Raw genomic sequence first — 72,089 nt, 5'->3', positions numbered from 1 at the left:
GTTAAAAGTCTTTACAAACTAACTGTAAACATGGCGGGACAATGATAACATTACCATCATTTCGGTGGCGGCCAACAATTTTACATTATCGTGTTAACATTAACGTTAGCTAGCTTTTTGTTGCTAACTTTAGTGATGTTGACAGCAGATACTCGTTAACTAACATTGCCATTTTCATCTTTTAAAATTCATTCAAATGAACATGAATTAATCCATGTATTAACATGATTATTACCTGTTTTGTTAGACGTAGATGCATGTTGAATAACGACTTGCTCTGACATTTTTAGATTGGAATGTTCAGATGCTCAAATGTTAGGTTGGAATGTTCAGACACTCAAATGTTAGGTTGGAATGTTCAGACACTCAAATGTTAGGTTGGAATGTTCAGACACTCAAATGTTAGGTTGGAATGTTCAGACACTCAAATGTTAGGTTGGAATGTTCAGACAACTCAAATGTTAGGTTGGAATGTTCAGACAACTCAAATGTTAGGTTGGAATGTTCAGACACTCAAATGTTAGGTTGGAATGTTCAGACAACTCAAATGTTAGGTTGGAATGTTCAGACAACTCAAATGTTAGGTTGGAATGTTCAGACACTCAAATGTTAGGTTGGAATGTTCAGACGCTCAAATGTTAGGTTGGAATGTTCAGACACTCAAATGTTAGGTTGGAATGTTCAGACACTCAAATGTTAGGTTGGAATGTTCAGACGCTCAAATGTTAGGTTGGAATGTTCAGACGCTCACACACAAACCATCTTTTCAGTCGGAGCACCCAGAGCACAGTGCTCTGAATTTCCAAACGACCAGGGAACTCCCCCGGCACTCTCAGAGCGTATTTACAAACACACCCTTTAGCTGCATGGGGATGGGGCTCACTGGTGTTGCTCATTAGCTAGCAAAAATTCAGGCTGGGTAGTAGCTAGTTAGCCAGTATCACCAAGCCTGTAGGCCTAAATTGATGCTAACAATGTAAAATTCACCTGTCAAACCCTTTATTTATCTATTTTCATTGCACAGCAGGCCGGTAGCCTTGCTGCAGTTTGTTATTGGGTTATTTTCTGTTAAAAGTGAAAGCCATCTCTGTTATTACTATTAGTAGAGACAAGCATGAATAAACAATTGATGTGAATTATTCATTTATGACTACTTATTATGAATCATGCAATGTTGGATCACTTTACTTGATGTCCCCTATGAACATTCATCACTGTTCATAATTGCTTATGAATTGCTACTTTACTTAGTGCCTTAGGCCTTGTCCACACAGAGACGAATTTGGTTGTATCTGCCAAAGTTTTTTTCCGCATGTCCACACGGAACCGCGTTCTGGGTGCCTGAATACGCAATGTTTTGAAACTGGGTCCCAGAGTGAACAAATCTGAAGACGCCACCCTTGCATTTCCGTCTTTACAAGCCATACGCATCTTTCCTGAACCGATGACGCCATAGCCCCACCTCTCCCTTAACCTGCATGCGCTAACCCAGTCAACAACAACAACAACAACAACAACAACAACAACAACAACAACAACAACGCCTTACAGGGTTGTACAGGTTTACTTGCCTTGTAATCAAGTGTGACATGAAGCAGCAGCTCCACCTCGTTGTCAGTCCACACACGTCTCCTTTCTAACTCTGTTTGTATTTTCCGCCATTGTTCTTCTTCGTGTGATTGTTCACCGCACAAGTTTTGCACATGCTCTATGCTTCTTCTCTGTTTTTGGTGTAATTTGTGGTTTGGACGTACATATTTCTTGAGATGACTTCGTGTTTACGGAAATGAAAAATAAAAAGATCGGTTCTGTCTCCGTGTGGATGTGGATCTTACTTTAGATGTTATAGCCTACTGTAGGTACACAGTAATTATGCTCAGTTATAAATGTTTGTAACTATCTAATTAATGTTGGTAACTCATTAATAAATGGTTAACAGTGTTACACTTTACATTACTACTGTCACATTTCATCAGTTATCATATTGGTAAGCTATTAATACATGTTGGTAAGTCATTCATACATGATCAACAGTGTTATACTCTACATTAAGGTCACATTTGATCAGTAATAAATGTTGATAACTCATTAATGAATGTAAACTCATTTATAAACGGTCCGAGGTTTTCTCTATAAGTACACAGGATAGAAGAGTACTCGTGTGACTTAATTATCAATGTGATCTACTTATTGATTAACCTGAACCAGCTCAGAGCACTAGCCACACATCGTTAAACTCAGAGAAGGGGTATGTAGTGGATAGATATATCAACAAGTAAAATCTGGGAACCTGCACAGTGAACATGTTGACAAGGACATCAGGATTTCAAGTCTGGGCTTTGCTTTACTTTGGGAGCTCTTCACATTGTACTGTAAGTGTTCTTTCATTGTGACCTCAAAGTTACAAATATATTGTCAGTGGAGCACTTGTATGAATGATATTTGATTTGTTTCATATTTGCCGCTGTACAAAAAAAAGTCGCATATTTTCAGTGTGGCCAGAGAGGGCATCAAAGCACAAAAATGATATTCTGTGCCTTTAATGATTTGAAGAAATGTACAGTTTAAAAAACATAGGATCCCAACAGAGGTTGACTGTAGGAGACCATTGGAAGTTAGAGGTTGAACAAAGATGCTTAACGTATAAGGCCAAAGATAGATTCAAAGAGCGAGTTGAGGAAAGCAATTATTATCAATATTCATTTTCTGGCCCTGGCAGTGTCTAATGGTGGCTGTGGTCCACTTCTGAACGGACGGACATGAAAATTACCTATCAGCTGTCAAGGAGAAATTACTGTCTTGAAATGTATTAGAGCTCGCCAGATTATTCTCCTACTGTCCTCTCCACATATTGATATTACACCCCACTGCTTAGTAAATATCTACACAAAACTCAGATGTGGTGCTCTGTGATACAAAATCGTCCAGTATTGAAATTACTGGGGTGATTATGCTCAAGAAACACCTACCGAAGATCTGGAGGTGATTTTCTGTTGAAACCTGACAGCATAACTGCTTTGATGGTTCCGACTGGGTACAAATCTGTTCTAACATTTGACGTGGGATATACTTAGCCGTCTGATACGTCTGCCCACCACATATCATTTCTCTGTCAATTATTGGTGTACGAAAGGCGATCAAACTATTCCACTGGTTTGTGGAGCGATTAATACATAAATACAAAACAGACATCACATATACATCACCAATGCCCATCATGTAGTACTTATTTGAAATCACCAGGATAATTGGAAAGGCAGATCTGTGAACACCCACTCCATCTTTTTGCAGAGAATGTACAGTACCTATATCATAGGTTAGTTGGAATCAATCAGTTTGACTTGACATGACATTTAAACATGACATTAATTTGTGTTTGACATCTTATGTCCACATTGTAGAATATTATTCATGTCAATAGCTTTTAAGATGTGATGATGGCATATTTATACTTGGATTAACATAAAGTATCAGTGATACTTGTCTTTGTTGGTGTCTAATTCACTGAAACAATCCATAGCATAATGTCCTGATGCTCAGTCCTTCCATCCAAAGCATAAAGACAAAAAGGAAAAAGAAAATGAATGAAAGAATTGAAAATATAGTGAAAGCTTTAAGAAAACTAACCCTGGGCAGATAGCTAAAATTACTAATTGGTTTACTGATCAGTTGTACTTTGTTCGATTGATTTGCAATTAATTCTGGTTTGTGGTGCATAAAAAACAGAACTTGGCGCCAACCTTGGAGCCTGCGGACACCCTATACTCACTGAGAGGATGGTGGGGGGGAATATCAATACGTTGTTGTGAGTCTAGGCTAGAAGTTACGCTGATAATGTCTTCTTCATTTGTTGGGGCTATGCGGCATGATGTATGGAATGATACATTTTATGTCCATCTTAAAAGGGAAGTGATGGATGATTTATCTTTTATAATGCAGGTGCAAAGTGTTACAGTGATACTGAAGAAACAATATTAGGTCCCCATGAGAGGTTTGCTAGAAAAGAAGCTCGCTATAGGTCTAGGTTCTCTTCTGGGCAATGGTAGGAAGAAAAAGAGCTAATTTCCAATAATATCACATATCGTCATATAAATACGTTGGAAGTCAATAAGCCTCCTATCCCATAAGCATGGGGTGACGACATGAACTTTTTTTTTCAGATACTTATACAATTCCAGACAGATGAAGAACATGCTATTCTTATGCCCAAACAAAGCACTCTAAATATGGAGTCAATGGCCCAATAAAAAACAATATCATGACCACAATGTCTGGTGGTCCACTCGTTTGTTCTGAAATGTCCAGCAGATCGACCTTTGAGACAGTCATGTGCAGACTTTATGCAAGTACTGTAAAGTAATCAATAACTTTATTAAAGGTCTAGTATGTAGAGTTTAAAGTAGTGCTAGATGGCCATCATCAATCGTTCATGATCAAGGAATGACATCACATAATGAAAAATGTTCAGTGAACAACATTCAGTAAAGCAACATTTTAGAAAGTGCTTTTGTGGAACAAAACTTCACTTCACATTCATTTAACATTTTGGGTATTTAGCAGACACCTTTATCCAAAGCACCTTACAACAAATACATTTGTCTAAGTAAGTGAATCATCTATCCATCAGTCATCGTAAGTCACCTGGCTATAGCTGCTAAGTTCAGAGACACTTTGAGGTTTATATCACCCATTTCCCTCTGATTTCTTTTGAATATCTCCATTGAGGGATATGTAGGTGGACCTAGACAATCGACAATTGATTTTGGAGCGAACTCTCTCTAGCCAGGGCAAAAGTTTACTGAGTATCTACATAATACAAAACATAATAATGTCTCCATACTCACAATGCCTCTGACAGACAGTCAACAATTGTGATGTCAGGTGTCTGTATATATATATATATATATATATATATATATATATATATATATATATATATATATATATATATATATATATATATCATTGTGTTATGTCTAATGGGTTATGTATACCATGGGTTTACACAACACTGCCCAAAGAGGCATTACGAGCTTCAATTAGGCTGACTGATATAAAAGGACAACTGACATTTTCAACATTTAAAGATCTTTGTCCAAATAATGTCCTATATTTCATGTTTTATTGAAATGATGAATATCCCTATAATAATACAAATGTCACATGTCATGCTTGACAATACTGACAAATATTTGGACAGGCTTAAAGTACGCCTTATCTTGTCATTATTGAACTACTAGAATGGTTTCTTATCGCTGAACAGTTTGGTTTGGAAAATGTAATGAGAGTCATATCAATCTTATTATTATACAGGTGCCTATGGCAATTCTCAAATACATAAACAGCCCTTGGACACTGCCAGAAGGGAGCCAGCCTGCCCAGACAACTAGTGAAACATATTTGTCTCACTCAAATAGAAGACAACCCCCTCCCCCCCCCGCTAACTTGGCTGCTGGAGGAAACTGAGATAAGGGAGAAAGAGAGAGGAGAGAGGCAGGGAGAGAGAGAACTCTGACCACAGACGCCTTCCGAGTCCAGACTGTTAGCTTTTTAGCGCTGGGTGTGCAGTGATCTGGTTACCCAATGTGAATGCGAGCGCCTGGGGCCAGCCACCACATTAGAGACACCGTAGAAGCCTTCCCCAGAGAGGGAGGAGCAGGTTCTCTGTCTCCAGCACCGGAGAGAAGGGGGCTATCTGTCTCAAACGTCACCGTGTCTGACTGACCGGGGCGAGCGCAGCACCTCCCCCCACCCCCCACCCCCCCCTCCACCACCATACACCCTGTCATCCCCCCTCCACACTCTTCAGCTCCGGCTGTGAAGGCCTACCTGGAGCCTGGGCTCTGTAATGTCTGGATGTGAAGTATGGGTTCATCTGCTCAGTGTAGCCTATCAGACCCAAGTCCCCAATGTCCATCATCATAATCAAAAGTATGTAATACTCAGCAAATTCAACTACAATAAAGCCACACAGATCAAATCACACAGAGAGAAAAATGCAATAGTTGCATTTTTTTTAGAGGTATTATACATTAGTAATGTATTAGATATTTTAGATCTAATATGTTAGATTACTTTTGGAGGGATGAAATGGCAGTGGCATGTATCAGTACAACCAATATACAGTTCATCTAGTTACATCAAGCCATCGAATGAAACTTTAAACTGATGGCATTCTTTTATATGATATATCCCATACCTGATATTCATCTTTGCAGGTACCTTGAGCATTCCTTCTCTTTTCAAACAGACTTCCATTGACTGTAAATACTTTCTTTGTCAATGCAGTTTAGAAAAGTTTTCACATTTCTCTGAATATGTCTGTTAAATAAGTCTCATGTCTGAGACATTGACTTTAATAGCATTTTTACTGAGAGAATAGAAAGTGAGTGCATGAATTCACATGTTTAGAGTTCCCATATTCATTGAGATTCTATTGTGTACTAATGTCTATGGACTATGTAACTGCACTGAAATCCTTTTCATATTGTATCTATGCAAAGGCATCTGAAATGTTCTCAAGTATATACAATGCCCTGCGTACGTAATGGGAAGCATTTTCTTCTTTTGGCTCTCTAAAAGTTTGGATTTGAAATCAAACTATTACTAGAAGGTTGAAGTAGACATTCTCAGCTTTTATTTGATGATATTGGTTTCACTATTCAGAAATGACATCACTTGTATGCATGGTTGTATGCATGGTTCCCCAATGTCAGGGTACTCAAAAGTAATGGGACAGATGTATGAAATGTCCAAATTAAGCATTCATGTTTAGCATTTGGTCGACAATCCTTTGCATGCAATAACTGCCTGAAGTCTGCGATGTATTGACCCCACATCGCCATCTTCAGTTGTATTTTTGAGGTATTTTTGCCTATGGGAACACCAACAAACTGCAACTGCCCTTCAAATCCTTGGAGGAGGAATTCAAGGTGACAAGAGCCAGAGAAGTGGTTCAGTACAGGGACTCAAGTGATCCGAAGGTGGCTAATGCAGGGATCCAAGTGAGGACTGGCAGGAAGTGGAGGGCAGAGGAAGCTGTTCAAGAGGCAGAGGCGAGGCTGCGTCACAGGAGCTTGGTGGGAGTGGTCACAAGAGGTCGAGCTGGGCTTGGATCCTTTCCAACTCCCCAAATGAACACCAGGGGGAAGGAAAAGCGCCGCTTTGTTCAGGAGGAGGTGAGAGCAGCAGTGGAGGAGACAAGAACCTGCAAGGCAGTGGGAATGAAGCAACAGGGAGCTTGGACGAGATGGGAGAATGCGATTGAGAGGAAGGTGACCTGGGCTGAGCTTTGGAAAGCCGAGCCTCACCGCATCAAATTCCTCATCCAGGCAGTCTATGATGTGCTTCCAAGCCCGTCAAATCTGCACACATGGGGCATAGCAGAGACACCAGCATGCCAACTGTGTTCCAAGCGAGGAACCCTGGAACACATCCTCAGCTGCTGTACAAGGGCCCTTGGAGATGGACGGTACAGGTGGAGGCATGACCAAGTCCTGAAGACCATTGCTGAAGCCATCAGCGCAGGACTTGTGTGGGCAAAGCAGTTCCGACCCTCCAAGAAAACCATCGCTTTTGTCAGAGCTGGGGAGCAGCCAACCCCTGCCAGGAAAACATCTGCAGGCATCTTGACCTCTGCAAGAGACTGGCAGCTGTTGGTTGACCTTGAACATCAGCTGAAGTTCCCCAGCCACATTGTAGTCACCACCCTGCGACCAGACATTGTTCTCTTGTCTGAGGCCACCAGGCAAGCAGTGCTGCTGGAACTGACAGTCCCGTGGGAAGACCGCTTGGAAGAAGCCTTTGAGAGGAAGCTCTCCAAGTACGCGGGACTGGTCAGTGACTGCCAGCAGGCTGGTTGGAGAGCGAGGTGTTTCCCAGTATTGATTGATTGATTGAAAACCTTTATTGTCCCCAATGGGGAAATTTTGTTGTCAAACAGCTCAGTTAGGGCAGAAAACATTCAGTACAGAAAACAGAAAAACATTCAATAAAATACATAAAACAGTGCAGGCTCAATAAGTAAAAAGTTCCAAAAGTTCCATCTCCAGGTCTCCCCCACCCTGCAGGGCCTGGTTGTAGAGTCGGAGTGCAGCTGGAATAAAGGACTGTCCAAATCTTTTTGTACTTTGACGGGGGAGAACAAATCTGTGGCTGAACTTGCTCCTCATCCCTGCCAGCTCGCAGTACATCGGGTGGGAGGGATTGGCCAGCATGGCCGCCAGTTTTTTCCCCATCCTCTGTTCTGCCACCACCTCTAGGCTGTCCAGCCCGGTCCCCACCACAGAGCTGGCCTTCTTCACCAGTTTGTTTAGCTTCGCAGCATCCCTGGCACAGATGTTTCCACCCCAGCAGGCCACGGCGAAGAACAGAACGCTGGCAACCACCGACTGATAAAACATTTGCAGCAGCTTGTTGCAGACACCGAAAGACCTCAGCCTTCTCAGGAAAAACAGTCTGCTCTGCCCTTTCCTGAGAAGAGCCTCGGTGTTGTCAGTCCAGTCCAGTTTGTTATTAATTTGTACTCCCAGGTACCTGTAGGAGTCCACCCTCTCGACTTCCACCCCCTTGATGATGATGGGGGCTGGGGTCCTTCTCTTCCTCCTAAAATCCACCACCAACTCCTTTGTTTTGCTGGTGTTAAGCAAAAGGTAGTTGGTGTCGCACCACTGCACGAAGCTCTCCACCAGGGCCCTGTACTCCTCATCCCTGTCGTCTGTGATGTAACCGACGATAGAGGAGTCATCCGAAAACTTCTGCAGGTGGCACTGGTCGGAGCTAAACTGGAAGTCGGAGGTATAGAGGGTGAAGAGAAAGGGTGACAGAACAGTTCCCTGGGGGGCACCGGTGTTGCACACCACCACCTCAGACTGACAGCCCTGCAGTCTCACATACTGACGCCTGTCTGTGAGGTAGTTGTGGATCCAAGCCGTCAGGGAGTCCTCCACACACATCACTGCTAGTTTGTCAGCCAGCAGTGATGGCTTGATAGTGTTAAATGCACTGGAGAAGTCGAAGAACATGGTCCTCACCATGCTCTGTGGCCTCTCCAGGTGTGTGTAGGCCCTGTGCAGCATGTAAATGATGGCGTCCTCCACCCCCATGCTCTCCTGGTATGCAAACTGCCGGGGGTCCAGGAAGTCCTTCACCTGGGGCTTAAGGTGTTGCAGCACTAGCCTCTCCAGGATCTTCATGACCTGTGGTGTCAGGGCGACAGGTCTGTAGTCGTTTGGGGTGCTGGGCCGTCCCTTCTTTGGCACTGGGACGATACAAGAGGTCTTCCAGAGCTGTGGCACCCTCCTCAGTCTTAGAGATAGACTGAAGAGATGTTGGAATGTGTCCGCCAGCTCTCCAGCACACACCTTCAGAACCCTGGGGTTGATGTTGTCTGGACCTCTGGACTTGTTCACATTCACCCTGGAAAGCTGCCTTCTCACCTGCTCAGATGTTATAAAGCTGTGAGTACCGGTGTCTCCAGGTGTGAAGCATGCTCCCTGGCTCCTGGTGTTGGTAAGGGGAGGCAGTTGCTGCTGGGGTGCTGCTGGGGTGTCAGGGGGAGTGGGGGCTACTGTTGCCAGGGGTGCGGTACATTGGAGAGGGGAAGAGAGGGTCGGGGGCTGTGGGGGGTGACAGGGGGATGGGGGGGGTGACAGGGTCGGGGGCTGTGACAGGGTCGGGGGCTGTGACAGGGTCGGGGGCTGTGACAGGGTCGGGGGCTGTGGGGGGTGACAGGGGGATGGTTGGTCAAACCTGTTAAAGAAGCAGTTCAGGTCATCTGCCTGCTCTCGGGTCCCCTCCACCACAGTATGTGGCTGCTTGTGGCCCGTGATCTTCTTGAAGCCCTTCCACACCTCCTTGGAGCTGTGGGCCTCTAGCCCGCCCTCCAATTTCCTCCTGTATTCCTCTTTGGCTGCTCTCAGCTCCTTCTTCACCTCCTTCTGAGTGGCCCTGGCTCCCTCAGTGTCCCCTGCCTTAAACAGCCTCCTCTTCCTTTTCAGAAGGTTCTTGATGTTCCCATTTATCCACGGCTTGTTGTTAGGAAAGCACCGTACCTTTTTAATGGGGACGATGCTCTCCTCGCAGAACTTGATATAGTCTGTGACACAGTCTAGCAGACCATCTATGTCCTCCCCGTGGACTCTCTGGAACATCCCCCAGTCGGTTGTTTCAAAACACGCCCTCAGCTCCTCCTCCACGTCTTCTGACCATTGCTGGACAGTCCTGGTGGTGATAGGCAGCCTTTTTATGATAGGGGTGTATGTTGGTTCCATCCAGACCATATTGTGATCGGATGCCCCTAGTGGCGGGAGGGCAGTGGATGTGTAGGCTCCCTTCACATTGGCATATAGTTTGTCTAGTATTTTGTTCTCCCTTGTTTTACATGTGACATACTGGGTAAAATCCGTCAATGTCTTTTCCATATTTACATGGTTGAAGTCCCCATTCACAATGATAAATGCGTTTGGGTGAGCGGTCTGTATCCCCGCGATACAGGAATGGATGACGTCATTTGCGCGCGCCGGGTTCGCGCTTGGTGGAATGTAAATAGTCACAGCCACAACATGTGAAAACTCTCTCGGACAGAGATCTGGCCTCAAACCTAGCGCCAACAGTTCTATGTCTGGAGTGCAGACTTGCTCTTTGATAGTGATATGACCTGGCTTGCACCATTTGGAATGAACAAACACAGCGATCCCGCCTCCTTTTATCTTACCGCTGTTTCTCGTTCTGTCCGCGCGGACCATTGTGAAACCATCTTGTTCCATCGCCCCGTCTGGGATACCAGGATTCAGCCAGGATTCAGTCAGGAATAGCAGGCTGCATTTCCCATATTCCCCCTGTCCCTTCATCAGAGCAGAGAGCTCATCAGCCTTGTTGACCAGCGACCTGACGTTCCCCATAAGAACAGACGGCAGGTAGGTCCTATTTGCTTGTCTGTCTCTCCTCGCCCTCACGAACGCGCCAGCCCTCGTTCCTCGTCTGCGTGTCCTTATTTCGCTGGGCACTCCGGTAGGGGGAGCGGCGGCTCGACTCCTAAAGGCAATGAGCTCCTCTCTGGAATACACCCGCATTCCTCCGTTTATCAGGCACATATTGAGCACTCCGGTTAAAAGATAAAAGATAAAAGTTTGAAATAAAAGGTTGAAAAGGGCTAAAAAAGGGCTAAAAAGTAGAAGTAAGACTGAGCTGTTTCACTGGCAGCCACCCAACCGGCGCCATTTTGAATGGAGGTTGGTTGCAGAGGATTTGCAGCCCGTTCCTTGGCCAGAGCCTTCAGCAGTTTGGGCATCGATGGAGAGAGAAAGAGGAGAGCCATCCGCAGTACCACCAATGCAGCAGAGAGAGCCTCTAGATGGCTGTGGCTCAAAAGAGGAGAGCCATGGAGTCATGGTAGCTAGTTAGCCATCTGGACACAAGCTGGGGTCTGATCAGCCCCAGCTAGGTCACCTGGAGGAGGGTGTATGATGTTGAAAGACCCGAAACGCCCGATGATTCCAGGAACATCACTGAAGATGTGTCCAGAGGCATCAGTAGATGTATATACATAGTGCCTAATCTTATGATCAGGAAATGAAATGATATGTTCAATTAGATGTAAATAAGAAGACTTCAGTCAAGACATTTACACTTTTTGTCAGTATGTTTTGGGCCAATGTCTTACTGTATGTTGAGGTGCCATCCAATCAATTGGGAGGCATTTGCTTGCATTCAAACAGACGGAAAGATGTTTCTGGACACTTCAGAATTCATCCTGCTGCTGCCGTCAGCAGTTACAATCATCAAAAAAGACAGGTGAGCCAGTTCCAGTGGCAGCCATACATACCCAAAACTAACACCACCTGTACCATGTTTCACAGATGAGATGGTATGCTGTAAATCTTGGGCAGATCCTTTTTTCTGTTCTTTCATCTTATCTGTCCACAACACCTTTTTCTAGACCTCTGCAGGCTTTTTAGTTGTTGTTTTTTTAGCTGTAACCTGACCTGAGTTTAGTATTCTTTGGCTGGTGAAATGCATTCACGCCTCCTACCTCCTAGTGTGTGTGATCTGTGTGATCTGCCTTGGCCTACAAGCAATTGTTTGCGGCTGCTGAGCTTACCAGTGCTTCTTTTGCTTTTTCCAAACTGTTGATTTTTGCAAGCCTACGGTTTGGGTTATGTTTAGGATATTATTATTTATTTATTTTATTTCAAGATTTTTCTGCATAATAATGGCTTCCTTGACTTTCATTGACATCCCTTTGGTCCTCATGTTGGCAGACACCAATAGCAAACCCCAAAAATCCAAGATGGCGGCGCGTTCGCACGCGAGGCTGGGAGAGCTCCCGACGTTGGTGCTTTTTAGCGTTTTTAAGTACATTTGTATGTACATTTTTACGTCAGTACTTATAGGGAACTGTTGTGTAAATAGTACCTACAGCAGACTAGACTTACTAGAAGTTGGTGCGCAAAACGAGAAGACAGTAACAGTGGAGTTCCTGAAGCAACAAAGGATCTCACACGACATAGCTCGCTCACCGGGCAACAATGGTACACCGAGAACAATGGTACACAATCCCGACCCTGAGACGCAAACGACGGCGTCGAGACCGTAAGCAACGCCGAGGCCGCAGGGGAGGCCTGCTAGCTAGGCTAAGGAGGAGCCCGGATAAACCAGCTTTGCCGAGTATATTCCTCTCCAACGTAAGATCCCTAGCTAACAAGATGGACGAACTGAGACTGCAGGTTGCTTCCAACAACACCGTGGGGGATAGCTGTGTGATTATTCTCACAGAAACCTGGCTCAGCGCTTCCATTATTGACTCTGCGGTCGCGCTACAAGGCCGCACTTTACACCGTGCCGACTGGACGAGAAGACGCGCGGAGGCGGCCTGATCATATCTACGAAGGACAGCTGGTGCTTAAACACAAAAACTGTAAGTAGCCACTGCTCCCCAGACCTGGAATACTTGACTGTTAAATGCCGACCCACATACCTCCCGAGGGAATTCAACGCAGTGTACATAACAGCTGTATACATTGCACCAAGCGCGGATGCTAGCTTAGCTTTAGCCCGGCAACATGACGTCATCAGTGGTGGACAGAGCGCAGATCCTCAAGCAGTACACATCATCGCGGGGGATTTCAATCATGCTGACCTGAAGGTAGTACTACCCAAGTTCTATCAGCATGTTAAATGTGCAACAAGAGGAGATAACACACTGGACAAGGTATACACCAACATCAAGCTTGCCTACAAGGCCAGACCGCTAGCTCATCTAGGCATGTCTGACCATGTGTCCATCCTCCTGATCCCAGCCTACACTCCCATGAGGAAAAGTGCCCCCATCACCACTAAGACTGTCAGAACCTGGCCAGCAGGGTCCGCTCCACTGCAGATCTGCCTGAATGACACCTCATGGCAGGAATATGAGCATGAGGACCTGGAACAGTTCACGTCGTCGGTTCTGAACCACATAGTGAACTGCACCAACTCAGCCACCGTGGACAAACGTGTCCGGGTCTACCCCAACACGAAGCCATGGATGACTGAGAAGGTCCGAAAACTGCTCAAGGAGAGGGACAACGCCTTCTCAGCGAAGGACACACTGCTGTACAGCACCACCAGGGCTAACCTAAACCGTGGCATCCGGGAGGCCAAGGCAGACCACAGAGAGAAGATTGAGGAATGCTTCCTGAGCAACGACTCCAGGCGGGTGTGGCAGGGGGTTCAGCACATGACAAACTTCAGAGCCAACAGGCTCACAGCCGCGGAGGACGACCCCCTGCTGGCGGAAGAGCTGAACTCCTTCTACGCCCGGTTCGACGAGGGGCGAATCAGAGGTAACCACAACACAAACACCACTCTCTCCAGCTCTCAGCAGCCTCACCCTCACAGAGCATAAAGTGAGACGCGTGCTGAAGGCGGTGGACCCCAGAAAAGCCTCAGGGCCGGATGGCGTCCTGGGACGGGTGCTGAGGGACTGCGCCGACCAGCTGGCCGGGGTTTTCACCAACATCTTCAACCAGTCCCTGTCCCAGGCCACCATCCCACCCTGCCTGAAAACCTCAACAATCATCCCAGTCCCGAAGAAAAGCACGGTGAGCTGCCTAAACGACTACCGCCCGGTGGCACTCACACCAATCATCATGAAGTGCTTCGAGAAACTGGTCCGGGCCCACATTGTCACACGCCTCCCGCCCAACCTGGATCCATACCAGTTCGCCTACAGAGCCCACAGGTCCACAGAGGACGCCATCGCGACGACTCTCCACTCCACTCTATCCCACCTGGAGAGGGGGAACAGCTTCGCGAGACTGCTCTTTGTGGACTTCAGCTCTGCCTTCAACACCATCCTTCCAGACAGGCTAGTGACCAAACTACTAGACCTGGGACTATCACACTCCATCTGTGCATGGATCAAGGACTTCCTGTCTGACCGCCCCCAGACGGTGCGGGTGGGCTCCCACACCTCCACAGCCCTCAGACTCAGCACTGGGTCCCCCCAGGGCTGCGTGCTAAGCCCCATCCTCTACAACCTCTACACCTACGACTTCACCCCCGTCCACCCCAGCAACTCCATCATAAAGTTTGCAGACGACACCACCGTGGTGGGCTGCATCTCGGGGGGGACGAGGCGGCGTACAGGGATGAGGTGGAGCAGCTGGGCAAGCTGTGCAAGGTTAACAACCTGCTGCTGAACCAGTAAAAGACCCAGGAAATCATCGTGAAAACATCTGAGGTCCAGCCCCTGCTCGTCGATGGAGGGAGCGTGGAGAGAGTCTCAACCCTCCGATTCCTGGGGGTGCACATACAGGATGACCTGTCCTGGAAGACCAACACAGCAGCCATCATCAAGAAGGCACAACAGCGGCTCTACTTCCTGAGAGTCCTCAGGAAATACCACCTCAAACAGGAGCTGCTTGTGACCTTCTACCGCTGCACAGTGGAGAGCATCCTCACCTACTGCATCTGCGTGTGGTTCTCCAGCTGCACAGCCGCAGAGAGGAAAGCGCTACAGAGAGTCGTGAGATCGGCCCAGAAGATCATCGGCGCTCCCCTCCCCTCTCTGGAAGAACTGTACAACACACGCTGCCTCAGGAAGGCCTCCAAGATCTCCAGAGACCCATCCCACCCTGGGAACGAACACTTTGTTCGGCTGCCCTCGGGCAGGCGGTTCAGGACCATGTCCGCAAGGACAAATAGACTGAAGCTCAGCTTCTACCCTAGGACCATTCAGGCCCTGAACACAGCAAAGACCTAGGTTCTAGGCCCTGGACAATCTAGACAATTTGATGGCAGCTACTAGATTGTAATCAAGTGCAATACTGAAACACAACTGTGAACATTTCAAACCTGCAAACTGCGACACTTTAAATGAATGTGCAATAATACTATGTGCAATATGACAACCCTCGGGTACATAAGGTTCAGAGATAGGAAATGTTAGGATATTTATAGCATAGCATAGAGCACAGCACAGTGTTTTATTTGTATAGTATAGTGGATAGTGTATATAGCCTTTATTTATGTAAACCAGCTCTTTTTCCCTTCTTGTTTTTAGTATTTTTTTCCTAGCACCAGGGGAGCCCCCCCTCCCAAATTTCGTTGTATGGTGCCTATACTATATTAATGACAATAAAGACCATTCATTCATTCATTCATTCATTCAAAAGCAAATGCAAAACCAGCTCTCTTATGCCTGCACAATTGGTGTGAAGGAACACACCTGAAACACCCGTCAAGCCAATTGTCCCATTACTTTTGGGTACCCTGAAATATGGGGACTATGCATAAAAAGTTATATCAAATCAAATAAAAGCTGAGAATCTCTCATTTAGAGAGTGTGAGGCAGAGTGAACGGTCACAGCTGCCTGGTGTCTGACTAGAATAGCAAATTAGTGATTATTACCTACTTGGAAAACTTGCAAACATGACGTACAGCCATCAAGCATTATTAGACGAACTCGGCAGGTCTGCGGGTGTTTGTGGAACGGACGCGCCGAGAGATGGGGACCCACTCGGCGGATTCGTAACAACAGGATTAGACGGAGTCGGCGCGGAGGGCTACACGCCTGGCAACGATACAAACTAAATGGACTATCTCTACTGAGCGTATTCCTTGCTAATGTCCGCTCTCTAGCGAACAAGATGGATGAGCTCAAACTATGGATTACCACACAAAAGAGGATGATGGACTGCAACGTGATGATCTTCTCTGAAACTTGGCTAAACATCAGCGTTCTGGACAGCGTTGCTACACTAACAGGACGGGACCTTTTCAGAGCAGAGAGAACGACAGAGAATTCAGTAAAACGTAAGGCGGTGGTTTGTGCATTTATGTCAACAAAACTTGGTGCACAGACACTGCCAACCTTAAGAGTCATTGCTCTACCAATTTGGAATATATGATGATCAAGTGTAGACCATTTTACCTGCCCAGAGAGTTCTCTGCTGTTATTATTAGCGCAGCCTACATAGCCTACACAGCCTACATAGGTGCTTTCATTACTGCAGGGGATTTCAACCCCCCCAAGAAGACCAGCCACTCACGCTATACGAGGAGGAGGTCTTTCACCAGCTAAGCAACGTGAATGAACCGAAGGCTGCGGGCCCTGACGGCATTCCTGGCTGGGTGCTCAGGACAGGCGCTAGACCACTGACCCCAGTCTACACTAACATCTACAACCTGTCACCTTCCGGACTAGACCGCCAGCAGTACGCCTACCGCAAGACCAGGTCTACGGAGGATGCCATCTCCACGGCGCTTCACTCCACCCTGACCCACCTCGACACAAGCAACACCTACGCTAGGATGCTGTTCATTGACTTCAGCTCAGCATTCAACACCATCATCCCCTCCAAGCTGGTCACCAAACTCAGAGACCTAGGTTTCAGCACCTCCCTCTGCAACTGGACCCTAGACTTCCTCACCAACAGACCCCAGCTCGTCAAGTTGGACAACCGCTCCTACTTCTTTCATGCACTAGTCGATTTTAAGATTTTGGGCTATTTTGCCTTTTGCCTTTGTCTATGTGCGTCTGTATATTCTCCTAAATTCAACAATTATAAAGGCCGTTTTCTCAAAATGAGCCACAAATCTCCACTTCCGTGGCACTTACATAAACCAAACTTTCTAGTTTTATTCCCATCTATATTCTGAAGGCTTTTACAGAGGGGTTTGTTAATATATCATTCATAGCCTGATTTATGTAACATTGTATTCCTAAAAACATGGCGAAAATTTACTTTTTATGGCTGTTGACAGTATTTTCTGATTTATGGAGTGATAAAAACAGATATCCACAATCCCCTGAGTAAAAGCTGTTGACTCTAATATGTCAACAAGATGAAACAACCATTTTTAACCTGGCTTTATCACATTTCTGAAAACTTGTCATACAAAAAATAATTGTCTTAATGTAAGTGATTAACTGGGGAAGTTTCATGGTGATATCTATTAGTTAAAATGTTTACCCTATTCACCAGATTGCCAGCATCTTGTAACAATGTTTGGGGGTACAGCAGGCCTATAGTATGCTGTAAAGATGACTGATAAACTGATAAAGCTTTGATAAACCAATGCACTATTTGGTTGCATGGATATAACATGAACAAAATAACAAAGAAAATAAAGGAGTACAGTATCTCTCCATTGACACTATGGCCCAGATGTGGTACATTTTTGCACCAGGTGCAAAGTGTGCACCAGTTTTTTCAGTAATGGATAAAACACCAGAAATAATGGTATAATAATATAAGATACATGTCTATCTATACGAATCTGTCTTTATATTTACTAAACCTAAAAAACACGAATTCTTTCTTTTCACCTTTATTTGACCTTTTGGTTCAGTCTGGTGAAAACCTTTAATAAGATCTCCGCCAGTGGAGGCTCGTGGAGGTAGAATCAGAGGACGAGCTAATAATTCCATGTATTACAATCAGCCCGTCCTCCGATTTCTACCTCCACCATATCCCCAGGGATAAACAATTTTGACGTGTTCTATCACAGTCTTTTCAATTAGCTACGAAGCACAACAATGAGCAGAAAATCTATCGTGGCATCATTCTAAAGATTTACTATTTTGTTCTCCTATGACCCATCCTTTGACCCTTGACGCAAAAGCCAAATATTTCTCGGGGTCTTTAAATTCACCTCTCAGATAAATCCTTGGCTCTAATAAAAGAGTCCAATATGCTATTGATAGTAGTATTGATTCATGTGTAGCAAATTACCAGGTTACTGAGAAGCCTAATCTGAAAACACAGCTACTAAAGGTCCATCTGTTGTCCAGTGAAGCAGGAGGGTGTACTGTAGGATTCAACGCTTTTCAGTCTTTACTTCAGCAATCTATTGACATATTTTGTGCCGACATGACGGCGCAGCATTCAAGTTTTGGACAAATATTTCAAAAGGGTGGATCGTCTGGTACTAATCATCATGACCACAATCCTCCCAACATCTTACAAAGAAAGCAGTTTTCAGAGAGCAAATAAAATAAAATAAAATACAGTATCATGGCTATGGAGGGATGTGGATCTCTTTAAAATATTTTTTTGGGCTGTATTTTATGCATCAATCCTGGTAGACACCAATTTATTAAGACTGATTTATTTTCTTTTGTGACGGCCACTGCAAATGTTGCTCTATAAATAAAAACTCCCGGGTCCATAGCCAACTCCCGCATGGCCTCGAAAGGTAGCACACCACATACAAAAGAATGGCTGGTTGCTAGGTCGGAAAAGCACCCCTGCCCATTAGGGAACTGATATAGCTTTTCTTCCCACCACAATGACAAAACTATAATTATAGATTAATTGGGGGCTATATTAGTGCCTCCATTTACTCATGCCCCTGTGTGTGTGTGTGTGTGTGTGTGTGTGTGTGTGTGTGTGTGTGTGTGTGTGTGTATGTATGCGTGCGCGCACGTGTACCTGTGTGCGTCTGTTGCATGATGGCTTGAAAATGGAGCTACAGGTGAGAGGATGTTCTAGCTGTTTTGATGGATGCTGGTCTAACGTTGTGGTATTCTGTAGTAAGTAAGTATTTAGTAAAAGAATGAGACCGGGAGACGCAGCTGCTGTTCAATTCGCCATTTATTCAACTTCCGTCCTTCACCTCCGGAAGTGCATACATCACTTCCGTCACTGCATACATCACTTGCATACTAGCGCCCACTGGCGGTATAAACAGGACACAACATTTCCCCCTTTCTTAAAGGGATTACAGTCCTCAACGAATGCAATATTCTGTAGACTGGTGTCAGTACAATTGAAATAAAATGAAAACTAAGGAAATGAAAATGAATGAATCAGCAGAATGAATAACAACAATAAACAGGTTATGACAGTGAAACATGAAATGAACATTCACTTTTGTCATGGCATTGTAGGACCTTTTTGTACTAAGTTAGAACCGTGTTCTATCCTACCCTTTTTGTACGTTCTCTACGGCACAAAGTCTACCAGCCACCTAGGTGGGTTTCTGACTCTCAGGTTCCTTCTTGGACCTGGTTCATTAAACACATTCTCTGTCTCGGGCACCATGAACTCCTCTAGCTCAATCTCCTTTTCACCACTGGTGCCAGACAGAGCATCCTTGGGGAAGCGTGTAAGCTTGGATGCATTCCATTTTCGACCATCACTGAGCAGGTATGTATTCTGTCCTGCTTTACTAACTACTGTCAGCGGTTCTGTGAATCTAGATGATCCCTTTTTTACATGCTCCGGTCTGCGGACACGTACGGTGTCATTCACTTGGAACATGGGCACTTTCGCTCCCCTCATTCTGTCTGTGTACTCCTTACTCTCCTGTTGCTTGCGTCTCACTGTCTCCTGCACTTTCTCATGTGACTTAATTTGGTGTGAGACAGGGAGGACATTTAGTTTTGTACGCATCTTTCTGTTCCTCAGCAACTCAAAGGGAGTAGCTCCTGTAGTAGCATGCGGCGTAGCGCGATAGTTCAGTAAGAACTCTGTTACTGCATGTTTCCATGGCTTGTGCATTCTCTCAGCCGTCTGAATACACTCTTTGAGAACTCGATTAAATCTCTCAATAGCCCCGTTGGCTCTTGGATAATAAACACTGGAACGCAGGTGCTTTATCTCTCTCTCTCCCAGAAAGCTTGCAAAAGCATGGGATGTAAACTGACATCCGTTGTCAGAGACCAGGAAGGAAGGGTTACCTTCACGACTAAACACTGTAGTCAAGAAGCTAATAACCGCCTCTGTAGTTACAGTAGAGACAAACGCCACCTCTGGCCACTTACTGTAATAGTCTGTGAGTGTAATAGCATAACGGCAGTCCCATGTCGCACAGTCAAAGGGACCAACAATGTCAATGGCCACCTTCTCCCATGGTCCACCTGGCAGTTCCACTGGGGTAAGTGGTGCAGGCGCAGTTTTGGCTGTTTTGTCATTGTATTGACAGGGTACACATGAGCCTACTAATGTCTGGACACATCTGTCCATTTGCGGCCACCAATATAGCTCTCGTAGTCTCTGTTTAGTACGCACTATTCCCTGATGCGCTTCATGAGCTAAATTTACAACTTTAGACCGTAGTGTAGTAGGAACAACCACACGGTCGGGGCCTCTCATGACAAGTAGTTCATCCACAGCCAGTTCATCTCTCACTCTAAAATATGGAGCAAGTTCCTTTGTCACATTCTTACTGCATTTTGGCCAACCTTTCTGTATCTGCTGTCTCAGTTGAGTCAGTTCAGGACAGGCCTCACAGGCAGCAGTGAACTCGGTCACAGATATGGCATGTGAGGAACCTGTGAACACAGTAGCCACCATGTCTGGCTCCTCCTCCACCTCTCCTGTCGAAGGCAGAGGGAGTCTGGACAAGCAGTCAGCAGTCACATTACGTTTCCCTGGATGGTAAGTGACATCGTAAGTAAAGCATAGTAGACGTGCAGACCATCTCGCTATTCTCAGACCTGCGCGACCCGTACCCCTGGAAGTGAGTAGGGTTGTCAACGCTTGGTGGTCTGTGCGTAGGACAAAACGATGTCCCCACAGGTAGGTTCTCCACCTTTCCACCGCCCAAACGCATGCCAGCGCCTCACGCTCGACGGTAGAGTACTTTCTCTCTGCAGGAGAAAGTGTCCTGGACGCAAAAGCTATGGTTCTCTCTGTATTGTCTGGGTGAATCTGGCTCATTACAGCCCCCAATCCATAGTTAGAAGCATCGGTAGTGACATAAGTAGGTAACTCAGGATCATATAATGCTAAGGTAGGACTCTCAGTAATCAGTCTCTTAACCTCAGTAAAACTGGACTCTGCATCCGCTGTCCATTCAAACTTAGTGTCAGTAGATTCCCTGAGTGTAGCACGTAGCGGTTCCACCACAGTAGAGAAGTCAGGTATGAATTTACTATACCACGATGCAAGTCCTAGGAAGGACCGCAGGGAGGATGTGTCGTGCGGGGCAGGCGCGTTCGCCACAGCACTGACCCCGTCTTGGTCAGGATGAAGACCATCTTTGGACACAGTGTGGCCCAGGAAGCGCAGAGCTTTCTGGTTGAACTTACACTTGTGCATGTTCAGTTTAAGTCCTACTTCATTTAGAGCATGTAGCACTCTCCGTAGGCTGACATCGTGATCCTGCTGTGTGATGCCGTAGCAAATCACATCATCCAGGTAGGCCTGTACGCCTGGCAGGCCTGTCAGTACAGTCGACATCATTTTCTGAAAAGCTGAAGGAGCAGAAGCGAGGCCAAATGGCACTCGGCAGAAACGAAAGAGACCCTCATGCGTGATAAACGCAGTTAAATCACGGCTATCTGGATGCAATGGCAACTGGTGATAAGCAGAGGCTAAGTCTATAGTAGAAAAGACTGTGGCTCCACGGAGCTCAGCGAACAGTTCATCCATGTGCGGTAAGGGATGACAGTCACTGATGATTGCCTTATTAGGTTCTCTGAGGTCAACACACAGGCGAGGCTTTCCTCCCCCCTTTCTCTGGGTCACAACTATAGGGGAAACCCATGGAGATGCGTCTATACGTTCTATAACGCCTTTTTCCTGTAGATCTGCGAGCTCATCGGTCACAGCCTGCCTCACTGAGAACGGAAGCCTCCTCAGTTTCTGCTGTACTGGCACAGCATCTGGTTTAACCTGTATTTTGTGCATAAAACCTTTTGCACACCCTAACTCCTGTACTAGAACCTCTGGTTCTGTCTGTGGAGTGGTACTCTGTACAGTAGGTGCTCGGAGCACAGTAGGAGAGCTAGCAGGGCTAACAGTAATAATTTTGTTACCCTCAATGCACATCTGCAATGCTACAAATAAATCTAGTCCCAGCAATGCATTTCCTGATTCAACCACTATCAATGAACCTGTAACTGAATGTCCATTATGAACAACTGTAGCATGCATGCAACCTTTAACAGGAATTTTCTCTCTGGAGTAAGTAAGCAGATTCACTGTAGGCTCAGCAAGGACACATGTATGGAAAAGTGTCTGGTAAGTACTCTCTGGAATAATAGAAACAGATGAGCCTGTATCCACTATTAGCTCAACATCATGGGAATGATAATTTGCATCAACTCGTACAGTACACATAATTTTATCATTCACGACGGCCCCCTGCATGTAAAGCACAGTAACGTCATTCACCACTACCTCACGCACCTCTTTTTGAGCCGATCTACACACCTTGGAAAAATGTCCAACTTTTCCGCATGTATTGCAAGTCACCTTAACCGCCGGGCATGTAGGCTTGTTAGCTAAGTGTCCTGTGGATCCGCATCGGAAGCAGGCGCGCTGATTCCCAGTTGTAGCTGGCTGGCTGTAGACCGTGGCAGGCGCAGTCGTCGTCGGCGCTTTCTTCTTGCCCTTGTCGAACCTCCTCCTCGTCGGCTGTTTCTCGATGGCTCTCACCGAAGCTGTAGCTCCCGAGAGAACGTTGGAGTTCCGTAGTCCAGCCTCGATTTGTAAGGCCATTGAAGTAGCTTTGTCCAGAGACAAGTCCGATTCAAGCAAAAGTCTGTCTCGTATGCGTGTATTAGCAACACGCTCAATCAGTTGATCACGAATCATTTGTTCCTCCATGGCACCAAATTCACAAGCTGCAGCTAGCTCGCGTAATGAAGCAAGGAACTGATTAACCGTCTCGTCAGGACCCTGAGCTCTCTGTCGAAATGTGTGACGTTCAGCAATCACATTCACCTTAGGAACAAAGTACTTTTTCAGTCCATCCACGGCAGAAGTGTAGGTAACACCCGTATCCTTTAGAGTGTAGAACAGTCTTTGTCCTTCGGTCCCAAGTGCATGTAGAAGAATCGCGCGCTTTCTTTCCTCCGGCCATTGTTCTCCGGTAGCATCAATTACGAGCATGTAATTTTCAAACATTCTCAACCAAGTAGGAAAAGAAATAGCAGGTTCGCCTGGCACCGGCATGAACGGTGTAGGTAAGGGTACGGAAATAGCCATCCTCGTCGCCAAAAATGTGGTATTCTGTAGTAAGTAAGTATTTAGTAAAAGAATGAGACCGGGAGACGCAGCTGCTGTTCAATTCGCCATTTATTCAACTTCCGTCCTTCACCTCCGGAAGTGCATACATCACTTCCGTCACTGCATACATCACTTGCATACTAGCGCCCACTGGCGGTATAAACAGGACACAACAAACGTGAAAGTTCTAAGCTGCAGACACAGCAACAACAAACAACACTGCTACTGGCTGCCAATAGTAGCACTAGTTTCAAGAAGTAAAAGGATGGATGGACCTAGCTACAATATTTGCTGAGAACAAATGTGATACGGTCTGGTGAAAAGGTCCACATGTTGGCAATTCTCAAGTCACGTAAATGATTAAAAAATTAAAAATAAAATACATATCACGAAATTGTATGTGTTGCAGAGCCCATTCAATACAACAAACAACATTTTTAGGATCACTAAAGACTTATAATTTGTGAATTGGATTCACTGTGTCGTCTGCCGTCCTGCTTCATAGGCTACTGGGTTAGTGATACATGGCTTGTAAGCAAAGTCACATTTTTAGGACGTGTTCAAAAGCAAGGACTGTGTGCTCATCTAATGATGTGTAGTTATGTGTTTTTAGCATGTTGATGTTCTACCAGCATGTTGTGATGTGTTATAGCAATGTTTTCTTTTTAGCTGCTAGGTAGCGACCAACGCGATGGTTACTAACGTGTGTTGATTCAGAGCGACTTTCTTTCAGGTGTCAATGTATGACACATCATTTGAAAGTTTACAATCTGCACTTTCATAATCTGTAAAAAAAATACAATAAAAAATAAAAAAATAAAGACCTTGCCCTACTTAGGGACTTTTCACCAGACACTGTCACAAATCCATAAACAAAAACGTTTAGTATATGTGACACAAAAGTGCTACCTGTAGGCGAAATCATTTTTCTTTTTTTTTACATGTGCTTAAACTACAGATTGTAAGCTTTCAAATGATGCATCATACATTGAAATCGGAAACAAATTGAAGACGACATGAGTATTTGAAAGTTGCTACACCGGAAATCACTAAGCACAGAAAATCCCCATCAAAGATAATGAATCCCCATCAAACAACAAGAAACTAAGTCATTGTGTTATAGATAACACTTATTTAATGAACGTAAAACTGTTCGGAAAAATAACGAGTGGGTACTTCACATCTTCGAGTTGAATGTTAGCAAAAAAAAAACAAAATCTGAAAAAAAAAGAATAAAAAACTTTAAAGACGAATTTGACGTCTTTCTCATTTCCGAGAGGTGTCCAGAAACACCAGCAGCAGTCACATATATTAAAGGATTAGTAACTATGTGGTTTGGGTGTGATTACAACTATTTGAGTTTTACCCATAGGTAACAATGTTATCATCACAGCTGATCCAGCCCCTCAGCTCCTCAGCTTACAGGTGACATGTCAGAGGGTCATTACATTATTCATACTGTCCAAACTTTGAGTCTGGGTGTCTGGGTCGATTGCTGATGCTCTGCGACATTCATGCAATTTGTGTTGGTCAAAGAAATCCATAATATTATGTTGCTATCTCACTACCGGCCTATTGTTGCATGCCTAGGGTGGCTGAAGTTTTGTTTTGTATCCGCACATGTCAGCCACTGTCATATTTATGAATAAGCATAGTTCTTCAATATTTCTGCTTTTCTAATGGGATTGTCTAGCAGGATAGTGATGGGGTGGGATGTGTAATTTAACAGCAAATCACCTTCCAGTTTGGAACCCTGGAGATGAATGAACAAAAACGACGTTGTAAGTAGTTGAGAGAAGTTGTGGCTTGTCGAAAACCCCAAAAGACAGGACATTGTAAATGAGCACCACCACCAGCACACAGCTTTGAGACATGCTGTAATGCTGTATGTTGGTCTACTGTACGTCAAACAACATGTTCACCACTGGGCAGATTGCTTAGGATCCAAAGTTTCATAGAGGTCAGAGGTCATCATGTATGGTGATTTGGGGACTTCTGCACCTCTGCTTAAGGAGCTGAGTAAACACTGTTGCATGTACTGAATGTAATGTTTGGTGCTTTACATACATAGGCATAATGTATTTGCATATGATAGAACGACTTATTGTTATATTAACAGACACACATATTAACACTATGGCTACACAGGCATACTTATTTGACACAGAAGTGATGAGGAATGTCCAATGACCTCAAACGTACTTGGGAATGACATATTTACAGACCATGAAAGGTCCATGAAAATCTTTGCATTCTTTACATCTATGGATAATTAGGATAATATTTGTGGTAGTGAGCTTGATATCACACATAGACATTTTTACAGACAGGAAAACATATTTAATGCCAAAACATTACCATGTAACTGAACAATGAGAGGCGAAGGATCTATTTAACGAAAGTTAGTCACTGAGCCCTGTCCCTCAAAAATGCATCAACGTTTTCAAACCAAGTTTTCGGTCTAGCTTAGAACAATAATATTATATAGCATATAGCATATGAAACCCCTATGAAATACTGTATTCCAACTGTGTGTATCTGTAGACAGAAAATGCATACATAAACAGACATCACATCCGTGGATACATACAGTACGTATGAGAATCAACAACATTCTGCTACTAGACAATGCAGTCTAATATGGTTTTTGCAATCAGCACAGATCAAAGCTATGTCAGGGAGATGGCTGCTAGGCAAGTCGCTTCCATTCCCTCCACCATAATTACCTTAATTGTACAGTAGAGGACCTGACTTGGACTGCAACATATTCCAACATACTCCATTCTATTTCCCCAAAGACTGAATAGTGAAAAAAAGACCTGAACATGAATTGTTCTGATTTCGGTCTCAAGGCCCTACAGAGAAAATGACTTCATTGTGTGAAATTGCATTATTTTGTGGTACCACTCCTCAACCGACGGCATCTTCTATCCCTTTGAAGAAACGGGGGCCTCAGATACGCGAAAATTAGAAAATTGCAGTAGTTTTCCATCATTTTCGTTGAGCTATTTCGAGTCAAATTAGATCAGGACTGCATCAGTCTTGTGTGACACAACAAGGTATATTTGGTTAGGGAAAGGTGGGAAACACTGCAGAAGATCAAAACATTAGTCAATAATGCTGTTTGTTTGTGTTTTTCCTTGACATTTTTCATTATGATACACCCACAGCATGATAAAGCCACCATTCAAAGAAGGAAACCCTAGGCAATAATAGATAGCACATGGGTTGACAGTTTATTTGTATAAGGATGAACTGGCTTGATATAGATCCACTGATACAGAAGAGAGATACATCCACTGGCTACACTACATCCAAGGTCTAGGTTGATTAGATTGCATTTAGACCATAAAACCTAAATAAACTTTAGCTGACCAAATGAAAATCAGAATTTTGTTTCATCAATGTTTTCTCATTAAGCCAGTGGGCCACCATGAATTTTGGAAACAGAATCAATATGGCAGCCAGAGTGTAATACTACCATCATCAATGGTGTAATAACTGGAAGGAAATGATTATGAAATTGTTTTATGTCCTCTGGTCTGATGTCCTCTGGTCTGATGAACCAAAAATGTAACTGTTTGGTCATAATGACCATCGTTATGTTTGGAGGAAAAAGATGGAGGCTTGCAAGCCGAAGAACACCATCCCAACCGTGAAGAACAAGGGTGGCAGCCACATGTCGTGGGGGTGCTTTGCTGCAGGAGGGACAGGTGCACTTCACAAAAAGATGGCATAATGAGGAAGAAAAATTATGTGGATATATTGAAGCAACATATCAAGACATCAAGCTTGGTCACAAATGGGTCTTCCAAATGGACCATACTTGAACCATACTTCCAAAGTTGTGGCAAAATGGCAAGTCAAGGTATTGGAATGGCCATCACAAAGCCCTGACCTCAATCCTATAGAACATTAAATGAAATTGTGTGGGCAGAACTGAAAAAGCTTGTGTGACAAAGAGACCTGCAAACCTGACTCAGTTACACCAGTTCTGTCAGGAGGAATGGGCCACAATTCCATCAACTTATTGTGGGAAGCTTGTGGAAGGCTACCCGGAATGTTTGACCCAAGTTAAACAATTTAAAGGCAATGCTACCAAATACTAACTAAGTGTATGTAAACTTCTGACCCACTGGGAATGTGATGAAAGAAATAAAAGCTGAAATAAATAGTGATCCTAACTGACCTAAGACAGGGAATGTTTACTAGGATTAAATGTCAGGAATTGTGAAAAAGAACTGAGTTTAAATGTATTTGGCTAAGGTGTATGTAAACTTCCGACTTCAACTGTAATTGTCTGGACTAGCTTGTTTAGGGATAGCTTGTTTAGGCTAGCTCTCCATAGGGAGGTGGGGTGGTTTTGTCAAAATGTAGTACAGTTTAAACTGATCCCCATACATTTTTCCAGGCGGAAAAGGCCTATTGTTACACAGCAGTTATATTAGCTGTTTGAAAACATTCCAAATAGGAAAAATGTATGAAGATTTTCGTCTTGAACCAGAAGAAAGTTCAACAAACTACATTCAGACTGCACACTTCAGCTCCATATACCACTGAAGTTAACAGAGGCTGAACCAGCTTCATGAAAGTGACTGGACTGGATTCCTTTGTCCATTACAAGAGACTTGGATTGGGTGAAATTGCTAAATTGTTCATGCTGACTTTCAATTAGCACAGTTGAAGGGGAAGCATGTCGTTTTGTGTTTTGCTGCCTTTCTGGTCGCACTGACATTTTGAAAATGTACGATAATGTGGTCCCTCAGCCCAGACAGTTTTGATCTTATATTTAGATTACTGTGCTATATGGAATGAATAGGCTTCAATTTATGTAAACCAGCTCCTTCCCTTCTTGTGATTTTTTTTTTTAAGTGATTTGTTTTTTCCCTTTCCTAACACCAGGGGAGCCACCCCTCCTACATTTCGTTGTTTGGTACCTGTACTGTAGCAATGACAATAAAGTCCATTCATTCATTCATTCATTCATTCATCATTCAATGGGAAAGAAAATGCTGACTAAAGGCTGCATCTGAATAACTAAGTATACTCATAAGTCATTAGTAATAGTATTGTGAGAATTAATGGACAGTGGGAGACTCACATAACCTCTTGCTCTAGGAAAAAATCTGACGGCTGTTGGATAGGACAACTAACTGATGTCTTTTTTCTCTCAAGTCCACAATACTTTTTTCCAGACCTCTGCAGACTTTTTAGGTCAGTTTTAGCAAACTGCAACCTGACCATCCTTTTTGAGGATAACTAGTGGTTTGTACCTTGCAGTGAAGCCTCTGCAGTTCATCTGATGATGGTCGTCTCTAACACATTCAGTGCTACCTCCTGGAGAGTGTTGCTGAACTTCCTGGTCTTGGGACAGTTGTTTTATTTTATTTTCCTTAATTATTGTGAGCGTTCTTCGGTCATCTGTAGAAGTCTTCCTTTGCCAACCATCCCGTTTGCGATTGCTGATTTATTTTAAAATGATGTTACAAACTGTGTTGGCTATGTTTCTGATTGATTTGTCTGATATCCGTTAGTCCTCATGTTGACAGACACCAAAAGCAGACTAAAGGCAAATGCAAAGCCTATAATCAATACTATACAGTGACAGCTCTCTTATCCCTGTGCAAATGATGGAACAGAATACACCTGGCTCCCCAGAAACACCTGTCAAACCAATTTTCAAATACTTTTGGTGCCCTGAAATAGGGGGACTATGATTAAAAATGGTTGTAATTTCAAAATGGTGAAACCAATCTGAAAAAAAGAAAACATTGAGTTAAAGCTGAGAATCTCTACTTTAATCTCATAGTAACCTTGGAGTATACAGTAGAGCTAAATGAAGAGAAAATAGTTACTCTTTCGAATACTTCTGGAGGACACTGTACATGAAAGCTCCTTCAACTCACACAGCCAAAATATTTCCCCACTGCCATGGCAGCGCAGATTATTAATTAGATTATTAATCTTCAAAGGGTGATAACATACAGTATGTGACAGGAGCTGATGTTGTGTTCCCAAAGTCGGCAAGGTCATTTTACAGATTATGAAAGTGCAGATTGTAAACTAGTAAGCTAATAGTTGAAGAAGATATGCTTATTTGAATGTTGGTACACCTCAAACCAAATAACAGAGAAAATCGCCCTGAACCCAAACAAATAGACTGTGCTCCATCGCGCTAGCAAGCAGCTAACAACAATGAACATCGCTATGTAACATTATCTAACATCTGCATGTTGAGCACATCACAACATGCTGATAGAACATGAACATGGTAAAAAACACATAACTACACATAACTAGATGATCACACAGTCCTTGCTCCTAAAAATTAAACAAGACATGGATCACCAACACTTACTGAATACAAAGCAGCAGAGTTCGCTGACCAATTATAAGTATTTTGTGATCCTAAAACTGTTGTTTGTTGTATTGAGGTGGCTCTTCAACACTTATACTTAAGTACGGTAATATGACGGGGAAAAAACATCTAAAAATATGTATATGAGAAAATCATTTCCAGCCACTGTCACAAATTGATACATTATAGACTATAGACTAGTCTTACTACTGTATGCTTGTACAGTACAGTCAATGCTTGTAGGGATTGGGGGTAGAACAATACAATTTCCACCATTACCTCTAGTACTATCTAGATATCCAAAATAATATTCCAGTAGGGAGGCATAGACTACACAATAATGTATTTTTGTATCTATTCATGTAGGCCACTTTATAACACCATCTTGAGTTGGAGTTAAGAAAGAAACATTTCATGATGTTTTACATTTGGATTAATTCAATTCCCCTAATTCACCTAAAACATTTTTTTTTAATGTTTTCTTTCCTATGCTGTGATGTGTAGCACATTAAGACAGACCATTTTCAACACTCTCACGTACAGTATTGGAAGGCTGGCTTTCAAACGTATTCCAATTTACAGTACAGTACAGTATATGAAGCCTGTTTTTTTACCTTGTGTGTAAAGTTGATGTAAGACTGCCCTCTGCTGTATCCTGCCCCAGCTGGAGGCTTCCACCTGACCCGGGTCTCTGAACACTGATCTGAGGGCAGCATTCCAGTATATCCCCTGATGGTTTTAACTTAGGAAGTGTTCAGAAATCAATATTTGGTGGAATAACCCTGATTTTCAATCATAGCTTTCATGCGTCTTGGCATGCTCTCCATGAGTCTTTCACATTGCTTTTGGGTGACTTTATGCAAAAATTAGGCAGAAATTCAAGCAACTCAGCTTTGTTTGATAGCTTGTGACCATCCATCTTCCTCTTGATCACATTCCAGAGGTTTTCAATCGGGATCAGGTCTGGAGAATGGGCTGGCCATGACAGGGTCTTGATCTAGTGGTCCTCCATCCACACCTTGATTGATCTGGCTGTGTGGCAGGGAGCATTGTCCCACTGGAAAAAACAATCCTCAGAGTTGGGGAACATTGTCATAGCAGAAGGAAGCAATGTTTCTCCCAGGACAACCTTTTACGTGGCTTGATTCCTGCGTCCTTCACAAAGACAAATCTGCCCGATATGCAGCCTTGCTGAAGCACCCCCAGATTATCACCGATCCTCCACCAAATTTCACAGTAGGTGCAAGGCACTGTGGCTTGTAGGTCTCTCCAGGTCTTTATTTATAACTTATAATTATCTTTTGATTCCAATTACTTTTGAGGTACTAATAGCACATCCAGCTGGTCCTATTGCAAGAGGATAGTGATGACCCCAGCAGAGGTTTTTATACTTTTCCTTAAAATAAAACAAGATTGGGTTCAGCTGATCACGTAATCAGTACCTCACTAAGTAGAATGAGGTGTGCCTGTGTTGGAATCCAACAGACACTGGAATGGAATGGCTGCCATGCATGTAGAGATACTGATTTAAGAAACATTTTGAGTGGTCTCTTAATTTTTTTCCAGACCTGTATTGTCACTCACATACTCAGATGGCCAAGCATTCAGTCAAACCAAGGCAAGGTATCTATTCATTTCTACCAGAGCCTGGCAATGTCAAAAGAAAAAAGAAAAAAGAAAACAGCAGCCCTTGCTGTGCAGACTACAGTCTGAGATTATGGATGTTAAAGTAGGGGGTTCCCTTTGTAGTGCTAAACCATGTAAGTAATGCCACATAACATCTGGGCAGACAAAGATAATTTGAACAATAAAGGACAATGAAAGCTAAAAGCAGATTAGGGCGTAAAAAGATTAGTCTATGATCACTGCTTAGAGCTTTGACCCCAAGTGTGAATTATAATGATAATGTAAGACTGAAATCACCCTGAACATTAGGTGAAAGGGCAATATCAATGCATTACATAACAAGAACAGACTATCAATTCACTATGCAAGAACATAAACAAACTACAGTACAATATAAATTAATTAGTCTGTCGTCATATGAATCCATGGCCCAGCATTTACCACTACATAGCCTTTCTGAGAGTCATCTCTAAATAGAACACATCTTCATGTTATGCTGAAGTTTAATGGGTGTGTGCTGTATGCCTACAGTCCATGCTAGTCAGCTGACTGATATTGGTAACTTTTGTTTTTCTTTTTGGCAGGCACGTAGAGGACCCCAGTGTGGAATTGATTCCTACCCTATAAAAACAAAGATATTGATTCCAAAATGATATTAACTATTATCCTTGCATTAAGATGGACTCAATTCAACTTATTGAGTGATTTGTTGATGACATTTCTGCACATGAGGTATTTCTGTGTTTCAATTTTAATAACTTTGCAGACATTTCTAAAAACTTGTTTTCACTGTCATTATTGTGTGTAGATTGATGCCCAAATTTTTTTTTTTGATACATTTCAAATTGAGTCTATAACACAACAAAATGTGGGGCGTATGATGACTTTCTATAGCCACTGTAAGTCTGATCAACATGAAACCTGCTACATAAGAAGTATGTACAGGTTTGAGAAAGAAAAGTTCCCACGTGAACAAATGTGTTCGCTACATGCAAATGAATTAGCACCATAATTAATGAAATATACAAATGAGGCTATGTCGGCCATATTTATGCAACTCAATGTGAAACTTCTCATGAACAGTAAGTCCAAGACACGGAAATTGTTACATAGTATCCTTGTACCAGTCCCTGCAAAGTTTGCGACGGACAAGTTTGTGCTTCTAAAAATACACAGCTACATGCATGTAATTTGTACCATAAGTTATGAGGTATGCAAATAGGGCTATGTCAGTCATTGTTAGTCTAATCAATCTCAAAGTTAGTGTGTTTTGAGGCAATTCCATAATGTGTACCAAATCCGAGATTGATCGGACAAAAACTTTAAACGTTTTAACGTTTAAAACTGCAGTCACTTTTTATACCGTAGAGAAATCATCAGAATAGGCTTGTCCATAAAATATATTTTCCAAGGTTTGTGTTCCTTATCCTGTCATAGATTTACACATTCTTGATTATGGTTAAATTATCTAGTTATATAACCATGAATCTCTAAATCACTGGCAGAACATTGCATGTACAATATGAAGGACATGTCTCCATCTAGTGTGTTTGAGGCTGTGCCATACCAGAGATGTGGACCAAATTTGAGGTTAACCCTTGCGCCTTTAATTGCTGCTTGCGGCTATATTATGTAATTGTAATTGTTGCTCATAGGTAAGGTTGCACCACTGTACAGTATGTGGACAAATGAAATTGGAGAAGACACGCCATCAACAATGGCCTTTCCATTGATAGTGATACAATGATTGACAAGTGATAAAACTAGATTATAAAAACACCAGCCACAGGTTGTACTCTGTAAATATCTCAATATGGAGATATGCTGTACTACTGTACAATAGGAAGGTTCCTAAAGAGTTTAATTGGATAGTAGCCAGGTAGAATAATGTGTACTGTATTTAGGTTACATAGTGAATTCATATTAAACTATAACCAAGGCAGATCAAGCACTTTCACATGTTGAAGGTTATCACCTACTCTATGATTCTGCAATCAGACCATGTCTCTGTTTCTCTGCAGGTCACAATGGAGTCCTCAATTATAAAGAATCAAACACTAAACTCTAAAAACGAACATAGAATAAATGAAAATGCAGAGGGCAGACATCGGCTATTCATTCACAAAGTGGCTTCTAGTCACTGATAGAAGAAATCAGAATTACATGTTTAAATTGTATCTGAAATGTGTAACAACCTGTTAAGAGTGAACAAAGACTTTTAACCAGGGAGGTTTTCTTTGAATAGCTATTTGAATAACCCCTGCATATCTCTCTTATGTAGCAGAGCAGTGTCCTCTAACGGAGATCCAAGAGAGCACCTGTGTTTCATTTCTCATGCTGCAATTTCCCTCATTAGTTGAATATTCAATTAGTCTACAAGTGCCCTATATTGTGTGGCTAAAATCTGGGTTAAACGATTGGTCGCTGTGAAGGGCTTGAATGCTCCCCACACTCTTAAGACAGACACTACAGATCAAGGCTGCTGTTTGATGTTCAAGAAGAGTCTGATTAGAAGATACTGTATCATCAAACACTTGTGGGTGGTCTTGAACTATGGGCTGCAGTGACTTTTTGAATAAGCCCCTGATTAGATGGTTATTGCACAATGTAATGATACACCCGCAAGTCACTGGCACCGCTACCTACCTAACCTATACTCAGTCCATGTCTTCTGAGTGAGTTCTGAATGTGCTACAGGAGGCAGACACTGATTCCGCCTCGAGAGCCAAGTACAACCCAACTATTCATTTGTTGGTGCTTCAGCTATTATGGCGGAGACACAAGTAGTAGCAAATGGAGGAGGAACTGGGAGGATTCAAGAGGCCTTCATTATGGCCAAAAGACTGAGAGTTTTATTAAACATAATGAGGAGGGGCAGACAGACGTAAATCAACATGGCCACCGCGCATGATTACAGATGTTTCTTCCAGCCAGATCAAAATGCCCCACTTCAGGGGAAGATGTTGATTTTTTTTTTTTAATATCTTTTACAAAATTCATTGTTGCAGGACTCAACAAACACACCATGAGCTAATGAGCAAATGAACACAAATACTGTAAAACCTAACTATGCACAATACAAAATATAATAGGTATGCTATCCTAGTGTGAAAAGTGATTTACAAATAATGTCCACTGTCATTATTGTCTCTTTAACACCAGGGACAGCGACGGAAACAAGTCACAGACTTTATCGCTCTATCCCTGACAATCACCAATGGCTATGTATTGTAATTTTTTTTGTCAATAAATCAAATCCCAATTTTTTTTGTCATACTACAGGTTAAGGTTTGAATGACTGGGGTGGCTCCTCTAGCAAATCAGGACAACCTACTGTGCATGAAATATCAACAAAGGGCATCCCCATAATCTCTTCTAAAACACCTACGTTGGTCTATCCCAACAGGGCACCCCCCCGTCAGTGTCATTTGAACTCTGCCAAGGGCATTGGATTGGCATGAGAGCATTTCTGAACGTGTTATTTGTGTGCGGACTGTCCTTCACGGATCAGTGCAGCTCTAGTGTTAGGGGAGATCCGACCCTAGTATCAGACTGTATTCTCTCGCTCTAGGATTCTGTGTCAGGTATGGGACCCATCTGAGGCCATATGGTGCCAAAGGGCATAGACTCATCCCTAAGGTCTTGTCAGTCTTAGCCACAATCTATTGTCGGGCGCTGTTGGTGTAAAGTGATACTCACTCGGTACATCTCAACAGTAGCTGCCTGGGCGATAGCATCAAGAGATCGTACTGCAGCACCGGCTGTCACAGCCCCACATACAGTATACTGTGTTAATGACAGAGGGCGATTGAGGGTTTAAATCTAAAATTACTTATCTATTTGTCTGACGATAAGTAACCTTTGAAGTTAAAATTAAAGCATTTTTTTTCCTATTGTGTGAGTAAGTATCATAAAAAGGCATTCATGAAAGGAATAACTTTCATCCCAGGACAGTTTGTTCATTTTCCGTGATCTTTTATGGTTGTGATTTTTAAGTATTATTATCAGAGTCTGCCTTTAGTTTAGACAGGTGATAATACAATAAATCTGTACCCTTTCAATAATTTTTCACAATCATAAAGCCAGCACTTGAGTATTACACTACTATAGGCACAATGACCTACCATGGCGTTGTAAAACTATTGTAGTGGTGAAATTAAGATTGATTAAATTGCAATATTCAAGAAATAGCAGATGAGGATTCAAATTAGGGGAGAGGCGGGCTCTTTCCCTTCATTGGCAATTAATGGCAATGTTGTTTCATTTGTGAATATCTGAATAGTTACAATAAACAAGAGAAAGAAAGAGAGCAAGACAGCATTAGAAGACGAGAAGGGATACCCTATAAACCCTTTCACCATTATAAACCTAATATTCTTTAGTTTATGTCAACATTGTGACTGTGAGAATGCCAAAATGGTCATATCTGGTAGCATGTTGCTGTTTTAGTTTATAGAGGACTGTTGCATTACTGGGGCAAATTATACTTTATTAGATATGTAGTTTAATTATTGTTTGATGTTTTGCGAGCAATGAGAGGCATACACACTGAGTCAGATCAGTGTGTATTGTGTGCTGTTCAAAGGGAAACTGAGTGCAATACATGAAGAGAATTTAAAGGGGAGAAATGTAGATTAAGAAAAATAAATCACAACCACTTAGGCTTGTTTACATTACATCTCATCGAGGCACATTGTAGGCATAACATTGTACTCAGAGCCTTTCAACACATCACTGCATCATAAACCATGAGGGTCTTTGGGTTTGTCCTACTGTACAGTTATCCATGGCAAACATATATGAACAGTGAGTTCAGACTATACAGTAGCCCCAAATACAAATTAAAGGGGGACATGTGTAATAATGTGCTTGAATGCACCACAAATGCACCTCCCTTGTGTGTTACTGTACTAGAGATGTAATAACAATATGAGAAAAGGTCCCTGCAAGCTGCCAAAGCAATTCCAGAAGTGAAAGCCATCGACATATTGCCAAACTACAGGGGAGCAAAGAAATGTTAACCCCTCATTGCTCTAATACCTGCAAAAGATCTAGATTTAAAAAGTAATTTCCATATTTTTAAACATATAATAATAAAATGGCTTTTAGTATATGAAACGGTAATCAAATTAAATAATACACTGCTCAAGACGCCCCCAGACCATCAAGTTATGAAGAAAAATAATCCTTGATATCCCTGGAATTCATCTATAAATGAAATATACATTTGGAGAGCATATGGGCATGTGATTTGTGGATTATTATAGATACAAATTATAAAGTACTTGTAAGTAATCAAATTGCTTAAAGTGAATGGTCTTCACATGTACAGTACAGTATTTATAATATATAAATAAGACCATTACAGTATGTGCTGTCAGACAACAATTTGATATATTCTATAAAAAAGTATTCTAATTCTTAATAATATATCTTTTTAGAATATAGACGCCAGCCAATATAGACAGTCTAGACACCAGTATAGTCCACGCAAATTATCAGAATCATGACATGTTGGTGCCACTGCGAAAATATACAAAGAGTTGTTCTTTGACCGAGAAGACGTGTGAATGAATAGGTGAGCAGGTATCACCTCTATCTTCCCATAATGGTTTACAGACAGGGTTCAGATAGACTCTGATCTAAACTTCAACAGCCACATAAACTCCATAACTAAATCAGCCTACTATCAACTGAAAAACACAACAAGAATGAGAGGTTTCATGTCCAAACAAGACCTTGAAAAACTCATCCATGCATTTGTTTAGAGTAGATTTGATTATTGTAGTGGTCTACTAACAGGCCTATCAAAGGAGCTGTTCGTAAATTGCAGCTCATCCAAAATGCCGCTGCTAGAGTTTGAACACATTACTCCAATCCTGAGATCTCTAGAGTGAAAACAAAACACGGTGCAGCAGCTTTCAATTACTCTTCCGCATGCTCCTGGAACAAACTCCCTGAAGAAATCAAGCAGGTCCAAACCCAAAAAATATTCAAAACTAAGCTTAAGACCTTCATGTTTTGCAGCAGTTATGATTAAAGACTAACACTTCTATCAATGTCTTTTTATCCATTAACTATTATCTTATTAAATGTTTTATCTATTTACTTGCCTTTTATTCATTGTGTATTATCTTGTTAAATGTTAATCTATTTCATTTCTATCTATATATCTGAATCTGAATATATCTATTCATTTTTATTTGTTTACTATCTTCCTCTTGCTGTATTTTATTCTGTATGTAAAGCACTTTGAATTGCCCTTGTTGTATGAAATGTGCTATACAAATAAACTTGCCTTGCCTTGCTTTACAGATACGGCACAAAAGGAAAACTTTGGCTTGTGCTCACTTACTTTACAGACTACTACCTCAAAGTAGAGCCCAATGGCACAGAGGAGATGAGTGTTGGCAGGATAGTCTGTTGTGAGGATTTCTTTGTGTATTGAATATAATTAAACTTATGGTTGAATTTTTTATTTGTTTTGCTACTGTCCATTTTTCAATATTGAAGTGAATATGTAAGCTTGTGTTTGTCATATTCAATTGAGTATGGACCTGCAAGCACACACACACACACGCACACACGCACACACACACACACACTCACGCACACACTCACGCACCACACACACACACACACACACACACACACACACTCACGCACACACACAGAGACACACGCACACACACACAGGAACAGCAGCAGGAGCTGCATTGCCAAACACTTGTCACTCACAGAGCACCGCAGAAGTAAATTTGACAGTAATATTTTGCTCGCCATGACATCTAATTTATTCACAGTAATCATAATTTCTTTTACACACCCTTTCCTTTTCGCACGGCAGGTCTTCGTCTCCCCCCCACCTCTTCCTCACCTCCCCCTAGGCCTTCATCTCCCCCACCCCGTTCCCTGTCATTTCTGATCTGGGTGGCACCCAGACTCATGCACGGGTCAGTGCGTGGCCTTCTGGAGATAGACTCACTATTCCCCACCAGCGGAGAAGGGATTTACATCTCACGGCACAGAGTTTTTTCCCCTCCATTTGTTAGAATGCCAGGTCACTGCACCGCTCCTCTGGCAGAGGGAAGATAATGGTTCTCCAGCACTGCCTCCCCATTTATTACACACTCAGTGCCTCTGACCTTGTTCAGGGCTTAGGGATGCATTCAGATCTCCTGGCAGCTCCGCCGCTAGCTAGCTTCTGCCCACCATAGCCCCACTCTGAACCCAAGACCGGCTCCGTCATCCCTCCTGTGCCTGAGGTTGACATTTTTATTTGGCTCTGTCTTGGACTCTGGAGAGGGGTGGGGTGGGTGGGGGGGGTCTTTCAGTGTGTTCTTGGTATCATTAATGTGCCTTCCATCTCTTACAGTAAGTTGCATTGATACATTTGTCTCACAAATATTTGTTTTATACAATGTATTCAATAAATTAATAATATATTAGATATATATTCTATATTCATATAGAATATATACATTTCTTTTTTTTTAAATATAAAGGTGCTGTATTCCATTGAAATATTTCAAATATAGTGACTACTACCTACAGTGCTTGACGTTTTTCAAATACTGTATGGTACCGAGACTACCGACATTATATCAGTTTGAAAGCACAATGCATAGTAGACACTCAATAAACCTGTGGTAACTGCCAGTCATTAGACTGCTGGGGCTCCTGACCCCTCCTACATCTCCAAGGTATTAGATGGGCTTGTTAATGCTTTTTTCAGTTGCCATGGAGACAACACTCAGCTGAGCACAACAAATAGATGGTCACATAAGTATATGATCCATGTGGAGGTAGCAAAGACCTCGTGTCATCTACAGATCAGATGTCTGTCAATCGTGTAGATTCAAAATCTGATGGACCTCTTAAAATTGTACAGAATGAGCACATGTTAACACCAGTATTCAATGCTTTATAATGTATTATTATGTAATCATTTATTGTTATATGAGATGTACTTAATCATTAATATGGCCAACGTGTAGCGTATGATCAATTCTATATATTATAATATATTTACTATATATATATATATATGTGTGTGTGTCTGTGTGTAATTGTTATGATATTCAATACACTAATATATATAACGTATAGAATATCATAAGCTGAACTTTGAGCTTCTTTAAAGATTATTTTGAAGATGCAACAGCATAATGTGGCAAAAGTGATTTCATGGAATCACCAACATGCACAATATGATGTTCCCCTGCCTCTGTCTTGCTGGAGATCCTGTCTCTCTACCATCTTCCTCTCCATAATAGCTGTGATCAAAATGGTGCCAATGGCGAGAGACTGCTGTGCACAGAATAGCCCCTGTCTTGGTGTAGGATACTGTCAAAATAACCTGTTGTTAGTGCACTGTGAATTCTGTGCATTTTGTATAATTACAGTCACTTCACAGTTCAAGAAGATTGAGATGGTTTGCAACCATGAAGCAAACTGCTATATTTATCATAGCTACAGAATATGTCAGTGTACAATATAGTATTTATACTATTGAAGTTTCTACTGTATTCATGTTCTAATTGTGTTATTGTGTAATTATACTTCTACTACAGACAATTGGACGCGCCTTCAGCAGGTTAACGTGTGTTGAATTCATAAGATCCCGAATTACAATAATAATAACTAACTGACTAATTGTAAGCACTTGTAATTGACCTGATTGTAGACCAGTAAATGACAACTTGTTGACAACTCACCTTCATGACATGTTCCTATGTTGCCTGGTGTCTCACTGGACATACATAGGCACTGAACATGTATCTTATCCAAAGAACCACACCTAACAAAAGAGAGGTGAGCAGAACTGCAACAGGAACACTCAGTACTAAGAACATCCCTCTATGCCAGGAAAGGTCAACACACACAACTAGTGCTTAAAAGAACAACTAGTCCCTAAAGAACAACTAGTCCTTAAAGAACACGTCCGTGTTGTTTACAGGTTGTCTTGTGGGCACTCTGTGCTTGGTTTCCCTTATTAATGCCAGCAGTCGCCTCTATTTGACCAATGGTTGGTTCCCTTTTGAAATTTCACCCTGCCTCACTTTTTCCCCCTCCTTAATGTTTCCGAGAGCGGCTGGCGGAGCAGACAGGGCCCCCCCTCTGAGAGGGGAGCACTTGATTAATGATCTGGAAACGCTTCGCCTTTTCAGCTGATTAAATAAAATTGACTGGATTTTTTTACGTTATAATAAAGTGACACACAGGGGCTAAGACGACACGGTGGAAAGCAATGTGTGTGTGCAGGCAGGTGCCCCACTCTCAGGCGGGAATCTTAGATTCTTTTTTGTCACTGCCGATAATATGAAAGGGCTCTTAGGCAGGGAAAACGCACTTTGTCACCATATCACTGACACTACCTGCCACACATCCATGTGAATACCAAACAAGGCATGTTCGCTAGAGAACCAACATTTCTTGTTGCGTGTTTCCTTGCATTTCCTTGGAGTGTTATCGGGCAATGGAGCATTTCTGCATGACATCCCATCGTTACACTTTGAGTGTACATGCACATCATACTCAGACTATTGCCCTTATTTCTAATAAAACAATAGTTCAATGACGCTGTTTGCCCTAGTGGGTGAAGAAGTAAAATGTCCACCCTGTACATCCCTGTTACTTTTCATCACGGCTATTGTAATGCTACTGTACACACTGGTTTAGCTTCGGTCCTTTTTATCCTTTTCATTCACTAATTATGCTTGAAAACAGAATACAACACTATTAATTTATTATATAATGATGGTCAGCACAGAGGTAGGCTCCCTTTCAGGCCCCGGGAACACACAGTAGGCAACTGGAAGAGAGTGCACATCAAAGATACATTGGTCCTCATATTGTTATTTGGTGACAGAGAATGGAGATAAAACGTAAAAGTGCGACGGTACTTATTGAGATGTGAGTGGCAATTGCGCGCTACAATTTGATCTCTGTTATTCAAAGAAATAATTGTAATACAATTATGCGCAATTTCAAAGCTAGATTGTTTTCTGCAAAGGTATGTTTTATCTGTCATATAAGATCTGATTCAGAGTGCCGACACTGAGGAGACATGCGCAATTGGTGCATCCTGTCAGGAAATACCCCAATTGATATTCCAAAATGTTCTATTCAGACAATGTTTACTCCGATTAAGGACTTATTCGAGGTAACAAAACCAGAATAAGCTGTTAATATGACTTGTTTTGTGCTTCTAACTGGACTAGACGATTAATACTCCCATTATTGGATTTCAGCGTTGCTGAAATTCACTGCAGGTCATTCTCAACATAAATTGAGTATATTGACTTAAAAGTACATGCTTTATAGGCAAAGTTGACTTGAAAACCATTTTAACTTGAGAATGTGCTTGACAAAGAACTCCAGAAGACATTTGTGACATATTCTAATGCTTTACACATTTCCATGTTGTTGAAAATCAATGACACATCGCTAGTCAACTAACACAGCTTTGTGAGCCTGCTAACAATGTAAAGTAGTGTTATAGTTAACTAGGTAGCAGTGGGGATTACGTACCGAATCCATTGTGTTGCAGTATTTTGGCTTGACTAGCGAGTTTGTGTTGTGATTCTCAACAATATTGAAACATAGTTTCAAAAGAAAAGTCAGAACATTTTGATTGGTTGCTGATATGAGGACCAAAGCATTAGAACATGTCACATTTTTCTTGGCTTCTCAAACCACATGATTTGCGGTACTATACTGAAATAAGTGGTTGTGTAGTCAGAGTTACAGTACGATACAAACAAGTCAAATTCAAATCGAATAAAATGAATCTTAATATTACATTATCTCACCAATTAATAACTCTGGCATTAAATGTGAATGTAAAATCATTTATCAAATCTAAACATGTACTTTCAGAATGTATTTCTACAGTTGTTACGTGATTGTTGGCAGTAAAAGAATAATGCACAATACACAAAGAGCGTTACTAAATCAGAATGTAAAGTGAATAACATCATGAACAGTATTCTGCCATTACCATGTGGTCTTTCAATATTCTTCTTTATGCCATGACATGATGATGTTTTCACTCTGTGTTAGTATTTACTTGGGATGAGTGATGAAATATGTAGAGCTCACAGTGAAATATATAAACGGGACCACAAAATGTGTCGACGTCACAGTTTTCACAACACAACAGTAGAAATAGAATCCCTGCACTACTTCTCTCACCAATACAGCATTCATCACTTCTGTGCTTCACAGCTCCCATTATCTGATAAAAAAAAAGGAGGACGGAAAGAGAGAACTTCCCCCTATATCTTCCTAGGAGACGACTCCCTTCCAGCAGTACAATAATTACCAACCTTCCTGGCAGCATCGATCAAGCGCTGTGCAGATCGTTGCACTTTCAGAGAAGGTCTCTCTTCATCAACATCAAACCCATTTGAGCAGAAAAACTGCAGTGTCCAAATGATGTTTACACTTCTGCTCTGATGTCTCTACTTAGTGATATACCCAGTGTACCAGGCATACTTCCCTCACCAGGCTGGGGAAAGCTTAATGATCCATTGCTGTGGCAGCCCAATAACATTATGTGCCATTTATAGAAGGCTAAACAGCAAAGGTTGAACGATCAGACTTTTTAAAGGTCATCCTTTTGTGAGTTGGATTTTTTTTGGTGCTATTTTCTGTGCCTTTTTACATCCCTTCACAACTCAAATCCTGGGCTTTGATTCTCTAATGATCATTGAGCAATAGTTTATAGAGAGTTCAAATATGGTGTAGTATGCCAATGGTGTAATATGGTTGTCTTAAAGGTCTTACTGCTTACTGTTTACTAAACTTATCTGTATACTGACCATACTACACACTATTTTAAGTCTACTGTTTAATAAAATGTATGCAGGGAGTTACTGTAACCGAATGCTCATACTGCAACCTATTCAGTAGGGATTGTGCAGTATATGGAATTTACTGAAATTTAGTATGTATAAAATGCTAGTATGTTATACTAGATTTGCCTTTCCATGTATGTATGAATTGACTGCACACCATTCAGGAAGTTCTTTCTGATTTTAGTCCCACAATTCAATGGCGCAGGTAAGGGAGGCAGTAGCTAAATTGAACCAATTACCATGAACAACATGGTTGAGCGTTAGATAGAGAGAGAGAGAGAGAGAGAGAGAGAGAGAGAGAGAGAGAGAGAGAGAGAGAGAGAAAGGGAATAATACACATAACAGCTCGATACTGTATATACAGTACATTACAAATACTGATACCGTTTACATGACAAATACAAAGTACAATGTTCAATCAGTGCTCAGATTAGGTTTTCTCAGTATGAATGAAGTGTAGCATGTAGAAATGTGGCGCTTACTGCATATATTTGACTAAACAGTAGGCTCTAAATGGTATGTAGTATGGTTAGTATGTAGACACTTTCAGTAAACTGTAGGGAGTATGATCTTTTGGTCACTGTCAGTAACAAACATACTGCACCTCATGTATACTGAGAAACCATCATCAGTAGCTCAACCATGTTGTTCATGGTTTAAATGTAGCAACTCCCCCCCCTTTACCTGCTCCATTGAATGGTGGGATTCAAATTCATGAATAGTGTGCACCATATTTATTTTGCCTCCAAGATTCAGATTCTGCAAAAGCAGCCACTTTGTTTGGACAGTAGTTGGCGCTAGGGAACCTTACTCTCGTAACTCAACTTCAAACAACTTTAAAGTAAAGGAAGCCAAGAATGAAGACTGTATGACTGCATGACAAATGCTTGCTTGCAGCTCAGGCCGTAGATACCAGTCAATGAGCAAGTTGCAGGTTACATACCCACAGCAAGTAGTAGACACCCAGAAACTTCCCAAATACTTTGGAAATTATAAATTCAGATAGGAAGGCAATGTCTTGGTAGTCATTATTCAGCATGGTTCTTTAGTGACATTTTCAAGGGGGAAAAAGCTACATATTGCAACTTTAACTAATAGTTTTGTTTGACAGGGTGGGTGGGTGGTAGCAGAATTTTTGATTGACTTGAGCTAAATCGACGGTGATGCGCTAAGTCGATGGCAATGCGGTAGATGGCAACTTTTTTTGTTTTAGTTTGGGGGGTTTTCCCAGGAAAAAAGATCCGGGGCTATTCAGAAAACATTCAGGACTCGAGCCCCCCAATGCCCAGACCTAACTACATGCCTGGAGTGAAATATGCACATTCAGATTTCACATTAAGTTTCAGCTAGTTTGTTCTCAAACAACTAGTACAACTGCTTTACTGAAGTATGTTTAATGGTATTATTTAAAAACATCTGCAAGTCATCTTTCCACCTCATTTCCTGACTTCTAGCTCTGTTTTTCAATACTAATCGCTTCCGAACGCCTCAAATGCTGGTCCCGTGCATTTGTTTAGATGCTTCCTCATGATATCCCACCATTGTTCATCCTGGGTATAGAGTGGGGGACATAAGTATTCAGCACATCAACAATTTTGTATTCAACATATGTTCATTGCAGCTATTCACATGGAATTTAGACCAAACATTGGTATTAACTTAATAAAACTACACAGCTAAAGAAATTGTAACATTCCAATCCACAAAAAAAGCTACGTATGGGCAATAGAGTGGAATGACACAGGAGAAAATTATTGACCACATTATGAAACAGCACTAATGAGCTCTCCTACCTGTGCTAATTAGAATCAGCTGGGTTACTGCATGTTGGTCGGTAAGTACTTCCACTCTTTGAAAAAGTTGTTTCCCACCTCTGAATGCAAGTAAACAAATCATTTGTCACCAAGCTTTCCTGCAAGAAACATCTCATGATGGGTAGAGGCAAAGAGCTCTCCCAAGACCTTCGCAAAAAGATTGTTGAGCAGTGTATTAATGGCACTGCTTAGCGACAGATTACTCAACTCCTAAATGTTTCTATCAGCACCATTGGGGCTATTATCTGCTAGTGGCAAGAACACCACTTGACCATCAACCGGACACGCACAGAGGCTCCTCGCAACATTTCTGACCAGGCAGTTAGGGAATTAGTCAGAAGAGTAGCCCAAGAGCCATGGGCCACTCGAGCAGAGCTTCAGAAAGACCTGGAAGCAGCGGGTACAGTTGTCACAAATAAAACAATAGGTAATACACTGTCTCATCACTTCCAATGATATAATGGAGTAATAAATAATGTAAATAATATTTGGAGGAGAAATGGCTCTGGATCTGATCCCAAAACTCCAATACCTACAGTGTATTGGAGGTGGAAGCATCATGGTATGGGGCTGTTTCTCTTCACATGGTACTGGTGGAATCCAAATTATCGAAGGGAAGATGAATGGACAGAGAAATTCTTGAGAAGAATCTGTAGCCATCCTCGAGGAAGATGACGATGAGATGTAGGTGGATCTTCCAGCAGGACAACGATCCAAAACATACTTCAAAGGAGACTCTCAATTGGTTCAAGAGGAAGAAAATGAAGGTTAAATCCAATAGAAAGTGTGTAGAAGGTTGTGGCCTGGGGTGGTCTAGCACCGCGGGCTACAGTGCACACAAGCCCATGTTGGCAGGGGTTCGATTCCGGCCCACGCCCTGCTGACATGCCCTCTTCTCCATACTTTCCTGTCTATCTTCACTGTATCTATCCAATAAAATGACAAATATGAGTGGGACTGCCCCACTCAGAAGAAAACAACCTTTAAAAAAACAATACCATTTGTGGAAGGAACTGAAGAGGAAGATTCACCAGCGGGCCCCCCGGAATCTTCAAGATCGAATGTTGTCCTGCGACAATATCGCATCGCACGTCAATGCACACGGCGTGCGATTTTGTCGCAGGACAACATTCGATTCTCCATTCACAGCCACTCACTTCGGTGGTGTGAATGGAGAATCGAATGTTGCCGTGCGACAAAATCGCACGCCGTGTGCATTGGGCTTTAGACTGTCTGCGTTGAAGAATGGGCCGAAATTCCACCTGATCACTGTGAGAGATTTTTTTTTTCATACAGGAAGCGTCTTGAAGCTGTCATTGGAAACGAAGGCTTCTTCACCAAGTATTAAATACATTTCAGTTAGCGTGTTCAATAATTCTTTCCTGTGTCATTCCCCTTTATTGCAATAACTTCTTTTATGGATTGGTGTGTTACCATTTCTTTAGCTGTGTAGTTTTAATGAGTTGTCTGGTCTAAATTTCATGAGAATAGCTGCAATGGAAATATGTAAATGAATAAATAAAAATAAAGAAATAATATATTTATAAATGTTTATGTGCTGAATACTTATTCCCCCCCTGTAATTATCCTAGTATACTGTAGCTAGCTAGTGTGTCCGATATTCCGATATTTAGCTAGACAGAGCCAACGACTATTGTCACAAATGTACGGTATGTTATCTCCCATGGCAATCTGCACCACGCTAATTTTGTAGCTTATAGTCCCTGTCTTTATTCAACTTTCCTAAACGGAGCAGTCAGCGTCTTGGAACATTCGCTGACATGAGCGGCTGTCGTTGCAGGTCACATGGCCACAGAAGCCATGTGTAGTATTATTTTTTCAGATCTTGTTTACAATACAGAAGCTCATCCTTTAGAAATCCAGATTTCTGTTGTTGTTGTTGTTTTTTCGGAACACAAACTGATTTCAACAACCTTTTTCAACACTCTTGACACCCTGCACACGGCCTGGGCTGTGTTGAACAGGTGATTGAGAATCATCGGAGCTGTAATGCTGTGAGACGAGGGAATGCACCAGGCCTTTAGCGGAAGGTGCTACGCAACGCACTCACTTAATGGCATCCTGACAAACAGCTGCTCGTCCCCTGTCAAATATTGATTCACTGCGGATATCTGACATGGCATTGTCTTATCACTGTTCAAACAGCTTATATAAACACCTTTAGCATGATCCGCTGGGCAAACTGTGGCCCCAGTCCTTTGAGTGGGAGAATCTCTTTCTACTCTCCATTTTTCACAGAAAGGCAGTCGAGCGTGATAGGTATTGATAACCTGTTTTTACATGAGGTGGGCAGGTGGAGGCTGACATAGAGGTGCAAGATTATTCCAATGTAGACCAGGAGTGTATACTGTTAATACATTATGTCCTGATTAGTTTTATTATTTGGTATTTTTTCACAATTTATAGACTAAAGATGTAGACAAAAATGGGTGACAGAACTATTGTGTTCGCCTGGAAAATGTATTTGAAGTATATCCTAGTGTTGAGCCACTCTTTAAAGTGGCAATCTGGGATTGGTTCATCCATTTTTAAATGTTAATATAGTCATTGATTCTTGAAGAATACTATATAACGTTCTTACCAGAATCTCAAGTATAAGTGTGTTTTACTACACTGTTTGTAAACGACTGTTTGTAAAAGACATTGACATCTATCATTTTGATCTCATGTATGGTCAGTCCTTGTGTCCATAGTTCCGTCTACACATTTGAGAGTGGTTACATTTCTCCAGCCCCATCCCTCATACGTTTCCCCTTTATATCGAGCATTTGTATAACGTACAGTATATTTTGATATTTTTCGGAATACTTTTTTACAGTAGCCTATATTATGAATATATTACATTTTCATTGTTGTACTGACCCCCTCATTTTTATCAGATAATTCCCCTTTTGAATATAAGGTAAAATTCTGATTTCTGAGTCTCCTTTTAAATACATTCACAACATTTCACATCTGTCAAAAGTTAATATTTGGCCAATTCATTCCTCGGCCACAAAATGAGCAACTATAAAAATGTATAGGATAATAACATCTAAGACAATGTTTTATATTATACTGTGTAAACACACATTTATTTTGCAGTATCAAATGTGTCCACTCCTGACCTGCCTAGATAGATATAACTTGCTATAACTTTTATAAAATTTTTTTTAAAATAAATATAACTATAATAATATACAATATACTGTATCTGTTTTTGTAGAACTGATTTTGTAAAAAAAAATGTCAATAGCACTTAACTATCTGGACTTTTCTCATAAAAACTATGATCTAGTCTACAACAACTGTTATCGTCGTCCCTCATTCAGTAGTAGTGTTGCCAGTGTAATATAAGAAGCCAGTGTTAACATGGGACCCACGTTGACCTTTTGTCTGTCTCTGATCTTCTATTGAGCTGCACCTCTCCTAGCCTCCAGCACCAGATGCTGCTGCTGTCAAATGGCCTACAAAGCAAACTGCACCACTTTAATCCTATGTGTAGCCAGCATTAAAAATTGGATTGAGGCGGATAAGATTAGTTAGGCCTGCTGGATTTAAGAAAAAAAAAATGTAAAAGCTCCATTTAGGCTTAAACATAATCTCCTTTCACTCTCTGGTAGCATCAAGCCGGCCAGCAGATGCCAGAAATATATAATTATTTGTCCCGTGCTTCCTCTAGTGTATTCCAACCATGTTTCTTTAAATTATTTTATTTCCCTGTTTGTTTGTTTGTTTGTTTATGTGTTTGTTTATTTGTTTGTTTGTTGTATTTGGATGGCAGGATTTGATTTTGCTTCAGAGGTTGTTTCAGGGCAGATTCAAATAACCTTTGACCCCCTAGAGTGCGTTCATTGGCTTGAGCTGCTAGCTTTCACACTGATTTCCTATTTCTTCACAGCTAGGAATCCAAATCATGTCCACAACTGTTACATCGCTTTTAACCAAATAAATAAAAGTGCTTTTAGGATATTACCTCTCCCCAAGAAAGCAATCTATAGGGTATTTTGGCGGGAGAAACATAATACAATGTGCAATCCCACAAGCAGTCATATCAGTGCGTAGGACTGAGTTGTTGTTTTCCTTCTTGACTGAAAAAATAAGTGTCTAAAGTTGCCTGTGCCTTTCTGCAACAAGCGAGATGAATATCAGATTAAGGCTACTAGATCTATCCCATGACAGATCTTAAGCATGTTTAAGAGGCTCTTCAACAAAAATGTGTCTTAATTTCCCCTCGTCCCTAAGACCCTCCTAAAGTGCCCTGCTGGTAATGCAGTCAGTAGGCCTATACAGTATATCCCCCACACTGCTAACAGGCCTCTCTCTGCCAGCAGTTTGAGCTGGGACATGCTCTTGGGTTACATCTTAATCCTCTGACCCAATCTGGCCTGCATCTGCAGCAAAGGAATTAGACTGATCCACACGGCCCCCACTCTGCCAGCCCCTCCCTTCTGCTCTCATGGCCATAGAAATAGACGGCATAGAATGGACATTATTATCAGGAGAGATGTGTGATGGAAGCAGACCTGAGTCCATAAGTATTTGAAATACTTTAAATTACATTGAGTGTTAGCTTGAGCCTGTCTGGAGGGCCAGATGGGCAGGGTTTGCACTTTGAAGACTATATAATTGTCTGTAATATTTGGGTGAGTTGAATTAATAAATACTTGGTGTTGTTTTATTTGCTTTTGTGCATCTGTATTCCATTTAAAGGTTTATATATATATAACACGTATACAGTATATAGGCCTATAGATATATAAAACATATAACTTATAAGTTAAGTTAAGTCATATATATATAATATTATAATGTACTACTATAATATATATATATATATTATAGTAGTTTTAATTTAATTTTAATTTAATTAACTACTTGTTACTAAATAATACAGTGTCCATGAACCTTAAGAAAACCAAAGTGTACGCAATATATTAACATTTGGTAAATACCATTCTTTAGAGAATTTTCTTTTCTTGTCTTGTTTTTTATAAGTCTTGGTGAAACATACTGCATCTTGGCCAAACATTTCCAATGCGTTATCGAGTTGGGCAAAGATGCCCTAAGTGAGTTCACTGGCATGATTTAGAGAACCTTCATTGTCACGTAATATCTGTATATAAATAATATAATAATAATAATAATAACAATAATTCCACCTTGTGTGTCAAACAACAAGACCTCTGTCTTACTTATTCAGTTGCTGATCTTCACATGATTGAGATGCTCTTGTGAGCGCATGATAGCGGAGGGGTTTGGGTTGCTGTTGAGGAGCTCGCCTCGCTGCTCACTAGCAGCCAGGGATAAAAGCATCCATACTCACCACAGTTCGCTAATCCACTGTCAGGCCATTTACAAGGATTTTTTTTTTAGGTCCTCTCAACTTGAAGAGCAGCCGTTCCAAGGTTGAGGGTTAGTATTGGGAGGTGGGGGGGGGGGTGCATGTGTGTGTGCGCCTGCATGCATGATGCGTGGTGCGTGCATGTGTGTGTGAGGATGGTGGGGCGGGGGGAGGGGGATGATTGGTCTAGTCAGACAGCTGTCTGTGTGGAACTGGACCCCACAGCTTCACAGTGGGCCCGGGTCCCTCCCCATATGGCGCAGGGCCAGATCACAGCACCCGGGTTAAAGGCACAGTGAGAGATCTACTTTCAGAGGAGAGCCTGGTCGCACTCTGCTCCAGGGCTAACACCACTAATCTGGGCCCCAGGCCTCCCCTGGCCACTGGATAAAGACCAACAGGGGGGGGAGTAGGGGGGGAAAGAGGGGGGTGTTAGAACCCCCATTAAACCATACTAAGAGGAAAGGAATATTTTGCATTGCGTATGTTTAGGAAGGAATTTATTCATCTGAGGATATAATGGAAATTCACTGGAAGCTGTATGCCAGTAATATAATGTGTACATAGGAATGGCAAATGGGTACTTGGGTACTTGTGATTTTAGGGGGCAGATTTTAAGTTTGTAAAGGTCAAGCAAAAAGTAAATCAGGAAGTTGGAGAAAGGGGGGCTTTTAGGTGAAGCATTATTTGTACAACTTCCTTGATTTAAAAAATCACATACAGACTATTTGACATCACACTGATGACGCATAACTCAAACAAAACACGACGTATTTCTATCCTTCTACATTGTGAACTTCCATATCCCCTTTCTAGGAGATGTTAACCAAGAGACAAAGGTGAATCTCTTTCATTTTTTTATCGGCTTTTGAGGCCGTTCACGCCCACCTGTGGGTAAGATAAATGAGAGATCGCCCGGTGAATGGTGTTTCCAGCCCAGTGGCGGGGCGACAGGAGGTTTGAGGAATCTCAGCGTGATTGTCAGCCGAGGTAGAGGTCTTCCCGGGAGTGCACATCACTGTACCCAGCATTCCCTGTGTGACCTTGTGCGTAAGTGCTCCCTCTCTCTCTCCCTCTGAAACGCTCTCCTTCACTGGAGTGACAGCAAGGTCTTACTGGTTTCTTTTTTTTATTTATTTTACCCAGCAGTCCCCTTACAATGAGGCTGGTGTTTTGCTTCACTATGGAGGGTGGCTTTGTCCCTCATCAGGTGGAGTGTCTGTCATACCACACATGGCACAAAAGAGTGTCGGAAAAGGGAAAAAAGAGGAACCCAATGAAAGATTGGTTGTGTCGTGTGAGAGGTTTTTGGCTGAGGAGGTGAATCGTCTGGTGGTATCAAACATTTCCTTTTCATGTACAGTAGTAAGTATGCAAAGCGTAAAGGTTATCTGTAGTTGCTGACAACTTCCAATTCATTAATTTGTCTTTGGGTACATGTATAAACCTTTTTGCTTGACGTTTACATTGTCTACACAAGCATATTTCACGCATTTCATCAAGGTGATGAAATTACATCTAGTACCTTTAGTCATGCTAAATACTCAAGACGTTATCACCAGAGTGACAACTGCATTTTTGGATTTTAGATGTTGTCAGTAATAATCACTCACCACCCCCCACTATCATTCAACATTATCATTCACCACAACTCATTTGAAGAAGCACTTGCAGACCCCCCCCCTCTCTCTCTCTCCCCCCATCTTGACGTCACCCTCAAATAAATGGCTTGTATTAGTAATGTCCTGTCACATGCAGCAGGGGCAAAAGCATGGAGTAATAGGAGGGGAGTGGCACACATCTGGCCTTAGGGCAACAGGTACTGGGATCTCTGCCATTACTTTGAAGTTGATATTGCACAGAGATTACTCCCCAACAAAGAGAGCCAAACTAGCACACCAGAGAGAGATGGTGTCCACCGGCTCTTTGTTTTGACGGGGGGTCTTTCTGTCATGGTTAATCACCTCGTGCTCTGGGAGTTGAATGGTCTTCCAGAAGAGTCTGTGTGTGTGACTGTGTATATGGATTACACCTGTAATAATATACAACACAAACACCACACCGAAGGACTTTATCACACCAGCCGAGTCACTGCTTTTCTCTCTGCAATTCGTCATAAATAATCTAGTCCGAGGTACAGAAATGAGTACACACAAACTGTACATGGGCTTTGGAAAGTATACAGACCCTTTCAAATGTTAAGAATGTCATAGCAAAGGGGGGTCCGCATACGTATGTACGTGAGGTATTTCCGTTTTTAATAAATGTTCTAAAAACATGTTTTCGCTTTGTTATGAGGTATTGCGTGTGGATTGATGGCTAACCCTGACCCTTTTTAAATAAATTTTATATTTAGTCTATAACACAACAAATTGTGGAGAATGTGAAGGGGTCTGAATACTTTCTGAAGCCACTGTATATTACATAGAAACTAGCCTACCTCTGAGCCACAAACTTTTGACATTGACATTTGTTTGGTATTGATGTTGTTTCTGGTTTTTGTGATCACATATTTTAAGGTGAACAAGATTTGTCAGGTTTGAATTTAAAGTGAAAACCAGCTGTGTTGTGGCTCCCTGGGACCTTCATTGAAAAGCCCTATATGTTACACAACTGTATGTATCATTTCTGACAAGTACCTTTAAAAGTTGGGGAAAGCAGGTGGGTTGAGGCTGGTGAGGGTTGTGGAGAGTACCATCTGGCGTGCGTGTGTGTGTGTGTGTGTGTGTGTGTGTGTGTGTATGAGCCCCAATAAGCTGGAGATTTGGGGCTCTATTGTGGCTCTGGGCCCAAAATCAGAGCTCCCTCATAGGGGCACTGAGCACAGACAGTGAGTAGTACATATGAGGATTACCTCCACAGCCACCAAGAGCAACGTTCATCAACTACAAACAGAGGTGAATGCTTTTAAACCAGGCTGCTACTCCTTGCAGTTGCAACAGGACCTCATGCTTAATTGGTATGAACACCACATTTGTATGAAAAACTACAAACACAACTTGAGTGGTTGTTAGGCAGTGTTCGGCATTAACCTTGAGCGGTTAGGGTTAAGTTGTCAGGGGAAGGCATTAGTAAAAATTAGCACAAACTAACAAAAATGTCCCAAATACAAACAAAAATGCGTCCCAAACAGGATTTGAACCAATGACGTTGAGATTGCAAGATTCCATTCGACCTGGGTCATAAGATTTCATAATGAATTTGGTGTTCTGCTTTTTGTATGAATTCATACACATTTAGCATGAGATACAGTTGCTTGCTAACTTTTCTGGTAAAGGAGAAACATTTCAGAACATTTTGGAACACGACACATTTACTCACAAGAAACTGGCCATTGACATGTCTAACTCTCTGAATCAAGACAGTATGTGTGAAAGATTGCTTCATCATGATGTTTTGGTATTATAACGAATTCTATGTTAAAAAATAAAACAAGTGTATTGATATATTGATATTGGTGTTATACTGTAGCATGTTGCCAGTATGCTACTGCCAGCCTTTCTGTTATTTTATGCATTAAGATAATACTCCAATGACTTTCTTTATCCCAAGGGCTATAAGAACACCATTAGAGCTGGCAAAGAACAGAAGAAAATATGTGTGCGTGCGTGGGTGAGTTGGTGCGTGCGTGCAGACCATTGCATTACCCTGAGCACCTGCAGCAGAAAAGCATCTTATTCCAACCATTGAAAGCACAGAAGGGGAGATTTTAAAGAGAGATGCCTCCAAGGGAAATGTTTGAAATCCACTCAAACATACTCTGATATATTATACGATAAACATGTGCCAACCATCTCTGTTCCCTCACCTAAATACAATGGATAAAGATGGATAAAGACGGATAAAGATGGACAGAGCATTCAAGCTTATAGAATGGGACTATGCTGCCCTCTTTTGGCTGAGATGGTAACTACACCTTTCCTCTTGCAAAGGTGCGCAATTTCCGAATGAACAAACCTTAATTCATGTTTATTCAATTTACTAATGAACAACCAACCAACACATTTGCTATTCTCCTCTCTACATGCAACACTTAATTTCCTTAATACTAAACTTTAGTAGTTTCCTCAGTTCAGTATGTATGAGTGCTTCTACTGTCCGTACTGACGCTAGGATATAAGTCCAATCAAAGAGTTCACCTCCCTTAAATAATAACCAACGGAGCAGCTTGAGTTCTTAATAATGAAGTGTGTGCAGGGGGCCACTGTGTATGTTGTGTTTTTAATTGTACGAGGATGCATTCACTCTGTCTGAGCTAATTATGGATTAGCGTTCTCTACCTCAGCCCAGTTGGAGGACCTTAATTGTATGCTAAAAGACTATTGGAAATGTGGCAACAAACCCCAGGGCTGCAACAAGCACACAAATAGGTTGTGGTTTTTTTGGGGTTTTGTTTTTTAAGATTGTGCTATTTCTTTCAATAGGCTTAAGTAGTAGATTCAAGATGTTGTACATTTTGGACCCATTTTTTTTCCACTACCTAGTGGAAAAGATAATATATGTTTTATATATATTTGTGTAAAGTAGCCTATATAGACTCAGATCTAGCTTTCTCGATAGTAACTGGTCAAGCAAGCAATCCATATCGTCATATGAGGTCTATAGATATTCCTTATTATTTTCATTAAAACATGTTTAAATTCATGAATATTTCCTCTGCATGAACCCTAATTGAAACGTTATAATGTGTTTTGATTACTCAAGTTACACAAGGTCCAATAGTTCTACAGTCACCATACAAGATACTGCACAACATAGTCAATCCTGACTGACTGACTTCTGACACCCAGAACGTAGGTTCAGATGGTTCTCCTGTATAACCTGATAGTCACCATCCAAGGTGCCTATAGAACCATTAATCACATTTACTATTAGCCCACAGCAGAGTCCAGCATTGTGGCAGGGCCTACAGAAGCTTGCTGTCTCTCAGACATAGTCATAGCAACCAGGAGGATTTCATGCCTATGTGACCTGACCAAGGAAAACTTGTGTCCCTAGTAGCCTTTATAATTCAAGAGTTCTTCCTGTACTGATCATGAACATGTCGTAGCCCCTGCGGTTGGTAGCCCAACCCATCTCTTAGCAACCTTTCCAAAAGGCCAATTAGAAACTGTAAAGGACAATTAGTAACTGTTTGCAGTAGTCTACTTCCCAGGTCTCCCACAGCCAGAAGATGATATGCATAATGAATCAAAAAGCAGTATGGGACAAATGATGTCCCCCTTGTAAGTTTGTTTTTCTTTTTAATGGAAAGGAGGAGGACGTTTGTGTAAGAGGCACCGCTGACAATATTTCAGTAGATGACAGATAGAAAGAGGGGAGAAAAAGAGGGAGAGTAAGAAAGAAAGAGCAAGATTGTGTGTGTGTGTGTGAGAGAGAGAGAGAGAGAGAGAGAGAGAGAGAGAGAGAGAGAGAGGGGGGGAGGGGGGGAGTAAAGAATGAATACTGTGGGGGGGGGGGGCTGCACTGACTCACACTAACACCTTATTCCTATATAAAAAATGTAAAATATTTTTTTTCTTAAAAACATCAGGGACAGCGACGGCCATTTCTAATTCTAGGTTTAAGATCCGGGGGTTCTGATTGGGAGGCCCTGACCACAGTGGACACACAGAGCGCCTGACCAAGCTCCCCACACACACACACACACAGACAGCGGAATCATGTGGTCCCCTGCATCCCCAGGCAGGGGCTTATTGATTGATTAATCACTCTACCGATGAACTAACAGATACTGACCTTTTGACGTCTGGGAGCATTTAGCCCCCCGAAAAAAGTCGGTGAAACGGCATCGATCATTTAATGGAACATCAAGGCTCACAGATTATCTGGCAGCTTTTTTGTCGCTCGTCCTGGGTCGATGGGTCATCGATACATTGACCTTCCCCCGTCCGATGCAAATAACAACAAGGAGAGATTACTATTATTAACCTTCATCATCGTTTGGAACGGTTACTTAGTCCGGGGCCTAATGAGCATGTTGGGAATCCACACTGTCACGGTCCGCAGTGCTTCTGCTGAGTGTGGAGAAACGTGGCGAGAAGAGACGCCTCACAGGCTAGTTTCTCAGTTGCAGGTATTTGCTTTGTTTGTACTGGGGTTATACATCATCCATTTTCAGTTTACCCAGGATACATGTATGTACCAAAATATGCACTAAATATTTACACATCTAAATAAACCTTACCATTTATCAGCGAAAATCAAGCGTATACTGTAAGTCACCAAATACCACACACCCCCTGTATAACCCACTTCAGCACAAATCAATCGCATTACAAACATTGTTGCAGAAAACCTTTTACCTATCCCCCTCTAAACATGATGTACACACTCCCCAGAAAGCAATACAATGTCCGGGGTATCCTAAACAAACATGATGTACGTCCTCCCCATAAAGCAATGTCCTGGGTGTCCTAACAGAGTGTAAACAAGCCAGCTGGGGCTTCCAGGAGAGTACCGAGGGTTCAGACTGGGATATTGTCCCGCTGCACTAGACTGCGGGCATGAACTGAACTGGATGCACAAGAAAAAGGGGGCAAAACAAAACAATGTGGCAATCCATACTCTCCTATCAGCGGCCGAGTCCCCATCGAGGACTTCTGGAGCAGAACTAGCTTTCTCAATGGACATCAGCCAAGTGAAGAGTAATGGGAGATGACACAGAACATAATGCACCAACTAGATCCCGGACAGGCAGGAGTAATGGGTCATAAATTCAAGCCCCGAAGCAGGAACTGTCAAAACTCGGCAGTGCACGAATGGCTAATGTTTTCACCCCCCCCCCCCCACACACACACCCGCAGCCTCTGCTGTGTGTCAGTCATTGTGTGTTTGCTACCCCTCCTCCCACCCCTCCCCTCCTCTCTGCCACTCTCCACCCTACGGAGACATGCAGCCACCCATGCTAAAAAACGTTTGCTTTTTAATTAATCACGCCAATACAAAGGTGGCCGGGGGCGCATGGTTTACGTTCGAATCAATGGCACAAGCCGGAGCCCGGGCGTCGATATTTTCCGGAGTGCAAAAAATGCTGCAAGTCCTATAGGCTCTGGCTGTCCCCAATAAAGGCCTTGGGGCTGACTGCCCGGCCGCCCCACACTGTGCCCCGGCTTACGCCAACATGCCACACTCCCCTTTTGTTCCTGCTAGCTGGGTGGAGAGGCCAGAATTCAGTGGGCATCCATCACAGGAGCCAACAAAAGAAAGGGTTGTGACCTGATGTACTGGGTCATGTCTGGCATGTTGTCCAGCACACATTCAGAGTGCTCTTGTGTTCATCATGTGACCATGTCAAGGCTGGGTTCATGTTCCATGTTTTCAAATATCAACACTGCATGACGTTAGAACTATAAGGTTCTATCTACATTTTTTGTCAAAATTGAGTTTTTTACATAATCTGATCCATTAGGTGTTTATTAATGCCATGGTGTTATTTTTAAAATGTTGACATTTTTTTGTTAGTAATTAATAAAATACAAAGGTTCCATCTCACAAAACATAATGGAATGTAAAAACTTTGACGCTCAATATCTCTGAACTACCCTAAACGGAGATAGAACCTTTGAATTCTAAGCTCACGACTGGTATTGTTGTACAGTCCACAGCAGAGTCTGGCTGGAGAGTTCTATCTGCCAGATAGTACTGTCGTACAAAAGTATCTGGAGTAATAATAATAATACCTACTACGGAAGATTGCAAGGGTGAAAAATAGATGTTGAACAGGGTTTTTGTGGGAAAATGTGGCTTTGATGTACTTGATTAATAAGAAATAATAATTGTACATACCTTATTTACAGTGAAATACTTTAAGCCTTGCAAAATGCACATCCTAGTGTAGAATATTTGTGTGTTCCATTACGTTTGATACCCATACTGTTCTTTAAATGACATGGAGCAAACTGTCTAATCTAATTTAAACTAAACTAATCATTGATCTAAAAGCCTAAAGTAGGCTACTATGACTTTTAAATACCACTCCATTGGATCACTGTCACTGTGGTATTCAATGTGCGACCGCTGAGTGATGTTCCAAGGCCAAGAGATGCAGCTCAGTGGACAGCAGGCCATCCCAAGTCTGCATATTAAACATTGTCCTTATCTAAAGCTAATGAGGTGTGTGTGTGTGTGTGTGTACGTGCGTGCGTGCATGCGTGCATGCGTGAGCAATGAAAAATGATCCACTGTGAGTTTCTGTTCGCTAAACCATTTCCAAGCTAAGAAGTCCAGTAAGTCAGGGTACCTAGTTAGATTGGCAGAAGAGTGTACAATTGCATTTCAGCTTTTTTTGGTTGTTAAACACAAAAATCCTGTGTTGTGAAAGTTCCTCTAGTTCAGATGATGATCTTAATAGTAACTAGAAAAGGATGTTCATGGAGAAACTTTGTGTGATTGTTCAGCTGGCTAAAAGTATAATGGAAGTGGAAAAGGTTTACATACTGTATAGTCAGATAGTTCTATCTTTAAGATATCTTCAAGTAAGATCAACAACATTTGGGGACCACTGAAACCCATGTTGCACAATATGACCAGTATCAAAATGATTTCTTCAGGGGCCTTTCACGTCAAGCATTTTTTTTTTGCACATTGCTCTCTTTGGTGACACTGAAAATCAGAAAAGGTACAGTATGCTACATTTTATAATAGAGGCAAATGTGTGCATATTAAAATGTACAATTCGTACGTAAAATCCAGTGTCTCAGCATACCATTTTAGAGAGTCTTGTCTGAACCAAAACAAACTCTCCAATGAATGTTCTTTATCATGTGATATCATTTGGGCAGAACCAACAGGACCATCAACAGCTTCTTCCCCTCAGCTGTCAGACTTTTGACTCTAAACTCTACACCGTCTCACTGACCAGTGACCACACAGTTACAGTTGTGTGTAGATAATACTCTACATAGCCCATCCCTGTGTATCACAGCCTGTATTTTTGTATACTTCACTATACAACATATTTATCATATATGTATCATATGTATCATAGCCTGTAAAATTGTACATTGTATATAATCTCAATTTATATATACCACTGCACATCCAGTCACCCTTGTATGACATTGCACATCACGCTACCATCTGCACTTTACTGTATAAATTGCTGTAAATACTGCTACTCATCACTGCAATATAATTGCTATTTGTTGCACTTCTGGTTAGACGCACAATAATTTCGTTGCATTTTCTTGTACTATGTAATGACAATAAAGTGAATCTAATCTAATCTAATATAATCTAATACCTTTATAATGACAATTTAAAGCTGAAATCTACAGAATGTAAGAGCAGTAGACTTTTAAAGAGCCTGGGGTAGTTCAGTAGTTGGAGTGTGAGAGTAGAGCCTTCAATCTACTACAGCGGGTCAGTGTTTTAAACGATTCAAAGTCATTGCAACGGTGGTCGACCTCGATGTTGTGTGAAGAGCTGCCGAAAGCCACCACAAGGTGGTGACAAAAGCTGTGAAGGATGTTTGAAAAGATATCTCCAATAATTTGCAAAAGCGAGCTGATAAGATAGATGTTCAGAAGAAGATGAAGAGTGGACATTTTAAAATATCTTAATATATATGAAGATATATATTAAGTTATCTTAACTGAGACCAACTGGTGTTTTTCAAATCAAATCCTCGTTATTTACTCTCATATTGTTTGTTGTAGTTATCACACATTCTCTCTACCTAAGCACTCTGATATTGTCAGCCAGAAGAATCATGGGAAATGTTATGTTATTGTTGATTTATTTGACATATTCTATTAGATGAAAACAAAAAGTGCTATGAATTTGACCATATTCTGTGCCACACAGTCCTTGCTTTTGAACATGTCCTAAAACGTAACTTTGTTTACAAGTCATGCATCACTAACCCTGTCCAGCTCTCTTTAGATCGGGCCACTCTTGCTGTACCCTCTCTCCCTTCTTAGCCGTCTCCTTCTTGTTCTTCAAATCCTGTTGTTCGGTTTCCTGTCTCTCCTGGGCCCAGAATGCCAGCCTTTACTCAGGCAAATCCCATGCAGGCTCAGGTAATATATCCCGTATAATATAGGAGAATGTGTGTGTGTGTGTGTGTGTGTGTGTGTGTGTGTGTGTGTGTGTGTGTGTGTGTGTGTGTGTGTGTGTGTTAATACATCCCATACCCTATGACTGTTTGTGTGCGTTAAAACGATTATGTTAGTGTTACCAACTTCTAACTTCGAAGAGTCAGTAGCCTACTTCTAAGCATCATTAAATGTATACATTATCAAGGTAGCTTGAAGTATTACTTTCCAGTGGAGTGGGCCCTATAGGCTAATATAGTACAGTTCTCATCAGCTGAGCTCACTTGGCATTGACACTGCCTGAATACAGTGATTCTGTTGTAGGAGATGGCTTACCAACCTGTTGCCATTCACTTTTTCACTTTAAGAACAGTTTAACTAAATCGCTCAATTCTAACATTAGTAGAAAATCACATGTTTGAATATAATATATAATATGTTAGATTGAATAGGCCTATAACATAATTTCATATTATGACAGATATATCTGAGGCTAAATTCTATTTCAGAAGTTTTGAGGAGTAGTGAAAAAGTGAATGACTACAATTTCATCTCAATATCTGTATTATAAAAAAAACTCAAAAAAAGTTTGGAAACGTTATTTCAGTCGATTCTTCCTCCCCTTTAATTTTATATCGTTGGAAAGCCTGATTAGTCACCTTTACAACGAGGTACAACTTGTAAGGATCATGCATTCATGGAATGAGTTACACAGCTTTTGAGCTTCAAGTGCTGGCAGGTGTATGTCAGTCACAGCTGCCAGGCACCTGAATGGCACCTAATTGACAGGAATTATATTCTGGGGCCAGTGGCGATCCCATATCTCCAGAATCTGGGACCTAACTCCATCCTCCAGGATGACAACGCTCGCCCCCACAGAGCCAGGATCATTACAGAGTACCTCCAGAATTTGGGAGTGGAGAGGGTGGAATGGCCTGCCGTGAGTCCAGACCTCAACCCAATTGAACACTTGTGGGATCAGCTTGGGCGTGCTGTACGTGCCAGAGTGACCAACGCAACCATGTTGGCTGACTTGCGGCAAATCCTGGTTGAGTAATGGGATGCCGTCCCACAGCAGTGCGTGACCAGCATGAGGAGGAGGTGGCAAGCTGTTGTGACTGCGGATCATCCACACGCTACTGAGGTCCCTGACAGTGTAAAATGAATAAAGTGTAAAAATGGCCAATATGTGTTGTTTTTTCCTTATTACTGTGGGAGAGTGCAATCATCCAATCCCAGCAACTAAAACGAATCCATCATCCAAGTTGTACCTCGTTGTAAAGGTGACTAATCAGGCTTTCCAATGATATAAAATACAATACCAATTGGTATTATTAAAGGGGAGGAATAATCGACCGAAATAACGTTTCCGAACTTTTTTTGAGGAGTTTATTATTCTACGGCAGTGGTCATCAACCATTTTATAACTGGCATTGTAATGAAAGGCTACACTACACATGTTCCACTACTTATTATTTGTTAGGGCTCTTTCCTTTCCGTCTATAAGGCTGTATTAATCACCAAGCATGACTCATAACATAAGTTCAGTTTAATCCAACTTTCATTTTGATCTTGCATTGGGTTACTCACTGTAGTTGACTGCTTCTTCTTGATTTGTGGATACTTGAGGACAAATGAGTGAGCATGTATGTTTGTAGCTGTTGATGCTAGGCTGATGCTATGATACACAGCGGGTGGAAAACATTGCCAGACAAAAAAGGATATGTTGCGACAAACCAAACAAAAGGAAAACTATTCTAAAGGGATGTTAATTTCCTTTCCAAACTAAATGAAACAATAAAACATTTAAAGCAAAGACTGTTGAGACCTGTCTTCATCTGCCGATTGCTGATGACATCATCCAGGTGTGCCCTTAACTAGCCTAAACTTGTCATAGCTGACCACTAGGGGAAAAGCACAGACTGAAATATCTTAGACTTCGCTAAATATATACAGGTGCTGGTCATATAATTAGAATATCATCAAAAAGTTGATTTATTTCAGTAATTCCATTCAAAAAGTGAAACTTGTATAATGTATACATTCATTCCACACAGACTGATATATTTCAAGTGTTAATTGCTTTTAATGTTGATGATTATTACTGACAACTAATGAAAACCCCAAATTCAGTATCTCAGAAAATTAGAATATTACTTAAGACCAATACAAAACAAGTTTTTTTTAAAAATGTTGGCCAACTGAAAAGTATGAACATGGAAAGTATAAGCATGTACAGCACTCAATACTTAGTTGGGGCTCCTTATGCCTGAATTACTGCAGCAATGCGGCGTGGCATGGAGTCCATCAGTCTGTGGCACTGCTCAGGTGTTATGAGAGCCCAGGTTGCTCTGATAGTGGCCTTCAGCTCTTCTGCATTGTTGGGTCTGGCGCATCGCATCTTCCTCTTCACAATACCCCATAGATTTTCTATGGGGCTAAGGTCAGGCGAGTTTGCTGGCCAATTAAGAACAGGGATACCATGGTCCTTAAACCAGGTACTGGTATCTTTGGCACTGTGTGCAGGTGCCAAGTCCTGTTGGAAAATGAAATCTGCATCTCCATAAAGTTGGTCAGCAGCAGGAAGCATGAAGTGCTGTAAAACTTCCTGGTAGACGGCTGCGTTGACCCTGGACCTCAGAAAACACAGTGGACCAACACCAGCAGATGACATGGCACCCCAAACCATCACTGACGGTGGAAACTTTACACTGGACTTCAAGCAACGTGGATTCTGTGCCTCTCCTCTCTTCCTCCAGACTCTGGGACCTTGATTTCCAAAGGAAATGCAAAATGTACTTTCATCAGAGAACATAACTTTGGACCACTCAGCAGCAGTCCAGTCCTTTTTGTCTTTAGCCCAGGCGAGACGCTTGGTAAAGGGACTCAACTGAAAAAAGTATTTTACATCAAGCCTTTTTTTATTTTAGAATTTAAAATTAAAATGACTTCCTGAATTGACTGAATTTGAATCTAATTGACCCCACTGTACAAGAGGAGTGTCTGCTCGGACCGCCAATGGCCTCATCCTGGCCCTTCCATTTCTCACACCAACGTAGCGATGACCTCACTATCCACTACTTCAAATCGGGTTATCCCATTGGAGGGGGATGACAGCGGGCTTGCATTGCTTCACTATGATACAACCTGTTAGCCTTCCGGTGAATTACACAGCATTTCTCCATCCAGTCCACATGCAGGCAGCCAAGTTTCTTTTGCTGTCGGCTACTCTTTGCTATTGACCTGCTTCAGCTTGGCAGCTGACCGAGATTGATTTTAGCTAGCATTTCCTCTGAAATTAGATCCTTGCAGACCACCATGGTAATTGGGCTCCACATGCTGATCAATTTTGCGGGGCCCTGTGAGGTCCAAAAGACCACACACTGTCTGGGTCCATGGAGTGTCCATTGACCATATCCTCACCACCTTTTTAAGGCTGTGTTTTATTGTGTAGAGGATGCTTATAAATCACTCCTTGCTGACTGGTATTTTCCCCCTGGCATTGAAATCTGCTATTGTGAAACCTCTCCTAAAGAAAAGTAATCTAAATTTCAGCTGTATATTTCAATCTGGCTTTCATCCTCACCACAGCACTTAAACGGCACTAGTTGAAGTTGTAAATCACCTGAGAATGAACTTGGATGACAAGAAACTCTAGAATTAAGCTTTTGATACAGTAGATCATGACATCCTTAAGACCGTTAAATAGACATTTGTGGCGATTTAAATAGTGCATTTGTGGCAATTTGCCCCATCAGCGGGTAAATTGTTACACTATGTCGGGCTAGTTGTCACAATGGATTATTAACAAATAAGAACACAACTAATCAATTGTGAATATTGATTATAATTTCAAATTAAATAACTCAAAATGAAAACAATCATGCCTAGAGAATCTAGCAAATCATACCTTTGAATCAATACATTAATGCTGGCATGACCCCTTTACTTTAAACTTTGAAATTGAACGTTCTCTAGCTTGCACATAGATCCACAGTAATTGTTGGAATTGGAATGTAATGTATTACTGTCTTGTAGTGTTTTAGTAGACACACACACACACACACACACGTCGTCATATTTGGACAAGTAACTTGAGCTCTCGGACAGGTAAAAGATAGGTTCACTTGTCCGAAGGACAAGCACCTGAAAAAGCTTAATGTCAAGCCCTGCACTGGTTACTAGAAATAGAATAGGAATTTGACTTTGAAACACTTAAAATTTATTGGTTTTTCTCTTTTTTTTGAAATCCCCTCAAAGGAGCTGTGGCTGCCACGGCAAGAACAAACTCATTTGAGGAAGTGATCTTCTTCGTCACTTCGCCATTTCCACTGTTGCCAATCTTTACCTTCTACTAGAAGAATGTCCACAATGATCAGGAATAACTCCCAAAAGAATCCCTCATCAGTGTGTCTGTGTCAGCTTCCTGTGGTTGGTGGCAGCATCGGTGCCAGTGAGACATTTCATAGCCAGACTGGTGATACAGCCGTCAAGTAACAACTGCTGTAGAGTTCAATTAAAACTATTTTATTGGCCTGACCGTAGACCCCCCAAAAAAGCAAGCCAGGAAAAAAAACTTCCCTGAGCACAGCGGCAAGGAAAAACTCCCTGGTAGGAAGGAACCTTGAGAGGAACCAGGCTTTGAGTTGGGGGCGAACCCATCCTCCTCGGACTGGTCGGGTGAAACTGTACTTTTAGTCCGGGAGCCATGGGGATGAACCTTGTTTTGTCGGGTAAAGTTTTTTTCTCTGCTGTTTCTTGTTGCTTGGGGGTACCTCTTCAAAACACAGGAGGGTGCCCTGTGATATCTCTTGAGCACTGTCAGATATTAACCCCTTCATGCCCGACATGCCAAAATCCCAGAAAAATAGGTATTTATACGTTTTCATGCAAAATACTCAAATCAAATGCATCAAATTAGCTTTCTTCAATGTTTACTCATGAAGGAGGTTAGGGTTAGATGTACAATGTATTTTTGTGTTACTATTCATTCATTTGGAAGAATATATATATATATATATATATATAATTTATTTTTTTAAGGCAGTGGCTTGGTCGAGGACTTGCTGGAACAGTGCATCCACATTACCAAAGGCTGATAGTTCGTACCCAGCTTTCAGGCCTTTGATGACAGAGCCTTTTCCCAACCCATAGTAAGACACTACGGTGTCGCATCCCGATATGGCATGGGCTGATGAAAGGTTCTTGACCATTTCTGAATGCTTGGCCAGTGTCGACTTGATGTCCATTATTGCCCTTTCCTTGCGGGGGGATTCCATGATGAGTGGTACATCCAATCCTGCCTGAAGGTAATGGTGAAGGAGTAGGACAAACACGTCTGTGTCGTCAGAAACCACAGAGATTTGATGGGCTTCTCCAGCACACATCAGGACTTGTTGGACAATGATGGTGTCAGCTTCTTCCTGCTGATCTTCTTGATCATAGCGGTTCCTTCTTTCTTCCATCTTGATCTCGATGGGTCATGGGTCCTCCCCTGTCACCACCAACTTTTCTAGTTTTCTAGTTGGCCAAATGTCTTTTTGACTCCTCCTCCAGTCTTCATTAAGGCCTCTGGATTGGTTGGCCGTTCTTTGGCATCACAATGATGAGGGGCGTGGTTACTGTGATGGCAGAGGGTTAGGGTGATATTAGGGTTAGGGTTAGACACTTATATTAGTGTGTACAGCAATTTGGAATAGCTAGTATCCAACACTTAGGGTTAGAGATCACTTTGGATCCCCGACATCTATAAGCTGTTTGCAGGACTATGTGAGTATGTATGCTATCGTTTCTGTACCTCTCTTTCATAGTAGAGCACATAACCAGTCTTCTCTCTCTGCCGACAGACAGACGCGCCGGTCGTCTCAACAACCTTCAGGTCTGAGAGACTCCGAGAGCCAGCGGTCTGTCAGGTCCCCAGGGCCACCGTCATTGTAGACCCCATCGCAGACGTAGTGTCCTACAGAATCCCCAGAACACACAATGGAGATGAGACACACACACGTTCATGTACTCAGAGCTCACACAGAGGTGATCATGACAACAATACGCTCCACATGTCCACACGTCACAAACTGCAGAATGGAAACACACCAGAGACACTCGTCATTTTGGGAGGCAGATGTCAGTGTTACGATTGCTAGCAAAAGGGAGTCAGTGTTGTAGCTAATTAAAGGTAAATACTAATAAAGGACTAAATATAGCTTACCTGCAAGCTTCCAAAAACCTAGAGCCAAATGAGAATAGGTTTGCTAGCAATCATAACTGTGAAGTCTGTCTCCAAAAATTAGGAGAATCTCCAGTTATGTTGGGACTTTCATAGCCTATTGTATTAATCTCTACTCTATACTGAGTGTAACACTTACCTCAGAAAGAATACTTACCAGTAACTATACTAACAACCTCCTGTGTGAGTAATTCTCATAAGTCCCTATTCTTATCCTGACCACTGATATGTTTGAATGATTGTATCATGTTTTATACTTACCCATGACTGTGACATGGTTCCTTGTGTACAGTGTGTGTGTGTGTGTGTGTGTGTGTGTGTGTGTGTGTGTGTACATCTCACCTGAGGTCGCAGAAGAGCCTAAGTGGCTCAACAATGAAACCAATGAGTACCTAGACTCAGGCTGGGGACAAGATCAATCCAAGCAGTTACACACACATACAAACACAAAAACGCAAACACAATTCACAAAAAAAAGTTTACAAACATAGCTCGCTGACTGTCTCTCATCCATACATACATTTTTAAATAAAATAAAATTAGCTTTCTCTCTATCGCACTCCTTCTCACCATCTGGCTGCTGCCCTCTCTCCCTGCCTCTTTCTCCACTGTGCTCAGAGTGACTGAATCAAGAAAGGACAGGACACACACACATATGGACCCTGTTCTATATCAAGTCTCCAGCTCCAACCGTATACTCTATATGAATGAATGAATGAATGAATGAATGAATGAATGAATGAATGAATGAATGAATGAATGAATGAATGAATGAATGAATGAATGGACTTTATTGTCATTGCTACAGTACAGGTACCAAACAACGAAATTTAGGAGGGGTGGCTCCCCTGGTGTTAGGAAAGGGGGGAAAAAACACTTTTAGAAAAAGAATAAAATCACAAGAAGGTAAGGAGCTGGTTTACATAAATAAAGGCTATGTACACAATCCACTGTACTATACTGCACAGATAGTCAACTAGGGTTGTCATATTGCACAATAGTATTTTTTCACGTTATTTAAAGTGTCACAGTTTGCAGGCTTGAAATGTACATGTTTGTGCCTCAGCACTACTCCTGATTTTTTCAGTCCAGCAGCTGCCATACAATCCGTCCAGACTGTCCAGGGCCCAGAACTTAGGTCTTTGCTGTGTTCAGGGCCTGGACGGCCCTGTGTTAGAAGCAGTTCTTCAGTCTGTTTGTCTTAGCGGCCGGGGTCCTGTACCTCCTTTTCGAGGGCAGCCTGATAAAGTGTACGTGCCCAGGGTGGGTCGGGTCCCTGGAGATCTTGGAGGCCTTCCTGAGACAGCGTGTGTTGTACAGCTCTTCCAGAGAGGGGAGGGGGGCGCCGGTGATCTTCTGTGCTGTTCTCACGACTCTCTGTAGCGCATTTCTCTCCGCTGTTGTGCAGCTGTAGAACCAGTTGCAGATGCCGTAGGTGAGGATGCTCTCCACTGCGCCGCGGTAGAAGGCCACCAGTATCTCCTGCTTGTTGTGTTCTTTCCTGAGGCATCTCAGGGTGTATAGCCGCTGTTGTGCCCTCTTGATGGTGCCTTTTGTGTTGTCCTTCCAGGTCAGGTCATCCCGCATGTGATGTCCCAGGAATCGCAGGGTTGAGACTCTCTCCACGCTCTCTCCGTCGATGAGCAGGGGCTGGATCTCGGACTTTTTCCTCCTGAAGTCTACGATGAATTCCTGGGTCTTTGACTTGTTCAGCAGCAGGTTGTTAACCTTGCACAGCTTGCTCAGTTGCTCTACCTCATCCCTGTACGCCGCCTCGTCCCCCCCCGAGATACATCCCACCACGGTGGTGTCGTCTGCAAACTTTACAATGTAGTTGCTGGGGTGGACGGGGGTGAAGTCGTGGGTGTAGAGGTTGTAGAGGATGGGGCTTAGCACGCAGCCCTGGGGGGACCCAGTGCTGAGGCTGAGGGCTGTGGAGGTGTGGGGGCCCACCCGCACCCTCTGGGGGCGGTCGGTCAGGAAGTCCTTGATCCACGCACATATAGAGTGTGATAGACCCAGGTCTAGTAGTTTGGTCACTAGCCTGTCTGGAAGGATGGTGTTGAAGGCGGAGCTGAAGTCCACGAAGAGCAGTCTCGCGTAGCTGTTTCCCCTCTCCAGGTGGGATAGAGTGGCGTGGAGAGTCGTCGCGATGGCGTCCTCTGTGGACCTGTGGGCTCTGTAGGCGAACTGGTATGGATCCAGGTTGGGCGGGAGGCGTGTGAGTATGTGGGCCCGGACTAGTTTCTCGAAGCACTTCATGATGATTGGTGTGAATGCCACCGGGCGGTAGTCGTTTAGGCAGCTCACCGTGCTTTTCTTCGGGACTGGGATGATAGTTGAGGTTTTCAGGCAGGGTGGGACGGTGGCCTGGGACAGGGACTGGTTAAAGATGTTGGTGAAAACCCCGGCCAGCTGGTCGGCGCAGTCTCTCAGCACCCGTCCCAGGACGCCATCCGGCCCCGAGGCTTTCCTTGGGTCCACCGCCTTCAGTACGCGTCTCACTTCATGCTCTGTGAGGGTGAGGCTGCTGAGAGCTGGAGAGAGTGGTGTTTGTGTTGCGGTTACCTCCGTTCGCCCCTCGTCGAACCGGGCGTAGAAGGTGTTCAGCTTTCCCGCCAGCAGGGGGTCGTCCTCTGCGGCTGTGAGCCTGTTTGCTCTGAAGTTTGTCATCTGCTGAACCCCCTGCCACATCCGCCTGGAGTCGTTGCTCAGGAGGCATTCCTCAATCTTCTCTCTGTGCTCTGCCTTGGCCGCTTTGATGCCGCGCTTTAGGTTGGCCCTGGTGGAGCTGTACAGCGGTGTGCTCTTCCCTGCGAAGAAGGCGTTGTCCCTCTCGTTGATCAGTTTTTGGACCTTCCCAGTCATCCATGGCTTCGTGTTGGGGTAGACCCGGACCCGTTTGTCCACGGTGACTGAGTTGGTGCAGTTCACTATGTGGTTCAGAACCGACGACGTGTACTGTTCCAGGTCCTCGTGCTCATATTCCTGCCATAGGGTGTCATTTAGGCAGATCTGCAGTGGAGCGGACCCTTCTGGCCAGGTTCTGACAGTCTTAGTGGTGATGGGAGCACTTTTCCCCATTGTAGTGTATGCAGGAATCAGGAGGATTGACACATTGTCAGACATGCCTAGATGAGCTAGCGGACTAGCCTTGTAAGCACGTTTGATGTTGGTGTATACCTTATCCAGTGTTTTTTCTCCTCTCGTTGCACATTTCACATGCTGATATAACTTGGGTAGTACTGCCTTCAGGTCGACATGATTGAAGTCCCCCGCTATGATGTGAATAGCCTGTGGATCAGTGCTTTGTTGGCCACTGATGACTTCATATAGTCGCGCCAATGCTAGGCTGCTGTCTGCGCTAGGCGCTATATATTAGTTGACTATCTGTGCAGTATAGTACAGTGGATTGTGTACATAGCCTTTATTGATGTAAACCAGCTCCTTACCTTCTTGTGATTTTATGCTTTTATGCTTTTTCAAAAAAAAAAAAAAAATCCCTTTCCTAACACCAGGGGAGCCACCCCTCCTAAATTTCGTTGTTTGGTACCTGTACTGTAGCAATGACAAATAAAGTCCATTCCATTCCATTCCATATACACACATGTTATTAGCACCGCGTTAAACTCCCTCGGGAGGTATGTGGGTCGGCATTTAACAGTCAAGTATTCCAGGTCTGGGGAGCAGTGGCTACTTACAGTTTTCGTGTTTAAGCACCAGCTATCCTTCGTCGATATTATGATCCCACCTCCTCTTGACTTCCCGCTAAGCTCCGTTCGGTCAGCGCGATGTAGCGTGCGCCCCTCCAAGCTAACAGCTGCGTCCACAATGTTGTCATTTAGCCAGGTTTCGGTCAGAATAATCACACAGCTATCCCCTACGATGTTGTTTTTAGCAACCTGTAGTCTCAGTTCATCCATCTTGTTCGTCAGGGATCTGACGTTGGAGAGGAAAATACTTGGTAAAGCTGGTTTGTTTTGGGCTGCGTCTTAATCTTGCTAGCAGGCCTCCCCGGCGGCCACGTTGTTTCCTACGGTCTCGGCGCCGGCGTTTACGCCTCAGGGAGGGGACTGTGAACCAGGGCTCTCCCGGTAGCCGGGCGATGTCCTTGTTAATCCTGTATTGCTCCAGGAACTCCGCCGTAACTATCTTGTTGTTTTGCGTGCCGACTTCTAATAAGTCGAGCCTGCTGTAGGTACTATATACACAACTGTTCCCTATAAGTACTAAAAAAAAAAGTGAACATACAAATGTTCTTAAAAACACAATGAAACACCAGTGTGGTAGCCCCCCCAGCTGCAGCGTCTAAGCGCGCGGCCATCTTGGGACACGATAACCTGGTTTCACAGTTCTGTCCATATCTATTGTCTCTTGGTTCATTCTATCCTAAACTATAATGGTGTATAGGAGGTGGTGAGAGGAATACAATGTACCTTTGGCAAGTGGGGTTGTCTGTGGTCCCCGGGCCTGGGTGGCAGGAGGGAGGGTCTCTGGTCCCTGGGTGTGGGGGAGGCCTGCAGTGTCTCCATGGGGGCCGGAGGTCACTATTAGCTCCCTGGAGAGACAGACACGGTCCTCTATCTTGGCCATGGTGAACTCAGGAGTCATGGTGAACCTTTTCAGGTGGAGGACAAGCGTCCTGCAAACAGCATCAGGGATTATTAACCACTCTATAGTTAGAGCATTTTTTGGAAAAATATGTATCTTAATACATGCAATTTGGCTGCCACTTTTATCCAAAGCGACTGACAGTACAGTGAGTGAATACGATTGTAGTACACATTATGTGTTCCCTGTGGGAAGCACCAGGCTCCACCAGAGCCACACAGGAGGTGAGTCTCATGTAACTGTAAGTGCAGTGCAGACATATCCAAAGGCCCACAGGCAGCATAGGGGTCACTCACCGAGGCGAAGTTAAGAATGACCACTTCAGGCCAGCGTTGTTACCCCCGCAGTCCTCACAGCGGCACTCCAAGTCTGTCTCCTACAGGAGAAGGGAGGTGGAGGATAACACATTTGCCACATCTCATATGTATGACGTTAGATAATAGGAAGACTTGATTATTCAGCTATGGCACTGACCATCTGGTAGAGCTTTAAGCTGTCCTGCACTGAGCCTCCAGGTACCAGATCCAAGGAGAGCTGGGAGAAGTCTTCCTGTTTACAAGACTTCTTACCACAGCTGTGAAAAATAGGAGAAACAGACACACACACACACACACGCATCATAAAGTCACAAATATACGATTTAGACAGTGTACAGCTGGAAATGCAGTTCTGTGTTTGTTGTGTATGAATATTGCTATTCCTGTGTGTGTGTGTGTGTGTGTGTGTGTGTGTATGTGTCGCGTGTATGAGAATGGGGTGTGTCGTGT

This window comes from Nansenia antarctica, assembly GCF_963989245.1.
Source record: "Nansenia antarctica genome assembly, chromosome: 5".
In the NCBI taxonomy this organism is placed as follows: domain Eukaryota; kingdom Metazoa; phylum Chordata; class Actinopteri; order Argentiniformes; family Microstomatidae; genus Nansenia; species Nansenia antarctica.
The sequence above is the reverse complement of the archived record's forward strand: the minus strand, read 5'-3'. Positions refer to the sequence as shown.